Source organism: Protopterus annectens, chromosome 1.part1 (assembly GCF_019279795.1).
Source record: "Protopterus annectens isolate FY-2018-M chromosome 1.part1, PAN1.0, whole genome shotgun sequence".
Classification (NCBI taxonomy): Eukaryota; Metazoa; Chordata; order Ceratodontiformes; family Protopteridae; genus Protopterus; species Protopterus annectens.
Window position 1 is genome coordinate 599,615,566 of NC_056726.1, and position 72,089 is coordinate 599,687,654.

Here is a 72,089-nt window from a genome sequence, read left to right on the forward strand (position 1 = left end):
TTTACGTCTCATCTGAAAAACTGTTTGGATAAAATATGCATATGCCTCATCTGCTGTTTGCATACTAAATTTTCTTTGTGACTTTATACATAATCTGTAAAATAATGTTGAATGCTCTTTAGATATGTTTGATTATAACATGATTTAAATACTGCATAGTATACTTAACATAGCAATTAACTGTTAAACTATATATAGCTCAATATTAGGTAGTGTATTTAGTTTTTAATGTTAGCTCTTGCTAATTGCTCCACTGAAAAGGGGCTTTGTCCAGGTGAACTTCCATGGTAATCAAAGGCAAAACAGATGGAAAGATAGATAGATAGATAGATAGATAGATAGATAGATAGATAGATAGATAGATAGATAGATAGATAAATGTTGTTCTGAGGCTGCTGATAATAAACTGGCAGATTGTATTACTACTTTTGCTTTTATTTATACTTCCTCTCCTTTACTTCAGATACACATTCCCAATATCAGAGGTGTCAGCTTCCAGTTTACTTTCATAGTTTGTTACCTTCATCCTTGGGTGACAGTTGGTGCAGACGTTAGTTTCACTGTTATCCCTGATGCAGGGTCTGGAGTTCAGTCTTGGTCTCAGGCTATGGTCAAGAGATCTGTTACACATTTTCCAATGTCCACATCAGTTTCCTGACTACTGCTTTTCTATCAAGCTTTCCAAAGACATACTACTTAGGTTGACTGACATATCAACATCATTTACAGCTTTCTGTTTTATTGATTTTCTCCCTAAGTTTACCCTTCTAGATGAATATTTCTCTCAATGTGAGAAATAAGGTTAACAAAATGAAATAAAGAAATATGTGTTTATAATTTTGCTTCCTTCCTCATGTTTATGCAAATCCCCTATCTGTATCTCACTGATACCTAAATAATAATAATAATAATAATAATAATAGTAATAATGTATTATTATATTTAATATTATTATCATTGTTATTATTGTCTGTAGTTACAGAAGTTTCAGTGGCTTGTATAACAATAATATGACAGGAAAAAATGTGTATCCTTGTTCTTGTATTGTTTTACAATTTATCATGTGTTCATTCCTCCAGGGAGGCCCATAAAAGCTAGTTTAAGTTACCAAAGGTCACACAAGAGCATTGACACAAATGAAATATAGGTATTGAGAATTATATAATTTAGTCTTACTGTGCAGAAAATTGTTAGCTGCTGTGTTTCAAAGACTGGTTTCCAATAGAACAGTTAAAGTAGTAAAAGTCTAATTAAGCATAGCTGGAAGACATAGCACACCACCGAGGAAATGATTTGCCTGAAGTCTTTCTTCTAACCTTTTGGGGAGGAAAGGGAGGGAGAGAGAAAGGAAAATCCTCAATTTCTGAGACTAAAAAAAGGGTGATTAGCAAGGCACTATATGGGAACAGAAAGCTAACAATTCATAAGGCAAACTCAGAATTCATTGCTTTTGCAATATGAAAACTTAATAAAAGTCTACAGGACTTTATACAGTGATGAATGCAAAAAAAATGACACATTCAAAATATACTCAGTTTGCTTGCTTGTCCACTTTTATTTGCCCACATGGTTGTATGCATTTACTAGTTTTGACTTTATTTCTGTTCCCTTCATTTTGTTCATTCAGTAGATCCCACTCAGCTCAAAAAGGTTTGTTCTGAGGAATGATCCTGGAACAATTATGAGCAGTAAGCATTTCCATGCACTAAAATGCCTAGGATCTTACTAAGCTATCCAACATTACATCCTTAAGATGAGCACCAAATAGTTATATCGTTTTCCACTCAGAATATATTAAAATAACTGCTTTCAGGATCAGTGATGCCATTTAAATATTTGTATATCAGTATTAGCAATCATGCACTTGGTATGAAAAATATTTTCACCAGAAATTCACAGTATAAACTTTAAATCGTACAATGTGCTCTTCTTTTATATTCTGTAAAAACAATCTAATCTAATAATTAGTGTATCAAAAAAGAGTGAGCCTACAGGCTGATAATGCACTTCATCTGTAGTTCTGAAAGGGCTACTAAAAGGCTTCATCCTATAATCCTGAGCTTGATTTTCTCTAAAAAAATCATGATGTTTGTTAAAGAAGCTCAAGGTAAGAAAATAGTATGTAAAACATGTTTTGTCCCTGTATCACTAAGTCTATGTCAGTTATAAAGTGGGAAACAATTTTTATGGTTAACATCAGATAGAGTGCAGAGCTAATGGGTAGGAGATCCTTAATTATACTTAAAATTAGTAACGTGAAATGTATGCTTCTTTGGTCTGAACATCTCCTGCCAAGTGCGTCAGTAATCATATAGATATTTCCTGTGAAGATTAACATATGGCTGGCCAGCACAGAGGGTTAAGTCTATGAGTTGCAGACAAGCATCACTCTATTGCTGTGTCTGATTGCTTCTGTCTCCACTTATGTACCATGTGACTCCTAGCAATCACGAAATGACAATGTGCAAGGTATATATTAGCAAAGCTGAAGCCAGTTGTACTAGGAATGCAGTGCTACTTTACCATATACATTTATTTGCTCTGTTAAAGGCTTTGTTTAACACTGATTACTACATGAATGTGCACTTCTCCTTAGGCTTACCATACTCATGTCTGTAAAGTATATAGTGTGATTATGTTATCTGATGAGTAGTGCCAGAATGTAATGTATTTTTGCTAGCTGTCGGTTTGGTAACAAGAGGTGTACTTTCTGATGTGGTGGAGACAAGAACAGCTCACTGAATGTTTTTTTAAAATTATATTTATTAACTGGGTAAGAGAACGGGTTTGCAGACCCTTTTTGGTCATGACCCGGGTCAGGAAGGCAGAGATAACAATAACAGTCATAAAAAAGAGTACAAGTTGAATTTGCAACAAAACATGAGCATTTAGCCAAAATACATTACATAATTTTAGTTGTATATGTGCACTGAAATAATACAGTTAAGGGAGAACATTGGATATTATTGTCAAAATATGCATGCAAAGTACATTTTTACCAAAAAGTTCTGAAATCTGAATGAGCTGACACAATGTCAGCTGCAGTATGCAACAAAGGATAGTCTTAGCAGGATTAGCTATCATTCATTGTTGCAGGTGCATACAAACTTGAAGCATGACAATATGTATTACTTAGCTAGGATCTGTGAAATATATATATATATTCTTCTTGAGCATATGACATCTTAGTTTTTGCTTGAAATGGACTGCATTATCAATTTGTCTGATATTATCTGGGATATTATTCCAGTAGGCTTTAACACGTTTGCTAAAAGCATTTCAGCAATAGAAAGTGTGAAAAGAATTCTAGTTAATGAAATTCCTTCAGAGCTTTGAAGAATAGAGCCTGATCATTGTCATGTGAGGCCCTAGGCATGGTAGTAGATTGGGATCCCCTACAACCATACTGATATTCTATTACTTGGCTGTCACTCCTCAATTACCACAAAACACTGCTTAAACTTGTCAGTGTGCATCCTATTTCTTTTTTTTTTACTTTTATAATGATGACAAAGATTTGGATTTAATTTAAAGTTGTTATTGCAAAAACAATGATGGTCATTTGCTAAACAAACAAAAAAAAAACAGTCTCACAATGAAAACAGATTTATCAGGAGCAACAGTAAACTTCTCTCCCCTTGAAACTTACATTTGTTGAAAATACATCTGGAAACCCATTAAACTATAAGACATAATGGGCTCATAGCCAAACAGCATATAGTTAAGCACTAATTAGCATCTATGTAAAAGGCAAAGGAATTCAAAAGACAAATATACAATGCATTGGCTAACAGCTTGGGACAGCTGACTGGATGCAAATGGCCCTTTTCAGGGGCAGGCTAGGAGCATTGTTTGGTGAAGTGACTTGGTCAGAGTCATACAGTAGCCACATGAAGGCTGAGGGGAATCAAACCCTGCACTAAAGAAGTAGTTCATAACCTTACTCATCTGCACAAAATACCAGTTAGACTCTTGCAGTCCAACACAGTGCATTCCACAATTGTTTCTGTGTGTGTGGGAGGGCAAGGTTAATTAAAAAATGTATTCACATTTAGACTTCATGGTGTCCATTATATTCACAGTCAAATAATAAACACACTGTCAATATCAACAAAACAATGAAACCATGAATTTTACTGAAATAGAATGGATCATATGATGATGTTCATGCTTGGTACAATCAGTTCCTTCCTTTACACCTGAACTGGGTTGCTGGAACCAAGTTTTTATATGCATGCACACAAACTCACACACACAAACATAGAACTATCAGTTATAGCTACTTGCATGACTGTACACCTCAGACAGCTGTGTGAGAACAAGTGAATCAATGCATTCATAGATAATGGGTCAGAAATGTATCTCAGCTTGCTACTATCAAAACTATAAAGCAGAACCCATTGCAACCTCCCACCCTCTCAACTTCTTAGCAAAAATCAGAGACAAAGGCCCACAGGACCAGATTTTAAATGTTTCTCTTATATATTTTGAAAGATACTACAGTAAAAAGGCTAATATTTTATGAAGGATACAAAGTCCAGAACTCACGCCTGTCATTACAAAGCCAAAAATAATGAGGGGACAACAGCCCAAATTTTGAATACCATTCTCTTTTATCTGTTTGCTAACCAGGCAAATTCACTGTACAAAGAGGCCCTTTTCAAGGACGACCCATTAGCACTGCTTGAGTGACTTGCTCAAAGCTATACAGTGGGCACATGGGGGTAGAAGGATTAAAACCCTGTATGTTTGATTATAGGAAGCAGTTTAATAACAGCTCAGAGCCTTATGTGCCAGACAACTCTAATTAACTTGAAATGTTTTTGTTTTTCTGAAAAACAGTAACGACTAGCATTATTGACTGGTTGCCTTCAGTGATACATCAGAAAGTGGCAAAGTTTATGGTTGGTCTGTTAGTTAGTGCAGTAGATTAAAGCACTAAGCTCTTAATGAACTACTTCCTGTACTCAAAGTATAAGGCATGACTCTTTCTAGATCCATTTACCTTCTGAGTGGCTCTGAGTGGCAAACAAAAATGGGAGTAGGGACTTGGTGAATAAAAAAGGAATAAAGCACATGTAATTTCACAGTCTAATAGCTGGTATTGCTGTCTGACTTCACACTACTCAAGACTGGTGTGGTATCCTTCAAGGCCCCTGAGACAGTGGAAACCACAACCCAAGCTGCGGAAGCCCTTACAAATGCCTTCTATGAACACCTCCAGGACTGCATGGATCAGGCAATCCCAAATAAAACCAAGACTCTTTCCACAAAGGGCAAACGTCCAGTCTGGTGGACCCCAGCCATTAACAAACTTTACAATAAGAGGAGAAAGCTATTACATGATAGAACAAAATCCATAAAAGGGAAGTCACCCCTGATCATTATTAGTAAAAAAATACGAGCACTCATAAAATCAACTAAGGCCAATTTTGAGAGAAAAATTGCCATGGATTCAAAGGACAATCATATGGCCTTTTTCAGCTATGTTAGGAACCTGGGTGGAAACTCCCAGATATGCTCAGAATTAGTCCAAAATGATACAAAAATCACTGAACCCACAGACATTGTCAACATACTGGCAGACAGGTTCAGTGCAAACTTCACCCCCCTCTCCCCCCCTAAAGGAGAGATAACTATCCCAGCGGAGAGTAGCCTCCCAGACATCTCAAATGCGCAGGTGAAAGCTGCTCTCTCTAAAGCTAAAAACACAGCATCAATGGGACTGGATGGTGTCCCCAGCTGTGTGCTACACGAGCTAAATGAGGAATTAAACCTGCACATAAGGCAGCTGTTTAATCTCAGCCTTACCTCAGGATACGTGCCCAAGGAGTGGCGTACGGCAACTGTGGTCCCACTCCACAAAGGTGGTGCCTCTACGGACCCTGGTAATTACCGCCCCATAAGCTTAACAAGTCTAGTCTGCAAAGCTATGGAGAGGATCATAATGGAGCTCATAAACAAAGATATAGGGGACTTGCAGACATTGGACCCGACCCAGTTTGGCGTCAAGGGAAGATCATGCCTTTTGAACTTGGTCGACTTCTTCGAAACAGTCACCAAGGCCATTGATGAGGGAAAGGCAGTCCATGCGGCCTACCTTGACCTTGCAAAGGCTTTCGACACAATACCCCACTCGGGTATTGTAAAAAAACTTACCAGCTTAAATGTAAACCCATATGTCACAAGATGGGTTGCAAACTGGCTTAAGGACAGAACCCACAGGGTTAGAGTTGCTGGCGCTATGTCAGACTCCAAGCCGGTCACAGGTGGTGTCCCACAGGGCTCGGTCCTTGGCTCCCTATTGTTCGGCATCTACTTCTCAGAAGTACAGGCCAACATGGGAGGTCTTTGGCTGACAAAGTTTGCAGACGACTGCAAACTGGCGCCATAGTGGAAAGTGCATTGGACACGGATATCCTTCAGAAGGGACTCACGGAAACAGATAGCTGGTGCCAGAGCCATGGCCTGAAGTTAAATGCCAAAAAATGTATAGTCATACCCTTCAGGAAAAACAAGGTAACCCCAAGCTACCATATAGGTGGCAATCCACTAAGCACAGAAGAGGTTATCAGGGACCTGGGGACCCAGGTTGACAGTGGCCTTTCTTTTGACACTCACGTTGCTAAAGTGGTTAGAAAGACCTTCTACATTGCCCACCTGATCATGAAGGGATTCACATCCAGATCTAGTGAGGTCATTGTTCCCCTGTACTCTTCACTTATCAGACCAATGATCGAGTACAATGCCCCATTCGGGATGTATCTCGCCCGACATCTGCAGCAATTGGAGAGACCCCAAAAGTTTCTCACCAAAAGGATAAAGGGACTCCAAAATCTGTCATATGCTGCCAGATTGAAGAAACTCCAGCTCTATTCAGTCGCATACCATCTGCTCAGAGATGACATGTGCCTGACATACAAGGCCATGTCCAACCCGGAATTAATGGACATACTCCACCTCAAAAAATCCAAATTCACCAAAACCACTAGAGCAAGCGACTTAAACCTTAGCACGGATATAAATAGGACGTGTTGGAGGGATAGATTTATCACTCAGAGACTCCCTATGCTGTGGAATAGAGTCCCGGTCCATGTGAGGCAGAGCACCTCGCTGGCTCTGTTCAAGAGAAATCTTGACCTGTGGATGGGAGATCGTAGGTTTACCCCGGGAATCATCTCTGTGTCACTGCTGGACAGAGGCACAACAAACTAATGGGTACAGTATTTTTTCATATAAGGGGTGGTGTAAGCCACAAAAATTCGGGCTAGGCTTATAAATGCCTTGGGGCAGATAGCCTAGTATAAACCTATGAACCTATGAACCTATGATTGTAATCCCCAATGAAATACCTGAAATGAGTGCTTCTGTTTTCTGTTTGAAGTTGTAATTATCCTAGAACTGAAGGGCAGTGCTCTGTAAAATCCATCCTGAGTGAGCTGCAAATTAGTTTTTTAAAACATACACACACACACACACACACACACACACACACACACACACACACACACACACACACACACATGCACGCACGCACACACACACAAGTTTTACTCCATCCTGGACCATCCACAATCTCCAGAGCAGACCAAAGACAAACCACTGTAGGTTAAAAATCATAGGCTGAGATCTCCTCTGACCAAACACAAACTGTGGACTGAAAGCCCTGTTCTCTCTGATAAATCTGACAGAAATACAAGCCCAAGTGAAATCTCTTGCACTTATGCTGGATAGAGGGTTGCTCTATGAGCAGCTTATTGTAGGAGCTAGGCCAAACACAAATCAGGCTTAAAGATAATCCCAAGTGAAACATCCAATGTTCATGCTGTGGAATCTGCCACTCTCACACTGAAGAGATGGTTGCTTTGTGAACAACAGATTGGAGGAGGCAGATTGGAAGTTTTTTTTTTTTTAGATCAAGCTAGGCTCCGCAGTCATCACCAGGCCATAGGCAGCTGACTAGGTCACCTTACGCTGGATCTGGCTCTGTTTTTCCATGGCAGACAACTTATATTGCAGAGCTGGCTAGTATTTATCAAGTATCAATTTAAATGTAAGTGTTTTTAGGAATAGTGATAGTCCCACTGTGTTGGGAACCTGCTTGCATTTAGTGTGATGCAGTAATGCTCAAGTCTACTGCCCATATGAATGAATCTCAGTATTTTGTTTTCTGTTGTCTGAAGTAGATGAATATTCTTAGGATAGAGTAGTGCAAAGAGAGGCCATATTCATGCCAGTTGAAGTTAATTTTTTAATGAATAAAAACCCTTAAATATCAGAAAAAAGTTTGCATGATGATCTTTTTGCAAATTTTGAAAGATGAAGTTCTGATTAAAAAAATATTTCTAAATCAACAAAAGATGCAAATGATACTTTTATTGCAAACCTCTTATGATTCTGAAAGCCAGAAATTTGTCATTTGTTTTCTTCTAGTTTGGCTGGAAAGATGACAAAGAAACCAAAACACTGTTTCCACAAGTGCCCTGTTCTGCTAATTATTTATACATTGCTACATATTATGAGCATGCTTTTATGAAGACAGGTTTTAAGGAAGCATTTGGTGAATTTATTCAGTACACTTTATGATTTCCTGTGTATTTGTTTTGCTAATCTGCTGTTTATGAAGAAGTTATATGCATTTGTGTTGTTTATATGCATATTTCACATGACATAAGTCAAATGTCCCTCAGCCAAGTCCTCTGCAGTCCATTGCAGGTTAGTACTGTCTGTTTCTCTCTGTAGATATCACAAGAATATGCTTGATGAAAAGTATGATAACCAAATATTATTGTACAGATGTTATCATGACACGTGGTGCTCTTTTTGTGTAGTTTGTTAGTCTGTAAAACAGTTGTTGTTTCTTTCGGCTTTTCCCGGTTAGGGGTCGCCACAGCGAACTCCGGTCCGCTAATGATTGGCAGTAGATTTTTACGTACTGAGTTGCCAGCTCTGATGCACAACCTTCAACGAAGGTACGCCCATTCACGTATGTCTCCACACAGAAGACGCTCTAGTTGAGAATCGAACAGGACAACGTCTTAGTGTGAGGCGACAACGCTACCGCAGCACCACCACCGCAGCTTTTTCTGTAAAACAGTAACGAAGGATAAACCTTGTCCAGGTGTGGCAAATCTTATTTATTTATTTGGTCCACTTTTTTTCCTGATTGTTGAATGAGTATCATCAGGATCAAACCTACCTCCCACCAATCTAACTAATGTTTTCATTCCCCAGAGGTGAGACACCTATGGCTTCTAGGATGAGAGATGAGCAATAGGACTGGTGCTATCAAGTGTTCAGAGAATTTTTTTTAATTGTATAACCATATCCATTTGCTCATATATGTTACTCCCTAACAGATAACATGCAATTGATGCATGCAAGGGGCATGTCTCCATCTTCAGTTAACAGTATCTCCTCAGACATCTTATCTCTTTTTGAAGGCAAGTGTCTGTGGTAATTCCCAGTTTTCAGGGTTTCTAAAACAAGATTCCATATCTTAGGAAAGTCACCCAGAAATTCTGCATTGAGATTGAGGTGACCAAGCCCTAATTGATTACTCTTCTATTTCAGCAATGAGGACATAGACAAAGCTTTATCTGTCTGTCTGCACCATATATAAATGCCTTATTTATATTGTGCTGTGTGTGAGCTTGGTCTATATCAGTTCGTTGAAGATTCACTTCAGCAAACCTGATTTCATCGACCCCAAACCACTGAACGTCACTTCTGCGAGCATTCATATCCATAAAAGATTTAAGTAGGGAAAGGAAGCAGTTGGCCATCAGCACAACTTTGCCCTTTTCCCCACTGTAGTGTGATATCAGAGTTGGTATATATAGTTAGGGGGGTGTGGGGTTGCAGCCCCCCACTTGGGTGGGTTTGGCATACTGTGGTGTGCATTCCATTGTGGTATTGGCCAAGTGCTTTCTTTCCATGGTGAAATCTTTTTTTCAATGTGACCGTTCATGGAAGTGAAGTTTGGTGGTTTGGGGTCGATGAAGTCAGGTTTGCTGAAGTGAATCTTTGATGAACTAATACAGACCTGTGTGAGCTATGTAATTCTGTGATATCGTGAATATATCAAGCTTAAGTTGTAATAAATGCAACCATCTAGTACAATGGTATGAATGAGATAGCCTGGATAGAGAGAAATTGTGCAGTTAATTTTATGCTGGTAAGTATTTATTTATTTGACATTTCTTTACTGTGATGATCCATATGAGTAAGTATCAATTTTTCAGTGGAGGCCCAGGGAGAAAAGCAGCAGAGATAAGCATCATTTTTCCAAAGTATAAGATCAGATAGTAACGTACAAGTTCTAATACTATTTACATACAGAAAAACATTTACAGAAGATTCAAGGTAGGCATGATTGGAACAGTATACATTAATTACGACTATATAGAAACAGACAATTACTTACAGAGAAGAATGAGTCAGGCATGACTGAATCCATATAGTTTAGTTATGGCAATAATGAGATACAGTTATTTTAGGAAATAATGATTATATGCTTTACTATAACAAGTATAAACAGTTTATATAATATTTCTTTCATTTTTATATGTAACAAACAGGAGAACTGCTTCTATAATAAATACTTGGTGACAAGGAGCAGACATTCTGGCTTGTGCATTAAATAGTGACAGAGTAGGAGTTCAAAGAATATGAGCATGACATTTTATCAGAGGAGTTAGAGGTGAAAAAATGTACAGGATATGTAAGAAAACGGGGTTACAGTAGGAGATAAGTCCTGAACTTACAGAAGGTAATGTTTATCTATCCGGGTGCAGAGCATGAACGGTGCCATTCATTGTTTAAGTACTCTTTTAGAAAGAGTTTGGAGCATTGGAAGGAGGCATATGATGGCTATGGGGATAGAATTCCAAGCATTAGTTGTAGAGTAAGAATATATAGAGTATCCTGCAGATCTGGAGGGTTTATGAACAGTGAGTTGTATTTGCTCATTGGATCACAGTGGGCGTCTAGAGGACTATTTTTGTAAGGTTGCATTTAAGGCAGTGCGGGTAGCAGGGTATTGAGTAATGTGTGGCAATGATAAAAAAAACACTGATCAAACACTTCTTGTAAATCCAATGCCGTCTATGTGTGAGGGTGTGTAAATTTCAAGAAAGTAGCAGTATTATCTGTGTAAGTCAAAAAAATGATTCTACTTCTGACTGGCTACCTGTCCACATCAGAAACACACCATCCAAAAACCCAGCATAGAATGACCATAAGGGGGAGTACACTGCATCTAAAACATAATGTTTCTCCCAAGCAAGCATGACTAGGTTCGCAAAAATGGGGGCACAAATCACCCCCATTGCTACACCATTTACTTGCCTATAACATTCTCCTTCAAAAAAATATCTCAAAGCACCATATCCATTAAATCAACCAAGAATCTAAGTTCGCTAGTATCCAGTAACCTGTGTTCCAACAAAGCCTCTTCAAAGAATTGCAACCCAGTATCATGAGAGATGCATGAAATAGATCAATATCATAGTTTGTTAAGAAACTTCATAGTTCACTTCAAAGATCTGGGGTCAATTTTACTAAAAAGTCCCATGAATCCTGTAGGATGTGAGGATCATATCTAAGTAAAGATTTTAATTTCCTGTCAATATAAACCACCAGGGGATAAGTCTTGGACCCTGAGCAGCTACAATTAGTCTGTAGGGCAAATCTATAATATCCTTGTGTGTTTTTGGAATTCTAATGGATGCTAGAATTGAAGGATTTTTATTGTACAAAAAATTTTAAAAGTCTAGTAAAATAATGTCTTGAGATAAGGCATCTTCTAAAACAGGTCAATGTTTTTGTAAGCTATAGTTATTTCATTCTTATACTTACTAACGTGTATCATCTTGGACCATATTTTAAATCTTACTGACATAATCAATTTGACTTGCAATCATTACACCCCTGCCTTTGTCTGGTTTCATAACCCTTATTGTTTTGTCGCAAGTTAATTTGTCTAACAAAGCATGTTCTTCACACGTCAAGTTAGGGAAACCTCTTCTATCATCATAAAGGGAATATAAATCCCATTCACCAGCTTTCTCAAAGTTCAAAACTATGTAATGCATCCACGGGACAGCCACGGCATGAGCAAAATGATCCACGCGTAGTACGGCAGCAAAATATTAAACAAAAGAAAAAGCCAAAAGACAAATGTTGTAGTAAAAACAATGTTGTAGTAAAAACAAAGTGAGCGCTTTCACCAAATCGGCTTCATCAGACTTGAAGTCTGATGAAGCCGATTTGGTGAAAGCGCTCACTTTGTTTGCAATAAAAAAGTTCGGACATTCGCTATTTGGTGTTTTTACAACCAGTTACTTTTTGACTTTCTCTTCACTGCTGCTGCATTTTGTGTGTGGATTTTCACTATTCAGGTGTTTTTACTACAACATTTGTCTTTTGGCATTTTCTTTTGTTTAATATTTTGCTGCCGTACTACGTGTGGATCATTTTGCTCATGCCGTGGCTGTCCCGTGGATGCATTACATAGTTTTGAACATTTTATTCGTTATTGCAACTGTTTCAACGGGACGCTTATTCTTAGTGAGCCACATAAACATATACATATTCCTGTTTACTTTCTCAAAGCTATTCAAAGTCTTGTTTAGCAAGGGGTTAAAAACACTTTTCTTTCTAAAGATATTCGCCAAGTGGTAATTATCTTTATCTTTGTTAAGAAATGAAAGGTTTCATTTCCTAGTGAATAGTTTTAAATCTAAAATAGCTTCTGTAATATTACCTCTTTTCTTAAGAACAAATTTGAACCCTTTCTCAAATAATTTAAAATATGTACCATCACTCATCAAATCACTATAGTTAAATATGTGAAAAACATTTCAAATAAAATCCTTACCATCACACTCTCTTTCAGCATCACTACTGTCTGTCTGGACTACCCATTCTGTATTTTCCTTGTTGTATAACCTTGTCCCCCAAAATTCCTTCTGCCTCTTAGTGTTTTGAAAATTCAGTTGACCCCTTCCCCTCTGATTTTTGATCCTTTCCGATCTCCTGGGCAGAGGGGAGATTTCCCAGAGTTGAGTCCCAAAAGGATCTGTACCATCAACACCGTATTCTAAGTTGTCATAATTGGTATCAGCATAAGTATTGTCCTGCAGACTTTCAAAATTCGATGTTTTGTCTTTCACAGTCTCATCATTTTCACCTAGGTTACCCACCCTGTAAGTTAAAAGATATGCTTTGCCTGCCCTATAATCTCTACTGTGCTTTGGCAATTTCTTTTCCTTTTTCATGACCACCCCCAGGATTCATAAAGCTTGCACCAGAAGCAGGCGTAGCGTCAGCATTCTAACACCAAATATGGCTGCCGAGCGATCCAGGTACGAGCTGCTCCCACGTACACTACCTACATACGCTATGCCCGCACAACTCACAATCCCTGTATGCTAATTACCCCATGTGCAGCAGTGTAGCATGCAAATGAAGGTATGTAGTGATCCAGGAAGTGGTGCAGGCGTAGTGTAAGCATGCAGAAATGTAAACCGTAGAAAACGGTTTACATTTTTGCCAACATAAAATCGGAGTCATGACAGCCGACCAAACACATGTATTATATTGTTAATATATGCCAATGGCTAAATATATAGCCAGTGGCATAAAAAACATGTACAAAATATAAAATTAACATTTAATATATATAGTCGCACTATCACGATGTGGAAGAGCAGGGCAGCGGTGCGCAAATGGGATCACAAGGAAAATATAAAAATATAGAATAGAACTGCAATGTAACACATATCATGATTTCCCCATAATAGTCAATGGCAGGCATGTTACACCATACTATGGTGCAAGGGTTGCTAAGGGGCTGTGACAGTGTTATGCGCAGTAGCTAGGAGTTAGTAGGCAATGGCATGCAAATGAGAGGAGTAATAGTGAATCACAGATTCCTCACTGGTGTAAGGATGCACCTCACAGCATAGCGTTATAACATTGAGGTGTGCCCTTGAGATAAAGATGACATCAAAAGAGGGGTATGTCACCATTGCTGTAAGCACATTGGAGCATTGCTAAACCGGTTTGCCCCTAGCTAGGAAAAGCTGCAGGATAGGGGTGTGTTGAATTGGCCATAGCTATGCTTAGCTGAGTGTACACAAGGTAACCGAGTATGCATGCGAACGGAGATGAAAACATGCGTAAACCCAGCAAACGGGTCTGCGTGGCGAGCACTGCAGCTGAAACAGGAAGGATATAGGAAAGAAATAAGGAAATGCTGCAAAAGTGAAATTGGAGTACAAATGCCTAATCAACACCTAGGAGCCTACAGTGGGCCACTGACAACAGCTAACAAGGCTGCAAGCAGCTACCTGCAGAACAGGAAAGTGGAGGGGCTGTACTGCAAAGAAAAAAGTAAAGTGTCAAAGCAGAACAAAGCTGATTTGCAGTATATCAGCTACAAGACACATTTTGCCATGACTGGGTAGGGAAAGTACAAAACAAGAAAGACGGCAGGTGGATGCATGCCTGATAATGGGAGGGGATCCAGGTTTAAAAGTAAATTAAAGGGCAACAGTTTAATCAAGGCAGGCAAGCATATCTCCACAGTAAAGGCCCCACACTTGCAGTACTCATTGCAAAACCCATAATTAAGACACGCTGCAGCTGGAATAGCTCATACACACCAACTGACATCAGCAGCATCCATACCACAATAGTATAAAGTGTGAAAGAACCTCACACACATTTGTGTATTCCCATACACTCTGCACCAGTGGTGTATACAGATGAGGAACTTTTAGTATGTACATGTTAGGGGTTGCCATAGCTGTGATCCACCAGCATGTGTTGGAGACTGAAGGTGATGTGGAGGATGATGCACATGACCACCTCAGGCACCAGAGGAGGAGGAGAGTGTTCAGATCCAGGGTAACCTACCAGGGGCTACATGATCTGGATATAGTAGAGCATTACAGGGTGGACAGGGATGTCCTACAGCAACTTGTGGAGCTGTGCCGGCCAGACCTCAGAGCCAGAACAAACAGAGGGGAACACATCCCAGTGGATACGAAGGTATGTGTAAGCCTGAGAATACTAGCTACAGGTACCTTTCAAAGACCAACTGGGGATATCATGGGGAACTCACAGGCATCAGCATCCAGGGTACTACACCAGTTCCTGGATGCCATGTTACCACATGCCAATGAGAACATATACTTCCCCTGAATGCAGGAGGAGTTGGCCAGCAATATGTGTCTCTTCCACCATGTGGCAGAATACCCGGAGGTACTGGGTGCAATAGACTGCATGCACATACACATCAAGTCACCACCCGGTAAGCAGAGTAGGCACTACATAAACCACAAGGGACACCCCTCCATCATCTGCCAGGTCATGTGCAATGCCCAGGGCATTATCATGGATGTGTGTGCTGGCAGCCCTGGAAGCAATCATGACTCCCACATCTGGCATGCCTCACAGCTGTATCAGTTATTTGTCAGGAGGGACATCCCAAATGGCCATCTGGTGGGAGATGCTGGCTATGCACTGGAACCATTGATGATGACTCCCATCAGAAATGCATACACACCCATGCAGGAATGCCATAATGAGGCACACGCACAAACCGGAATCATCATAGAGCGTGTATTTGGGATGCTGAAATTGCTTGGACATATCTGGTGGAGCCTTGCAGTACTCTCCAGGCATGTGTGCCCACATCTTCATAGTATGGGCCATGCTACACAATATGGTCCTGTGGAAACAGCTGCAGCAGGGACAGAATGGTGAAGGTCCTCACAGTCCACCACCATTGCCAAGGGACCCACAGGCACAGAGGGACTCAGACCATGAACACCCTGAGCCAGCCCCAGTAGGCAGACGGAGGCATGCCCAGTATGCCCATGCCTTGGCAAAGAGGGAACGTATAGCACACACACTGACAGTGTAGGCACCTAGGGACTGACACCTTTCTTCACCTGCACACACAGTAAAAATGGATGGCACACACACAAGACTACCTGTAAATTGTCATGTATAGGCAGTCTACTATGTGCATCCAACATAGGCAGCCCTCAGCTATTGCACATACAACTGCCATTGGCACAAGGTAAGTCAACACCTGAACAGTAAATTAAGCTATCAGCATGTGCTGATACTTTATGTATAGATTCATAGGTAGGTACTTGGACAACTGCCAGAGGCCATTCATAAGCCCAGCCAAAATGTGTCAGCTTTTGCCACCCCATTGATTCATTAACTGTCCCTCTGTGGAGCAAAGCCAATGGCGGGACCCCTACAGTGCATCTACTGTTCCCCTTCCACTCTTCAAGGTTTCTCTTGCAGAGTGTTAGTGAGGGGCTCTGTGTAATGTAGTTAAGGAAGTGTGTGGCTCACTCTGACATGGATTCCCATAGGTGGAGCATATCCATTAAGCCTGAGTTTGACATGGCTGTGTTGGCCAGCAGAGATCATCTCTGGGTAAACGAGATGCCATTGAGTAAAGCAGGAGTTTATTCAGTCTGGCTGCATAGACCATATGTTGGAGACCAATATTCCCCTTGATGAGGTACATTCGTGGACCTCCCAGTTGTTGAAAGTGTTTTCTGAGGTACATCCCAAATGGGTTAATATACCCTATGATGGGAATGATGAGTGATGAGTAAAGGGGCACTATAATCCCAGTATGTCTAGATGGGAACCCTTTAGTAATCAGATGGCCTACATAGAAGGATGTCCTAACTACTGCAGAGATATGATTGTCAAAGGGGAGATCACTATCTACCTTAGCCCCCAGATACCCCATTACCTCATCCATATTAAAGTGGCTGCCACTTATGTGCTAATATGTGGGTGCTTAATATTCCACAATGGAATGACCATGCAGTTAGTGGCACTTGGCTGGAGGCCATGATGTTGACACCCTGTGACAGTCTCTGTGAGGCCCCTTGAGGGATGTCTGTGTCAGCTGGACTATCAATTATGGCTCCCAGTTTGCGGTCATTGCCAAACATGGTCTGCCATAGTCCACCTGTGTTTGCCTGTACCTCTGAGAAGTATATGCCAAACAGTTGGGCTCCCAGGCTGAGTCCTGTGGGGCACCAGTCATGACTGGTCAAGAGTTGGACCTGGAGACCACTAGTCGTACCATGTGGGTTCTGTGTGTAAGCCCGTTGGCAACCCAACCTGTGATGTATGGGTGTATGTACAGGTTGGTGTGTTTATCAATAATACCTGAGGGGGCATAGTGTCAAAAGCCTTGGCGAGGTCCAGGTAGCATGTGTGAACCATCTCCCCCATCATCTAATGTCTTGGTGACTGTATGTAAGACGTCAAACAGGTTCAGTAGGCATGAACTGCACTCAGCCAAGCTGACCTGCATTGGGTCACGTGTTTGGAGGTTACCAATGTCTTTGTTAATGAGTGCCATGAGGCTGCAATCCATACCATTGCAGATCAGGCTAGTCAGGCTTATGGGGTGGTAGTTACCATGGTCAGTTGTGATTCCACATTGATGGAGTGAAATAACAATTGCCACGCACCATTGTATGGGCATGTACCCTGTGGAGAGGCTGAGGTTGGAAAGCTTAATTAGGTGGGGGTCAGGTTGTCTTGTACAGTTTGCATTATGCAGTCTGGGACAACATCTGCCTCCATTGACGCTGTGCTCTGCTGTTAGAGATGGCCATTTCCACCTGTGTGTCTCTGATGTGTGGGATACTGTACCTTTCGGGTAGTGTTGTGGGCTCTTTAGGGGGTGAAGTACGCACTGAATGTATCTGCAAGGATGTTGGTGATATCAGTAGGGCCAGCATATTTTGTGCTATATTTCACCGGCACAGTGCAAATCTGTGTGTCACCACTTAGATCCTTGACATAGCCAAAGAAGGCTTTGTGGTTATCTTTCGAATCCTTGCGTATTCTCCTGCTGATGTTAGCCTTGGATGATGTCATGACAGACTTACGTATCATACTAATAGTGGTCACGGATGTCTGCCCTTTGTGGGATTTGCTGTTTGTCTGGAACACTGTCCTACTTCTGTAGTATAGCCTGTTTATTGCAGAGGTCCACCAGACTGGTGTCCTTGTCTTGGAGGAGTGAGTCTTGGTTTACCAGTGATGGCACGATCCATTCATCCACGTAGGTGCTTATAGACTGCATTTGTAAATCTGTCTGTATCTTGAGCAGTGTTTCCCCTTAGTGTGGGGGCTGCAAACCCCCCATCCCTCTCACTAGTAGTGTAAATTTAGCAGTAGTCAAGGTATACACTGTGGTATCCATGGGTGGGGGAGATGCTTGAGTGTGGAAACAGTGAATAGTTCATGGTCAGATCTAACCAGTGACTGGTTAACCTCCGCTGTGGTGCACCTGTTACCCATGTTGGTGATGACCACTTCTAGTATGTTTCCACCCCTCATTAGGGAGGTTACCACCTGATACAGGGCATATGAGGTGATAAATTCCAGGAAGCGCTGGGCCTGGAAGTGAGTACTGGAGTAAGTTTCCCAGTTAATGGTATGGTAGTTGATATCGACCAATGCCAGGGTGTGCGTTAGGACTGTCATGTTCTCCACTGTCTCCAGGTAGGTGGAGTGGTGATACTGGGTCATGGAGGGTGATTTGTAGTAGGACACAGTTTACATTGCAGTTGTGGCTGATGTTAGCTGCACATGGATGATCTCAGAGGTATCATGCTGCCCCACTAACCTGGAGGTGTAGGTATCCCTGATGAATATTGGTACACCCCCTCTATGTCTGTGTCAGTCCATGTTCTGTGTCTGAAATGTGTGGTATGGGTTGTAGTCTGGTAGTGTTGGTGTGCTCTCAGGAGCCTTAAGACAGATCTCAGTTACTGCACAGATGTTGATGTTGTCCATCCTGAGGAGTGCTGTGAGTGCATGCATGTTGTGATCACATCTCCTTGTGTTGAGTACCATAACCCTCATTGATTCTACTATTGTGCTGTTTACAGAGCTGGTATTCTCCTTTGAGACTCTCCTAAATAAGGCACCATCGGGGCGCCAATAGCCTTGGCCAGTATTCCAAAGCCTAAGGCTGACACATAAGCCGGTATGGTATTGTTGCATGTATGTTTCCCATCTGTGCTTGTTTTTCATCTCTCCTGAAGGTAACCTACTGATCAGCAATAGAAAGCCTTAACCTTATACAAGTCTTCTAGCTTCCAATATAGGCTTTTGGAGTGACTAAGTATCAGTGTTCTGTATGTTCTTGCTGTACTTAACTTTGTCCTGACTACATGGTGATTTCTCACTGTATATTGTGATCTGAAAGTCTATTTATTCACATATAATACCTATCTGCCCAGGGGCAATTAGAAGCATAGCTACAGTGTGTTGGCTTTTTACGCACCATTGATGAAGTAACTGAGCCTCGGTCAAGCATGGCCAATAAAGCAATTCCAGGCAGAGTTGCTGGAAGCTGTTGAAGACTGGGGTTGTGGAGGGTGATAGGGGCACTCAGTGATCTAATGAGGGCATGTTAATGTGACAATTCAACACCATTCAATTTCCCTAACAGGTCTCGCAGCTAGCAAACTGGACAGGCTCCCCCACCTCCTGGCTGTATGGTTCTGGGACACATGATCCCAGGGGTGTATATTCTGTTACCCATTCACACAACAAGGTTTCCCTTGAAGTGTGTCAGTGAGGGGCTATGCCTAATGTAGTTAGGAATGTAATGTATTGTCTCACAGTACATTTGCTATATGTTGTTATTTCAAGAGTAAGTGAAGCTCAGTGGGTTTGGGGGCCTCCACCCTTTGCTTAGCCTAGCTTATGCATAGAAATCATCTAAATGGGAAATCGGTGGAAGCAGCGTTAATATCAACAGTGTAATGGTTACAGCATCTGCATAGTATCTGTGCATTCAAGGTCCCAATCCCAATAAAGACAGGGATGTTTATCATGTTCAAAAGTATACCTTAACCACAGCTTGCATATATAGGTAGTAATCGTCTGTATAAAAACATTCGAAACACCCATATAAACCCATGTGTGCTGGAGAGTACAGTCAACAGAGAATGTAATGTTATGTAAGCACATAGTGAGATGTTACTTCGCTGACATGGTTATATCCTGAGTAGTTAGTGGATGTGGCCGTGTTTGCGAGCACAGGTTATACGTTACTAAGTTTGTTTAACTGTGTTTAACCGCTGCTATAATGTCACACAAACACATTTAAACATGCTTACAACTGCTTAAATGAGCCTTATTCTGGAGTAAAAAACATTCGTAAAGCATCACAGGTGTTGAATCCCGGACCATGCACACTATAGTCATGGGACTTACCATTAAGCCATCTGAGGTGTATACATGTTTCACGGTCTTGAGACTACACCTTATACCATATGCATTCCACTGTAATGATCACAAATGGGACAGTCACTTTGTGTACATATGTACAGTTCATTGTAATGTACTGTAGTTTGTGAACCAACACATTCCAGTCTACATATGTATGTGCAGACATCACTGACATATATATATATATATATATATATATATATATATATATATATATATATATATATATATATATATATGCTGTTGTTGTCTTTCGGCTTTTCTCAGTTAGGGGTCGCCACAGCGGAACTCCGTCCACTAATGATTGGCAGTAGATTTTGATGAACGCCGAGGTGCCAGCTCAACGTTCAACCTTCAACTAAGGCATGCCCATTTACGCATGTCTTTCGAATGCCCACCCAACCGTGGGGAGGACATGCAGACTCCACAAAGAAGGCACTCCCCGCACTTCAGCCAAGAATCGAATGGGAGAACCTCCTGCTGTGAGGCAACAACGCTACCTCTGAACCACCGCGGATGTCCATATATATATATATATATATATATATATATATATATATATATATATTTATTATACAGTTACATCAATAGCCATATATACATAAACATCAATGCACACACTTTGTGACACAGAAGCACTCCAAAGGAATTGGAGTGTACACAAAACACATGCAGCTCTGGTATTATAACTATTCATTTTAACCTAATTCACCATAGAAGGGATGGTTGTTGTGTATGTGAAGATTGGGGTGGGGGAGGAATGATGGGTAATGAAATCATGCATCAAGGAGGGCCTGGGTCGGATGTTCAATAAGTGAACTGGAGAGGTATACATGGAGTATGGGGACAATATAAAAAGGACACAAAACAAGAACCTTTATCATTGATAATACACCCTGTAATGTCACATTGCAACACCTAATTTCACAAACATATGAACATTGACATGTATCAGACATATGTACACCAACTGACTGTCACATTTGTTTTCAGTAGTGAGGAATGCCTGTAGTAAAATGTATATTCTTAACACCATAACATTTGTACATATCTCAGATGCCTTAGTGGTAAAGTCAGTGATTGTGGTGTTCATGGTCCTGTGTTCAAGACCTGCAAGGGCAGTTAAGTTATTTTAAGGGCCAGAATAAGGGCTGTTGGATGCAGGTGGATTAAAGCACTCTTAAGCAGTTGTAAGCGGGTTTCCACAGGTTTGCGTGACTAAGCGGTGCTGAAACATGATAAATGGAGAAGCGCTTCACATGTTTAAACTTTGTTTAACATTGCGCAGACCATGAGTAAACCTTCTTACGACCACTTAAATGTGCGTTATTCACACTTTCTCTACTAGTGCCTACTCTGAGAGTTAAAATAATAACACCTTTCAGGATTAGAACTCGCAACCATGTACTCGATCCTCAGAGTAACCTAACGCTAAGCTACCTGGGATATACCTATCCCAGTTGTGCATGCAGACAGGTTAAAACACAAAAGGGAGGAATGTGTTGAAATAGGACAACCCGCCATGTACCCAATGAAAGGTGTATGCTCATATACAGATATATATAGAGAGAGAGATACATAGAGACATGTCAATATATACAAATCTACATATACATGCAGATATATAGATAGATAGCTTAAAAACATCTATGCATCTATGGAGGTATATATATATATATATATATATATATATATATATATATATATATATATATATATATATATACACATATATATATATATACATATATACACACACACATACATACATGTGTGTAGACAGCACCCGAAGTGTTCATATAACATATAACATGGACCATAGCAATCACACATTCCGCCTCCCCCCAAACAATATGAACATAACATATGAAGAGTATATGCCAATACACTATTACAAATATGTTCTATGGACACAGTCACCAACACAACTGCAATGACTGCAAATATCCATGGCAGAAATACACAGACAGCTTTCACTTTGCAAAACTTTATTACATTCCGATGTATTGCCAAAAGGATTCAAGGACTAACAGTACCTGCATGCTATACAGGAAGCATTTAACAGTGCCTTAATGAATCAGCCTGCAATTACCATAGTATTAGTCCACTAAGGGATAGGTGTTCACATAGGGAAAGAACACCCACACACATATAGATGTGGTATAAGAGGGGTTCCTACACACCTGCATGTGCTATGTACACTCACCAACATCTACCCCACAACCAAAATAATTATATCAATACATACTGTCATACCATAACCAATTATTCAACTATTGTACAACATCTGCTGAAACCTTAACATAACTGGACACCAACACACTAACATGGCCCTATGTGAAATAGCTGCTGTTATACAATTGAACAGCTGCTGATGTAACAGGGTTTGTATGAACTAATCCCGTTTCAGAGGGTTGAAAGGTTCGTACACCAGGAAGTGTTACCGAGTACTGATTATCAGCACAGTATGATACACAGTAACACCAAACTAAATATGTCTGGTAAGCACACTGTAAACCTCCTAACATTATATGCATAGCTATGTAGCCTTGAGCTGGTCAAACAACCAGGCCAGACTGAAACATATGCAGAAGTATTAGGTACAGACAAACAAGTAGCAGTGTTCAGAAATATAACAGCAGTACTCACATTTAGACCAAATCCTCTAGGCATTACACACAATATATTACTGTTCATCTCCATACAGCTGTTGCAATAGATTCCAAAAAACACTTTCAGGCTATCTTCCTCACAAGTAAGGCAAAGGGACAATGCCCAAGTGGAGTACTCAGTTATACTCCACTGTTGCCATGGTATTGGCTAAGGCAGTAGCAGCACAGCTGATGTGCATGTAATTAGTTACTTAGGAACACCAATTGGTTATCAGGATAGCACATTACTGATCTGTAACTATAAAAGGTTGCCTTGTCACACATTCAAACCATCTGTATCTACCTGTAGGACAGTACAATACACTGAAAGATGAACCGAAAACGAGTATTATACTAGTCAATAACACCTCCAATTACTAAGAAGGTATGTATAACATGTAGTATGTCTGTGTATGTAGTACCTGTTCTGTAAGAATTACAGTGTAATCAATGCATATAGTGGAAATAGCTATCTTATAGCGATGTATTGTTGAGCGGTAGTAATGCTTGTAGTATTCTATGTGTGTACTGCTGTAGGTCACAAGGCAAACTCCGCATACACCACAAGGGATGATATGGGCTTGGAACTCACCAATCATTTCCAGCCACTGTCAGTGTCAGGATTGGTCCAACAAGTATGTGCTATAACAGGGGATAGTATATGTCGATATATTGTAACAGTCGACATATGTATGGGTGTATAAGTAAAATGAACATGTCAAAGGTGGGATTACTGTGCAAATATGGTGTGCATTGTGGGATATTGTGCCAATAACTGTGTAATGTACAGTATTTTAGGCAGATCTGTATTTCATTCTACATAGCAGTTCTGTTATGTTATGCAAACTGTAGTTATGTCTATTGGCAATTACAATACTCAGTAACAGGATACATATCATTTGTATTCATCTGACAGTTTAGCAGCATGATAGCAAAGATAATTGGAAGATATAGGTAACTATCCATGCACATAACACATGTAATATCCACCTCTCTAGTATTGTTTGCAAGCAATAACAGCTGTGCATATGTACATGTTATGCAAATGTGTAGTGACCCTTGTTACAGGGCTGAACCTCTCTAGTATCATTTGCAAGCAATATCAGCTGTGCATGTGTACATGTTATGCAAATGTGTAGTGACCCTTGTTACAGGGCTGGACCTCTCTAGTATCATTTGCAAGCAATAACAGGTGTGCATGTGTACATGTTATGCAAATGTGTAGTGACCCTTGTTACAGGGCTGGTCCTCTCTAGTATCATTTGCAAGCAATAACAGGTGTACATGTGTACATGTTATGCAAATGTGTAGTGACCCTTGTTACAGGGCTGGTCCTCTCTAGTATTGTTTGGAAGCAATAACAGCTGTGCATGTGTACATGTTATGCAAATGTGTAGTGACCCTTGTTACAGGGCTGGGCAAAATGGTTATGTGCACACCTACATAGAGTGGATATTGAGAGTAGAGACACACTGGTTGGAGTACCAGGTTTGTGTAGCCTATCCTCTCATTGCCAGTCTAACAGCTGCTTGCACATACTGTATGCAAGGTAGTGCACAGTACTGGTAATGAAACAGGTTGCATATCATCTTTAACTCCAGTGTAACATCTGCAGTAGGAGTGTAAGATGTAGGAGACTGCTGCCCATGTGTGATAGCCACTTCATAGGTGATGGCTTACATTATCTGATTATATCCTGATCATGTTGATAGTGGCATCAGAGTCTATTGATACATGACTCTGTTTGGAGAGTGGGTGTCTGTGCCCAACAGAGATCATGGTTCTGGTGGATATGTGAATATATACCCAGAGAAGGAAACAGACCTGTAGACACTTGCATCATCTGTAATCAACTAACAGGATGTGATGTGCTCCTCAGAGGAGGATTGCTGCTAAAGGTAGCTACAGTGTTTTCGTAATAGCCAGTATTGTCACGTCCATAACACACATATTTACATGTGAGCATCACTGTCTAAAACATCTTCATAAGTAATAAGTAAACTAAATACAGTACTTGGTACTTGTAGTACTGAATGCTCATACAGGCATGTCCACTAGTCAGCTACTGGTGTTTACTAATGTCAGCTTTGTGTATGTGGCCATCCTGGGGGAATGTAATCTCTATGCCATGTACACTGCCAAACCCACCAAACACCACGCCCCACACATTTTTGGGATGCAGCTACAGCGGTAAGCTTGAAGGCAGCCCAGTCTACAGTCATGACTGGACTGGACAGTCATGAGGTGTAGGTTAACACATGCATCTCATCACCACAACCAATACATACCCTTACCAGAACACAGTATGGACACCCACACACACTACCAAAAGTCACACACATTCACAAATGCTTCTAAATATCTGGCCAAACAAGTGACCTCCCAAGCTGGAAGAGACAGACAACAAAATACACAAACTGTATGACATAGTTTGCATAATTGTGCCACACCTCAGAACACGTGGCTGGAAAAATGCCCAACAGTACTCATTTGTGAATGCAAACTCTAGCACTATGTTACACACCAAACTATACGAGGGCATACATACTGCCAACTGCCTGTCTGCCATGATTAGCCACATACCCATGCACTCAGACCACCTTTTGAACTATACACATGGCTCTGGCATATTCCATGTTGTTGTGCAGGACCTGTGATGTAGTAGCCTGGACTGCATGTTAACACATGTAGGAACTGTCAGGTCTTGTAGCCCATGCAGGTATGTCCCAAGGCCTGGGTAGCATTCTACCATTGGCCAGAATGATATTGCAGTACAGGGACAAAATGATTGTATTCCTCAATCGTCTAGTGTAGTGGTGCAAGTCAAAGGGTATCCAGTATCTGTCTGCCTGGAATAACATGGTTGACAGACCATGATGCTTTGCCAGACAGTGCCTGCACCTGCCACCCCTGGGAATCTGGATACTGCCTAGGACTCATGCTTCCCCTATAGTGCCTTCAACATGCACAGTTCAAGTGAAGGTCCACTGCTGTTACAGGGACAGCCAAGCAATAAACTGCGGGTCTCGCTACACAATGATACATGTCAGAAACACTATATGGACACACATATGTCAATCTTTAACATGGAGAACATATCTGTGCAGTGGCTGAGATATGTTTCAATGCTCCGGAGAGCACACCTGCATGACCATGTTATAACACATACCTCACCTCTTGCCCATTATCCTTTATTGGAACACACAGGCCGCAGGTGTGTCCGTATTCCTGAAGGATATGTATACCCCCACGCTAGTTGCACTTGCATAACTTCAGATGCATTATGCTGAGCAACTACCTTTGTGCCAAAGTGGAATTCAAATTGCACCTTGCGACAGATCACCCACTATGCAGTGGATTTCCCAACTGTCATAATGTGCTGTAATGGGGAAGAGTAGGTCTGAGACAGACAACCATATTAATGGCTGCTCTCAACTATTCCATTATGAACTGGGAAGACAAGACTCCTCATATACCAACACCTGCACTCAATGCATGATGGATTCCATCAACCCCAATGACCTGGATCACAGTAGTCACACAAACAGGGCTAACAGTATGCTACACATAGTCAGTCTCCAATGCCAATGTTATGTTTCCTAAGAGCAAAGTGGTAACTGTCATGGTACCCATGCAGATGGACAATGCATGTACAACTGCTGAATCCTACTCAAATGAACCTTAAGCAGTCACATACATGCAGTGATTGTGCCATTGAAACAGAACCAAGATTCAACCAAACACAAACAAGAAGGCAAACTGGTGGTACCATGCTTTAAACTGTACCACAAAAGGTAGTAACTGTTGCAAGAGTGAACAAACGAGTGTAGGTGATCCCTGGTCAGCCTCAGTAAGATGCAGATACACCATATAAAACCACACAAAGCTACTGTGAAACTAATCAGCCACATATTACGAGGTCAAGCACAGAGCATTCTATAGCTTATAGAATATAGTTTGGTGGGTGGCCTAATGGTTAAGGTGTTTGCCTTACAAACGCAAGGTGCAGGGTTTGAGTATCACAAGGGATAATTAACTAGGCTTAAAATGGCTTACAAGGGCAGTTATCTTAGAACTAACCTATCCTACAGACACTAGATCCTACCCAATTTGGCTTTGTCAAGGCAGATCCTGCCTTTTGAACCTGGTCGACTTCTTCGAAACAGTCACCAAGGCCATAGATGAAGGGAAGGTAGTCCACACAGCCTATCTGGACCTCACAAAGGCATTTGACACAATTCCCCACTCGGGCATCATAGATAAGCTATCCAGCCTAAATATAAACCCCTATGTCACAAGATGGGTCGCAAACTGGCTCAAAGACAGAACCCACAGAGTCAGAGTTGCTGGAGCCATGTCAGACTTGAAACCGGTCACAAGTGGCGTCCCACAAGGTTCTGTCCTGGGACCTCTCTTGTTCGGTATTTACTTTTCTGAGGTACAGGCCAACGTGGGAGGACTATGGCTCACCAAGTTCGCAGATGACTGCAAACTGGGTGCCATAATTGACTCTCCAGCTGACACAAACATCCTTCAAAAGGTCTCAGAGATGGATAACTGGTGCCAGAGCCATGGTCTAAAGCTAAATGCCAAAAGTGTATAGTCATACCCTTTGGCAAAACAATGTGCACAAGTTACCACATAGGTGGTAACCCATTAAGTACAGAGAAAGTAATTAGGGATCTGGGGACCCAAGTTGATAGCAATCTCTCCTTTGACAACCACATTGCCAAAGTGGTTAGAAAGACCTTCTACATAGCCCACCTCATCATGAAAGGATTCACATCTAGACCAAGAGAGGTAATTGTGCCCCTTTATTCATCCCTCATCAGGCCCATCATAGAATACAATGCCCCCTTTGGGATGTACCTTACCCGACACCTGCAGCAATTAGAAAGACCCCAAAAGTACATCACCAGGAGAATCAAGGGACTCAAACAGATGCCATATGCTGCTCGGTTAAAAAAACTCCAGCTCTACTCAGTTGCATACCGCCTACTTCGAGGCGATCTATGCCTGACATATAAAGCTATGTCCAACCCAGAATTAATGGACATGCTCCACCTCAGTAAATCTAAATCCCTTAGAGCCACACACTCGAGGGACTTGAACCTCAGCAGAGAAATAAATAGAACATGCTGGAGGGACAGATTCATAACCCAGAGGCTCCCTTCGCTCTGGAATAGAATTCCAATTCATGTTAGGCAGAGCACCTCACTGACTCTCTTCAAGAAGAATCATGATGAGTGGATAGGGGATCGTAGGTTTGTCCCGGGGATTACTTCCATGTCACTATTAGACAGAGGCACAGTAAACTAAACTTTAAAAAGGGCACAGTAATACTCAAATCAAGGGGTGGCGTAAGCCAGACACAATCGGGCTAGGCTTATAAATGCCCCAAGGCAGATACCTAGTATGAACCTATGAACCTATGAGCTGTGCCATTAATTGTAATGGCAATGACAAGACCTGCTGTGCTGCACAGCACTATGGCATGCAAAGTACTGCACCTACAGAAATAGCACCTGTTCATCCAGATAGGGTCTTGTAGAACCTAAATCCACTCCCACCTCCCCCCAACAGGTACACTTAGTTATATATTCATGTACACTACAGGGCCCCTGTAATAACAACTATGCAGGTACAAGCTGCACTCTCTAAAGCCATATATACAGCTTTCATGGGACCTGTTAACATCCCAGGGTGTATCCTACACACATGTAAGAACAATCAGCTATCCACATACACATCATGTTCAATCATAGCTCCATGTCAGGCTGTGTACACACCAAATGGTGCACAGCAACAGTTATCACACCCCACAAAGGGGGAGGCACCATTGATAATGGGAAATAGTGCACAACTTCCATGCTGGGTCTGTTCTGTAAGTCCATTAACCGTAATCAATGTATTTGATGTACTCAGTACAGATGTAGATGACAGTAGGGTTGATTCACACTGCAAATCATGACCTTGCCAGGTCATAGGACACCATCACCTGTACTGTGTTCCAGCTACACTCAGTAAACTAGGTATATATTCCTATGTCACAGGAGTGGTTGGCAACTGGACTGCTGGCAGAACCAACACTACAGAAGGTGTCTGACTAATACACTCACATCAAACCAGTGCCAGCCACAGTAATACAGGGTTCATTCCTGGTACTCCCCCTCTTTGTTATCTATACCACACAGACTAACACAGAAGGCATCTGCCTATTGATGTTTGCAAATGACTATGAACTAGGAGCAATAGTTGACTCAATGTGTGCTGCGTTCAACATACAGAAAGGCCTTTGTGTGTCAAATGTGTGGTGTGTGATGTATGGCCACAATCTGACAGCTAAGTATTGCAATGTCATCCCCCATGTTAAAAACCCTGTACCCAAGAACTACCACCTAGGCAGCGGTCAACATAATGGCAACTGTGTGTGTATGGGATGCAGCTGGTCAGTAGTCTTTCCTTTGATAGTTACTTCACCACACCAGTCAGGTAGTCGTATGTGGTACCTCTAATCATGACAGGGTGCCATCCAGGAATATAGAGATAATTGCTCAGCCATACTCAACAGTCATGTGACCCATAATAGATCACATATTTCCTTTAAGGGTTATTTCCCATGTGTAGATGGCCTACACTACCCTTTCCAATCCCTACCTCCACTATGTAGCATGCAGCCTACCCTGAATAAAGCAATGGCCAACCCAGAGGTGTTGGACATGCTACACTTAACACATCCTGATCCCAAATAAACACATACTTCATGGACATCCACCTTTCTAGTACAAGGATCACAACATGTCTGACAGATCTCTGTCCCATACACTTAACATACTCTTGCCATACTATGCATCCCTGTCCAGCGAAGCTGCACATCACCCCTCTATGTGACATGGTGTGATGACTGCATGCCAAATATATCAGTAACCCTGTGGATTAGTTCTGTGGCACTGCTTGAACTGGCCACTGAAACTTACCTGTCTGTTGCCTACAGCTAGGTAACCTGTCTGCCTAGGCTCATAAATGGCCCAGGGCATATAGCCTACTAGATCACTATGACCATTCATGCTATAGTTGATATCCAACCCTGCAGATACCATCAGGCTAGCTATTGTCCCATGTGTTACACATGTGCAACACATGCAATACATGGCAGGATGCTACACAGCTGTACAGTGCATGTATATGGCAAATCACATACATGCTTGCAAGTCTGCAGGGTCACAGGTCATGTTCCTAATAGCTATGTATGACTATATATGTAACATATACAGAGCATTAAGGTCGATTGCAATAATGTGAACACATCCAGGCATGTGCTGATAGGGAAAGACACCAGTACAGGCAAACAGACATGCCCATGTCAAGACAACATCCACATGGAGTATGAGGAATGACATCACATGACACACACATATATGACGATAACATCACATCACCAGTAAGTGTCAAATATGTGTGACTTAAACATGTCAGTGGTATTAGTGTCATGTAGATTTGCAAAGACGTATTTGTAATCTTAATAAATGTGATACACATGTATGTTCAGCTGTACTTCTGTACTTCTCTGTGAGTTACTGTGACCTGTTTCCATCATTATGTCTTCCAGGTATGCCATGTAGCAGGCTGCCAGCATACACCCACTTGGAGGATGAGGTCCTCGTCCCATACCTCCTCAACAACTATACAACACTTTTCAGCTATGTGCCACAGGATGCACAGCAGCGGGATGCCTTATGAGGAGGAACTCCGCAGGAGGGTAAATGATGTTGGCGGTCACAATCGCACCTATCAGCAGGTGCGCTGACACTACACTAACCTCATAAGACAGGTGAAACAGCGTGCTAATGCAATCAACAGGGAACAAGGTGCAACTCACCCAGACCCCACTCATACGTACCAAGGAGCTACTGGCCAACCTGGGGATACCTGCAGACCTCCATCCACAAGCTTTAGCTGGTATTGTGGAGGTGGGTGTCTCTCAACCTATGAGCCTGGAGTTGCCTGGTAAGTCAGTACTGCACATATAACACAACTATGTTTCACATAGTTACATGTGTTACTGTACAATATGTAATGTAACATCACATGAAAGGCATGTATGCACACATGCCACATACTATAGTCTGCTACTCTATGTATGCACAAATGTGCATACTCTGTAGTATAGTGTATTGTACTGGCTTATGTGCTAACATGGACATTGTACCCTGTAGCTATCACACAGATGTGGATAATGATCTTACTGCTGTGACACTCCTGTTTAGGTACCTCTGGCATTTTGCAGTGACAGCAGCCTGTGTCAGGTGAGATTGTTATTATTTATCAGGCTTGATAATGCACAGATCATATTAATTGCATGCTATCTGCCATAACACACTTACACATAATGTATGGTGGTCCTGTTAATATACACTGCTAAGACCTGCAATGCATCACAGTGGTTACCCATGTGAAACAATTGAAGACTATATGAAACACCTACACTAAACGTTCTAAACTGTCATTGCCAGATGTGTGGACAACTGTGAATACAATGGTGGAAGTGTGTTTCACTGTAGGGACAGGTACTACATATCAGCATTACACATGTTGGGAATACAAACAGTACTGTACAGACAGCATATGTGTGCACACACTCTAAATGTGTTGGAGCTGGGGTATGACCTGCCTACAGGATATACCCTTGTGGATTATACCCTTGCTATGAATGTCACACAATGTCATGTCCTATCTGACATGTCCATGACATGTAGTGGGCTGTCTGCAACACTGCTCAACTATCCTACAAAACATGATGTCTCACATCCCATACATACCACCCTTTGTCTGCATAACCCTGTCCTCAGTAGAGCATGTGACATCTGTGGGTGTATGTCATTTGGGATAACACTGACATGTGAAATAAGATGGCCATCACAACCATTGGACAGAACATGTGTACACATGGCCATGGAGGATGGCCAGAGACATGAAGCAACACACACAGTAGAAGTGATGTACATGTGTGTACACCCTGTTGTACAGTGGCTCGACACAATACAACTATGGCCTTTGTGTAATGGTAATATTGCAGATGTGAAACACTAAACATAATACAGGCCTGTGCACAGCTTGTGTAGGCATAACATGAAACCAGCACATAACATGTCTTGAACATCTTGAGTGTGTCACAACATGAAAACATTCACCTATACAGTATCCAGATACATACATGTGTTGCACAACATACACATACAACCACATCAGGCCACAGATACAGTACATTCACCTTACTGGTGTCAGACATCACTGTCATGCCTGCTCCTCATGTGCGTGAGGTACATAGATAGCATGTGGGACATGGAGTACTGATAAGTTAGCCATGTGTGGGCATAGTTGCCAGGCATCAGTAATATGGTTGCAGATGTGCAGGGGTGTCATCCGTATACCCTTCTGTGACCTGTGTCACACATTCCACATTAGGGTTTAGTGTGTATACACCTCAATGACGTGGGTCACATTCCACATTAGATATGTATTGTATATGAACATAGTCATGGCTATGAACTGTGTCAGTAACTCACACTGTATAGCAATTGTGAAGCCACGTGATGCCCTGCAATGGCTATGCACATCAGCTCAATGTGCAGTATGTCACTGCATATTTGTAGGGCGGACAGACAACATCGAGTCAACTGAAGGCCCATGTTAGTATAACACGTCCCTGCATTGGGACACCATTACTGTACTGTAGATTGGAAAGGACACCATTGTGTTACACATGTATGCATGTCATTCAACATGTCAGCAGAAGACATGTCATACTACATGTGATTGGCAAGGTCATACGCCACACATCAGGCTGGTGTACTGTAAACCTGTGCTGGTCTGTGGCACCATTGCAAAGTAGGGACAGCCATGTCAAACATGTGGGTACAGCCACATGCACAATGTTTGTAGACTCAGCTCAGGGGTAGGCGGAATAATGTTGAACAGACATGCACTGCTTTGGGGGAGATATGCAAGCTAGCGCTTAGGCAAACATAGTCTTCAGTCGACATACCCTTCTGCTCATGTCCTCACCCATAGGGGCGGTGGCCAACACAAAGCATCAGTGGCAGATGTACAAAGGTCAGTGATGGTCTGTTAACATGTGGTGTATGTTGCACACACCATGGCAGTGCGGTGCAACGGTGCAAAGTGCATGCATTGTGTTGCAGGTATGGGGCATAGGCTACTAACACAAATGGCACAATACAGGTATGCATGGTAACCACCACTATAATTGTGTAAGGTGCATGCTGTCTGCTATAACACATGCATGCTGTTGTGTGCAACTCAGGGATGTATGATAACTACCACTATAATTGTCTAAGCTGAATGCCATCTGCCATATCACCTACATGTAGAGTGTGTCTGTGTGTGTCTGTTTGTGGTATAACTTGTAATGTACAGTGCTTGTCTTCCCCTCACAGGTGTTGATGTAGGTGCATTGCCCTCCTGTGGTCCACCTGATGTTAGTGTCCCCACAGACTCTAGTAGTGATGAGGATAGTATGATTGAGGCACAGGCATGGTTGTCAGGGGCTGAATCTGTGCCATTGGTTGCCATTCCACCTGTATCCCCCTCATCCTCGCACACAGTTCCCCTGCCTACACATATCTCATCACCACTGGCCATAGGGGAAGGACAGTTGGCAGGTGGTAGCATGGAACAGGGAAGTGTGGAGACTATGGAAAGGTGTGCCTGCACACCATGATCCCAGTCAACTGACTGGTGATGTCCCACACAGGCATGTGCCCAGCACTGCACGTAGGAGGACCACTCACCAACATGCCCCTGTGAGACAAAGCACATCATCTAGAGTCACCAGATGCATGTTTTGGGCTGTAATGGAGGTAAAGGCATGTGCTGAATGACACAACAGAGAAGGTTTGAGGCTTCAGATGGCTGCTGTCCGTTCATTAACTGACAACATCCAGGCAATTGCAAATGCTCACCATCATCTTGCAGATGTTTTGGATAGATGATTGGGTGACATAGTGGGATTCCTTGACCATGGCATGTCAATCCTTGAGCATGGAATGTCTGTGCTGGAACATCTGATGGGAGTGAGGCATTGGGCATGTGGGCGTAGGCCAGCTACATCACCTGTTGAAGGCTTATGTGAACATGCTACTGCACATGCCCACTCCCATAGTGGCAGTAGCAGCAGCAGTGCAGCTGGTGCTGTGCAGTCCACACCAGGACACAGCAGGCCACATGCACGTGGTCCTGGATGGTCCCAACAGGGACACGATTCCAGTGGACATGTGTCATCAGACAGTACCCAATCTGGACCTCTGCCTGGTAGTGCCCATGCAACCCCTGGCAGGCGCAGGTCACGTGGTCGTGGCTGGACACCGTGAACTGTGAAAACCGCCTTGTACAGTCTGCAGCTGTCAGTAATACCCCTGTGTAGGCCAGCCACATGCCAGACCTGTGTGCATGCATACATACACACACCAGAAACAAATGTAGGGCACCTCAGCACACATACGCATAACATCCACACAGGCCCAATGATATTACAGGCCCTAACACACACATGTTGTCATCCAATGGTGCAGCCTAGGCCTCTGGCAAACATTATCACCCTGTGCATATGATGATGTCTCTGCCGCATCCCTGTCATTCACACCATCGGTGCAGGGACATGCTCATATGGTCTGATGCACAGGGTGAACATACTAGGTAGACAATTGTAGATTAATATTGTTGAGTAGTGTTGACAGGCAGCAGAAATACCATGTGTTACAGTTTTAGAATACATTTTGTATGTTTGTCAGTATGTATCATGTGTAACAACACTAACAGCATGTTGATCTTGATGTTCTGCCTTCCTCTTTCAGATGTAGTTGCATGTGCCGGAGAATGTTGGTGTTTGTGGTTAGTGTCCCATATGTACATGTTGACTACTCAAGGGTTTGTGTGACAATACCTGCATGCACTTTATAGCTTCCACATCACAGTTTTAATCTCCCATGTTTCAATTATGTTTACTGTTTTAATGATTCAAGTGCATGATAGCTGTGTAGTAAGCTACTATGTTCAGAGCCATCACATCCATAGTGGGTGACATCAGAGGTATAGTTACCTCGAGCGTGGAGGAGGTAAAAGAGTGGTATGGCAGATGACAAGGGTAAAGGCCATTGAAAATAGTGGCTTCTCATTGGGAAGCAATAATACCCACTGCCATGACAGCATGCAAACACAGACACACCCACACACTCGGGGATTCACAGACACAGTAACACACACTCTGACACACACACACAGTTGCCAATGTTTGGATAAGAACCCCTGCCTATGTGAATATCATCATTATAGTACTACGCAATTACAAGATGCACCACAGAGATTACACATGTACAGGTAGTCGGAATGGCCTAAGATTGAGGACATCAACAGGGATACTACAGTGCAGTGAATGTATGTGGGGAGGGGGGTTCATCAGTAGGCTATGTAACAACAGGTCACATCCCATGGTGTACATGTTAACAGGCGGTTAGAATGCCCGTCTAAAATTGATGATATCAACAGGGATACTAGATTGCATTGAGTGGATGGGGGGAGGGGGCATTAACATTTCACTATGGTAAAATACACACGGACAGCTACACACACACACACACACACACACACACACACACACACACACACACACACACACACACACACACACACACACACACACACCAGTACTGTGAATCAAACACCTGCCTATCTCATGATAGGTATTACAGAAGTACAGCACTATTGCATTCGCTACAAAGCTTACTGACTCTTTCCTTTGCCAACTGTGCTGATATATGCACAATATATGCACAGGAGAGGTATTACTGTTACAGGTGTCAAGAGGTTTGCCTTCAGTGTCACCCTTACTGCATTCTACATAGTCTGTCTTCCACTTCAATTAACAAAACCAGACCTTAGCAGTTACACAGGTTATTGTAGGAATGGTTGTAACACACCAGTGAGCTGTCCTCAGTAATCATTCATCTGCAAAGTAGCCCCACCACTTAGTAGTCATGTCCAAACATCTGTCCATACCTCATGTACAGCTTACTGTACTTAGAGCATATTACCATATACAGTTGGCAATGTTGAGGCTGTATTGCAACAGCATGATGTACTAAGACAACAGTCACCTTCAAACATGAGACACTGCACACACATGGAATCTATACAAACATCAATACATGTACACATATGCGGTCTACATCATTAAGTGCACTAACAGGTCAAGAGGATACATTCCACACCTTCCCCACGCCATGTGTGAAACATAGCCGAGCATTACACCATAATGGATATTGTATTCATGTACTGGTAGGACACAACCACCTACACCGAGTAGTCAAGTGTACATATATGACAATAGCACATATCAGCAAGACACACAGAGCATTATTCCATGTCATGCTCCTACAAAATGTTACTTGACAGTGCCCTGGTGAAGCCAGGGCACTGTAATGATCAACAGTGAGCACATAATATTTGCCACACACACCTCGTATTTACTGGAAGAGTGCCAGCAATGTGCTCTGTTAGGCTAGGCAGTACACTCATTCAAGCATGTGTGAGGTCTGTAGCTTGTAAACATCTCACCCCAGCATGTACTGGCTATTGTGGTACTAAGGCTAATGTCCAGACAGCACACAGCATGCATGGCTTGCAATTGTTGACATGGGGTATATGTAAGAGCTGAGGCCACACATGGCTGTACATGTCATGAACATATCACCTGTGACTACTCAGGAACATACAGAGCAGAGATGGATTTCCCTGAGTCTGTCAATACAGGCCTTGTGTAGGTCCCATGATCCTGTTATTTGGGCATGTTTGTAGGCATTGCATTAGGTGGACATGTCTAATGACATACATGCCACATGGGGTGTTGTATGATATGATAGGTGTCAGGGTGACCAGTAGCGAGGGAATATTACCTCTGTTAACATAGATATCAAACCTTATGTACATGGCATGCTATCTGCCATGTGCATGTGTGTAATGACTGTAGCCATCTGTATGTAGAAAGGATAACGAAAGCTATGGTAATGTCATTTATGTTGTATGAGTGTGGGATGTACATATCCAGGGCAGGTACAGTTAGGTCATATCCAAAAATGAGGGTGTTGTTTACTGGTGTACAGCAACAGTCAACTGTGTTAATGCTGACAACATCTGAGGGACCCTGGTATGTGTACAATTGAGCTGGTTACAAACAGTGGTATTATTGCATTGCATAACACATTATGCAGCTGTGTCTGTACATGGGTACTTTGCACAGTTGATGTAGGCCTAGGTACAGTCCACCAATTGAAGGTTATCTGGTGGTCTACCATACTATGTCACACCACATATGGATGTGTGTTGGTAGTCCGGGGACAAGGTGGTGGATGTATATGATGATGCAACCTAGAATGCAGCATTTGCCACTGTCACCTGTACCTGACTCATCTGTGATGAGTTATGCTGGAGTAGTGGCCTTTACATGTGAGTAGCCTTTATGAATATGTGGACACCACCACCTGGAATGGTCCATACCATTGTTATGGCCCACATGTCTGGATCTGAGTTATATGGTGGTAGTGCAATTGTGACCTACAGAGCCTTCAGCCAGGTGTTCCTCACTGCACAGATGTCAGTATTCCCCATTGTAGGTTCTACATTGAGCAAATGGATTACTAAAGCCACACATCTAGCACTGGTTAGCATAAGCATCCAATGCAATTGTCTTGTAGGTGTCAAGGTGTTACTTCTGTGTGTAGGACATTTGCCTTGGAATGCGGCTATATGGGTAAATGCGACCTTGGTATTATTCACACACACTTGAAACATGGATGCATGTGCTTTGTGTCGAAGGCTTGTTGTTCAGTCATGACAGCCCGGAATGACAGACACTGGACAACCTCATAATAACAGCAGGCTCATTGTTTTGGTCTAGCAGTTGCCACTCGTACCATGACATCACTACGAGTGGCTGTAATAAGCTTGGTAGAAAATGCCTCATGTAGGGTGATGGACAGCAGCAGAGATTGTGTATATAACCAATGTGAGATATACTTAGGGTATCAGTCCTGCTAATAATGACAACTACTAACACAGCTGGGAGAGGTCATCTTGACATCTGCACCTGAGTACCATTGCACAATGTGGCTCACACATTATGCTTGCACATGCCACTATTCCACGTATAATGCCACTGTCCACAACCTGCTATCAATGTATGCCTTTCAGGGCAGCAAGGTGTGTGACACACGCTGTAGGTACATCTGCCTGAATGTCCCAGTTAACCTATTGCCTGTCATGTCCACACATGCATGATTGTGTATACTTAACATAGATATGTCAGTACTTCATGTACATGTATGCATGTGTATCACAAAGCACAGACACAGATATATCATTTACTGGCCACATACAGGTATCAGGTAGTAAACCAGTATAATGTACATATATATACTGACAGGTAAGATGTACATAGCTATAAACCTGTGTGTTTACAATAGGAGTCCATTACAACGTGTTCTGTACATGTAAGTGTATGAGCATGCACACTGTGGCCTTCTGTGGTTAGATTCAGAGTGCATCCCAAACAGCCCTGTGCTACTAAGTGTATGAGCATACCCATGGCCACCTTGTGTAATTTGAGTCAGTGTATCCAACAAGCCCTTTGTTGCTAAGTGTATGAGCATGCCCAGTATAACCCTGTATAGTGATAGTAGTTGCCCATTCCACGGATGGGCATATTCCAGTTCAGGTTCCTGTTGTGCTACAACTATACCTTTCAGGCCTACCTATGTACTACCTGCAGATGATGTGTCTTGTTTGTGCATACAGGTTGTAATGGACACCTACTTTAAACACACAGGTTTACGGCTATGTACTTTGTGACTGTCAGTATCCCTGTTGTTGTCCTCTATCTTAGAAGGGCATTCTGACTGCCTTAGAATGTGTACTCTCTGTGGCACATCTTGTAACTGCGTAGTACTATAATAGTTATCTATAGATAGGCAGGAGTTCTATTCCCACCACTGGCAACTGTGTGCATGTGTTTGTGTGTGGGACAGCAAATGCCTGTGTGTGTCAGCAGATGCCGGAGGGTGTGTGTCAGCAAGTGGTTGTGTGTATTTGTGTCTGCATCCTGTCATGACAGTGGGTTTTGCTGCTTTCCAAAGAGATACTACCTTTTGCACTGGCCTTTATCCTTGTCAACTGCTAAACCTCTCTCTTCCCCCCTCCCCACTGTAAGTAATCAGTCCTGTGATGTCACCCAGCTCAGAAGTGGAATCAGAGTAAGTGTAATTGTATGTGTTCTGTGGCACATACCCCAAATGCATACCACTGTACTAGTTACCTTTACATAGGCAAGACTTGTATGTACAATACTGACAAGTGGGTGCGTGTCTGTGTGTGTGACTACCCTGTATCCAGACATACACATGTGTAATGTCTTTTGGCACCATGGTAGCCATCTGTGGTGACTGGTGTCTACAAAGTATTACATAGTTAGGAATGGTAAAGAATACACAGTCAAGCATGACTACAGTTGGGTATGTTATTTTCCTGTGCCACTGTTGAGTAGTGACACAGAAGTGGTCACTGGGGTGTAAGTCCATACCTATCATTCCCCCACCCAAACACCACAATCCCCAGGGTAGATTACATTAGCCATCATTCCCCACCCCAAACTCCACATACACAACAACCGTCCTTTCTCTGGTGAACTGATTAAGATTTAAATGTTATAACACAAGAGATGCCTCTGTTTTGTGTACATGTCAGTTTCTTTGGAACCCTTCTATGTCACAAAGGGTGTTCAGACATGTGTGTGTGTATATATATATATATATACATATATGTATATGGCTTTAGCTGTGTGTACACATCCCATAGGTGCATAGGTGCATATATATATATATATATATATATATATATATATATATATATATATATATATATATATATATACATATATATATGTGTGTAGTTATGACAGTTGTACAGATGTAGACTTGTCTTTGTTGTTTCATAGAGTACAGTACATTCAAGGGTACTGTACATATGTACACAAAGTGACAGTCCCATTTGTTTTCAGTACTGTGGAATACCGGTAGTAAGATGTGCATTATAGACTCCATGCAACATGTATACAACCCAGATGGCTTAGTGGTGCATTCAGTGACCTCAGTGTGCATGATCCAGGGTTCAAGACCTGCAAGCCTTGCTAATACTGTCAGTTAGGACAGAATAAGGCGGGTGTAAATGTGTTTTTGTGACAGTAAGCAGCGGGTACACACAGGTAACAGACATGTACAACTCGCAGTACACTTGAAATGCCCTTCTTTGGCAATCCTGCTGATGTCACCCACCTATGAATACACCTCTGGGAGTGCTATAACCCAGTAATCTCCATGGCGCATGCTGTAACTGCATAATGCTGTAGTGTGATAAACTAGTTTGGTAGGTGTTATAATCCCAAACAGGCCAACTGTGTGTCTGTCTGCCTGAGAAAGTAACAATGCTTTTTAGAGTATGCACACTCTTTCCAATTCACATAACCACCTTTGGCAATCCTGCTGATGTCACCCACATAGAAATACCCCTCTGGGACTTTTGGAGCCCAGTAATCTCTGTAGCATGTGCTGTAACTGTGTAATGCTGTAGTATGATAACCTAGTTAGGTAGGGGTTCTATTCCAAGACAGGCCAACTGTGTGTATGTGTCTGTCTGCCTGAGAAAGGAACAATGCTTTTTAGAGTATGCATACTCTTTACAATTCACATAACCACCTTTGGCAATCCTGCTGATGTCACCCACCTAGAAATACACCTCTGGGACTGCTGCAACCCAGTAATCTCCATAGCGCATGCTATAACTGTGTATTGCTGTAGTGTGATAAACTAGTTAGATAGGGGTTCTATTCCAAGACATGGTGTGTGTGTGTCTAGCCACTGGACATGTTGGGGAGCAGATTTTGTAGATTTCCTATATGGTGTCCATATTATATGTCACAGTGTCCACTTCATGAGGAGTACAGATGTCAATCAGCCAAGGGACTGTGTTGGCAAGCCATACCTCTACATCTGGCAAAAGGCCTGGTGAACAAAGTATGCAACAATACTATTACCCGAAATACGTTCTGAACCCATGTGTCATACACAAACACACTTGCCTAGAATATCCTGCTATGTTGCTAGTACCCTGCACATTGATGACAGATAGTAGGTATGGTGTGACTGCAGTGGGCTGCAGAGGGCATGGCACCCTGCCCAGCAGTACATTAGGCACATAATTGCAGACAATGTGCCTTCACTATGTTCCCCACTGGATGCCTGCAACATATGTGGTGCCATCAAATGTGATCCACAGAGGCCATTCAATGCCTTACACATGTTACCCTGTATGACAGATGCCACTAACACCAGGGAATACCTGTATCATGCTATCAATGCAGGTGCAGGGTAACCTGCTGTCTATAAGCAGGTCCTGCCACACCAGGCCAGTAATGGCATATCTGAGGATAGCAGTCTGTCTACACAACATGTGCCAGCCAAACCAGGTACACTTATTGTGGGACGTGCACATCCCAGGCAATGTCCATGTCAACGACTATCAAACATAGACATGGCATGCATTGCAAAGCAATGGCCATACACAATGGTAACCAGGATGACAGGACAGTTCATATAATACCCATCTGTGTGGGACATTGCAGACACTACACCCCTGAACCACACTGCACACCATTGTCAGGTGGTGTGATGCCAAGGATTACCCCTCACCCAGCCTTGTACAGCCATCTTGCACAGCCAACCACTACACACCCAAGAAGCAAGGCACACATGCATGTCAGTACTGGCACCTTGTGTCTGCATGTGGGGTATGATGCTCCCAACCACAGTCATACCTAGTATAACTCCCACTGGCATACCAACTGATGTCAGACACATTCACATGCCCTAGCCCGTAGAACCTCCGGATATCCCTGTGGTGCATGTAGTACCTGTGCATTCCTGTAGTGTGGCAAACTACGTAGTTAGGAAGTGTATTTGTGGGCCTGGCAAAGTGTGGCAATGTGTCTGATACTCTTAGAGAGTGTGGTTGTGTTGACAATGACATCCGTTCATGTGGACAGCCATGTGTTCTACACCTAATGTATGTCCACTATATCTCTGTTGCAGATGTCACTCACCAGCACACATATATGTTCTTACAGCACACCAACATGTCAGCTTTGTGGCACATGGAGTAACTGCATGCACTTATAATAGTAATGGCTTGTCAGTCAGGGGTTTGAACCCCTGTACTGGTAGGTGTGTGACAGATGATGCTTAGGTTTTAGTCTCCAAGCCCTTCTCTGATGTACTTTGCCTCTGTCTGTCCCTCCCACACATTCTCTGGTAGATGTGGAGTTGTGCACCTGTTTAGCAGCAGCTTGTGTTTTGTAAGTGATGGTCATGATCAGGTGATGGCCTCTGCACCTATTGCAGTCCTCCTCTAGCTGATTGCATGTGGAACAGCTGTGGTGATGTTCCCATAGTCAATCGCATGGAAACACAGTACAATATCTAGGAACATCATGTTGGTGTTTGCCCATGACAGTCGCTGTGAGTGGAACCTGGATCTGGTGTTTGGTAAACGGCATCACAGATATCTGGATATTCCTCAAACAGCATACACAGTGGAAAATAGCCTAAAGACAGGAGGGTGATGTGCCAGACATGACTACAGCATGTAAATGTAGCTATTCTTCATTGAGACTACTGCCAATTTAACAAGTTGCGTGTGGTAATGGCTATTTTGCATGTTTTAAAACTGACAAGACAGTGCTCTGTTTGTGAGGGAACCCCCATCTGTAGGGCCATCTGTGGACTGGTCAGTGTGTGGAACCATTTGTTTCCTGTGTTACTCACTGAACACACATCTGTGAAATGCAGAAACAGTGTGAGGATTGCAGTCAGTACATGGTGATAGTGATGAGAGTTACTGCCATCGCATCCCTGATTGGACATATGTCACATAATACAGTGGTATGACAGTCACTGTCTGAGGTTCTCACAGTGACATGCCAATAATGGGGGAACTGTTCATAGCTGCAGTCACAAGTGTTCTACACTTTGTACAGATGTCATGCAGTATATATGCATGTGTTGTGCTCCCTCTGCAAATGTATACCATCTGTTGTATTGGCTTGATGGTCATATCTATGCATGCTGTTATAAGTAATCCTGAATGCTGTTGACTATTACTAAGCCATATCTGTGTTAAAACTGCAACACCATAGGCTGCATGGGTTTGGAGGTCCCAGCAGAACCTCCTGTCCCACTTCAGCTGGCCATGGCACCGGGCACCAGCACATCTGGGGCCCAGCCTTGGACCCCCACCTCTTTTGGCTCTGCACCACCTTCTGGAGGAACCGCCACTGAGGATGGGGCTTGTCCCCCCTGGGAGCAGGTCTAGACAGGAACTTGTCCGCTGTTGTACAGTCCTGGATGTGGTGCGTAGGGGGCTCAATAAGGGGTTTTGAGGCCAGATACACCAGCTCGAGGGCAGAGTGTCACATTTAGAGGGTGAGCCTGCCCCTCTTAGACAGCCCCAAGAACAGCCACATTTGCAGCTGTTTTGGTGCAGTGTTGGCTGCCCATGGCGGGGACCTCCATCCCACTGTTTTCATCTGGGGGCTAATGGGCTTGTGACTGCTGAACACCCCTCCTCATCTAAGGTGTATCCCCCCACATGTGTCATATACCAACCCTGTATGCTGTCTTGTCTGTCATCCTACCTAACCTATCCTCCACGAGCATACCTACTCTCCTTCCCCCACATCCCACTCTCACCTTATGGAAACAAAAGGCCAATCAGTTCCTAGAACAACATTTGCCCCATACATAGCTGTCCATTTCACACACGTGTCCACTGGACATGTAACCTTTTTAATATGCATCACAACATACTCCAGTTGTCCTCACTCCTGTCTCTCAGGCACACGATCCTGATATGCACATGACTCCTAAAGGTTCCAGGTACACGTGATGCAGACGACCCCATTTTTAAAACGACACTACAGGTCCCTCTATGGTTACCTCATTTACCTTTATCATGATGATGATGTTGCACACAGCACCTTGCATGAGTACTGTTCTCACATAATGATTGGACAGGAACTGTTGTGTTAATGTAAGTAAAATGCACAGAGTGATGTATTTTGCCAATGTACAAATGTTTGCGTGTATTAATGACACATGTCTGTCTAAGGGAGTCTTGATATTACATAGGACAACACCACTACTTAATGCAGGCATTGCTGGTGTTTCCCTTTTCATTCCTTTTTAAAGCTTTGTTGTCACATGAGATGTTCTTGATATATCTATATATATGTATGTATCTATATCTGGACATAAACACACACACATACATCTACATGATGGAATACATTTTCTATTCTGTTAAATGACTGTGCTGTATGATATATGTGTGATAACATTTGATGTCTGGATATCTGCAATGGCTTAGTGGTAAATCACATTGGCTGTGTGTGCAGGGTCCTGGTTTTGAGCCTTGCAGAGGCCGTATATTTTGTTGCTGGGCAGAACAAGGCCATTGGATATGGAGTGATTAAGGCACATTAAAGCAGTTGTGAGTGGGTGTGCGTGGGTTTGTGCGGAGCTAAGCAATGCTAACCTCTGGTTACAGTTTCTTACTCAGTTAGCCTCTACATTGCTTCACCAGTGTGATACTTGCATACCGGCGGCCAAACAGGCTTACACCCGCTTGCTCCTGCACTTGCAAATGCACTGCATTTGGTGTTTGCATCAGACACTCACACCCCTGGGTGGGAGTGAGGACTACGATATTACCTTGTGATGCCTATTACATCGGATTACATGCCTACAGTATCAGAAATGGCTGCCAATTGGGTGAAAGCATGCCATTCGACTGTACGGAATCCGCGGCCTGTCCAGTGTTTGATTCATATTATTGGTGTGTTCCTCTTACAATCTGCACCTGTCTGGCTAATACATGGGAAATGACACCATTCAATACAAACAAGTAATTGGGTTTTGGAGCCCACATCCTTCAGCCGTGTCATGCTACTGCATACCTATTATTCTATCATCTTTCTAAGGTTGTAAGTGGAATATGTGCTTTCTGTCCCTATCAGACCTCTCAAACGATTGAGGAAAAATATCAACTGAATCAGGGACACGTCATGACAGCATCAGGGACACATTTAAAATATTAGTGCTATTAACCTGACACATTGACAGACTCAGAGCATATGAATTATTACACATTTTCTGAGGAAATGATGTTTATAACTCTTAATTGTTGTCATTATTCATTATGTTTAATTCACCACCTTTCCTCCAAAAGTCACTAGTTTTAGGAGGAATTAAGTGGGACAGAGTTAGAATTTGAGTCAAAATCAGGGACGTCCCTGGAAATTGAGGACAGTTCAGAGGTATGGTCCATATTTGTTTCCCCAATGGTTTAAGTCCTGTCCAATGGATTTGCTCTTAGGGGTTGAGAGGTATGGGTGTCAGCTATGCCCATTTTGGAATATTACTTACATCCCTGGGGCAGTCCTAATACAACTGCGCCAGCCAACACCCGCACGCCTAGGCCCATAATTGCATATCCATAGTTCCCCTACCTGCCCCCCTCTACAGCACTCATCCTTACTGTTGGTGCAGGTGGGGTTTAAACACACCACTACACACTGCCCACTCTCCGGATGTCGGGACACATGTCGTACGTTGTGTCAACCCATGGGTTATCAGGATTGCACAACGTACTGGTCCGTGTATGTCTACAGCCTGGTTTGATGAATCATTACCGGGTCTGACTCTGATGATCATTAATTTTTGGGGTATCCCACAAGGGACATTGATGTCTTTGTTTCAAGATTAGACCTGGCAGGTCTCTCCCACTGGTAGTATCCTGCCAGTGGTCTGCGAAGCAGTGGTTTGTTTATTTTTGTTGTATGTTTGTATGTCTCACTGGCCTAGCTGGGGGGGGAGTTAATGCTACATGTTACACGTTTATTTATTGGACCCCTCACACCCATATGTACATCCTGTGAACATATGTAATTCATAACAGCTGTATCATATCCTAGCTATATACATGTGTATATTTACAGTCATATATATATATATATATATATATATATACATATATATATGTACATTACTATATACAGATATATCTGTATATGTATGCATACATGTATATATTTATATATTGCTATCTATATATATCTAACAACATATGGGTCTATGGGTGTCTGCATGTGTATATATCTATATGTGGGTATGTATATGTATTCTGTCTCTGTATATATACATTTGTACTAAGGCGAGGGAGAGGTTTATCTCTATTTTGCTATGGGTAGATATACACAGACATACCTCTACATATATACATCTACATCTGGTTATTCTGTTTCTTGCCATATAGATTACACTTTGCTGCAGTGGGATTCGTAGTGGGTGTGGCTGCTCATTTGGCGACACCTCTGCCCAATGAACACATTTGCTTACATCCCTGGGGCTGTCCATATAGGCCCACATCAGCCAACAGCTGCACACCTAAACCCATAACTAGCTACCCATAGTTCCCCCACCCGCACCTCCTCTACAGCACCCATCCTTACTGTGGGTCCTGGTCGGTTCTGAACACACCATTACACGCTGCCCACTCTCCACTTCACGGGACCCATGTCATACAATTGTCTCAACCCATGGGCCATCAGGCTTTCCCACCCTTGTATTCCAGGTATGTACACACCCCAGCCAGAATGTTCGGCGTATCACCGTCTTTTGGTCTTGTCAATTTTTGGGGTGTCCCGCAAGGGACGTTCCTGTCTGTGTTCCAAGATTAGATTTCATGGGTGCACTGTGTAGCCCCCTGGTTGTATCCTGCCTGTGGTCTGGGGAGCAGTGGACTATTTACATTGTTTGCGGGTTTGTGTGTATGTTTTCCATGTCCGGCTGGGGGGGGTGGAAGGTCATGCTACGTGTTTCATGTTTCTTGCTTGGGCCCCTCTCTTCCATTGGCATAGCATGTGAACATATGTCATTCTTGTGTGCTGTTTCCTATCATAGCTGGATATCTGTGTATATCTATGCACACACACACACACACACACACACACACACACACACACACACACACACACACACACACACACACACACACACACACACATTTATATATATATATATATATATATATATATATATATGTATGTATAGTTTATATATATATATATATATATATATATATATATATATATATATATATATATATATATATATATATATATATATATATATATATATTTTTATACATATATATATATATATATATATATATATATATATATATATATACACACATATATATATATATATATATATATATATATATATATGTATGTGTGTGTGTCTGTGTGTGTGCCTGTAAAGCAATGCATACCCCGCGCAAATGCACTTACACACGCTTACTGGTGTTTATATATGCTTAAACCTGCTTACTAGTGCCTTATTCATTATGCCACTGACAATTCATTCCAGTTCACCTTTAATTGTTATTTTGCAGGTTATACAGCAGATAGATGTCGAAATATGTTCATGTACAGATTACCGATGGTAAATGGTATGTGATGCAGTGGGATTCGGAATGGGAATGTCTATTCGTTAGGTGGTTGCTCTAACCAATACATTATTGCTGTGCTGCTTCATTTGCATATATACCCATATACCCATGACTTTTGGTTCCCCAAACACCCCCCTATGCCTCCCTAACACTGCAGTCATCCATTCTTCAGTTGGATTTGTGGTATATCCACACCACTACAAATTGGCCACTCCCTACTCTTGTAGACCCATCTTATCGGTTGACTCACTCCATGTATCCTCAGAACTCCCAAACTTTTAGTCCACAAACATTGGTGACATGAGTGACTAAAAGGACACTATTTGCAATTTTTGGGTTGTCCCACATGGGACAAGCATGTCTTTATGTCAAGATTAGACTCTATACTTCATTACATCCTTACTCCCGTTAACATAACACTACAATAAATTAATAAGTATGACTACGTGGTAACGCACATGTTACACATGAGAGCCTAATTGTGTACATGTTTGGCGTATTTCTTTTACAAATAGACCAGTTTAGTAATTGGCGTTGCCGTAGCAGGCAGATCACAGGAATGATTCCATGTGTGAGAAAGTCCTCACATTTAATTTTCAGCACAGAACAGACTTCGGACATTGTACGCACTTATGCGTTTTAGCAGTTTTGTCCCTTCCCTCTTATGCACAACTTATTATTCTATCTACTGTCGAGGTTTGCAAGGGCAGATTCATGTTATTTATGTCTGCAAATGGAATGAATATGTTACAGAGAATGTACTTCTACATATAGATGTCTGCATGTGTGTATGCATATATACTTATAACAAACTCACTGACCTCCACGAGGCGGTCCAATTAGAACCAGCCCATCCAACCCTGGCACGCCTGGATCCATAATTTCATACCCATAGTTCCTCCACCCCACCCGAGTTCAACATACATGCATACCATCCATTGTCCAGTTGCTATCGCAGCCATGACACACCTCCACACATTGCCTTCTCCCGAGCGTTAGGGGCCCTACACGCATGTTGTCCCAACCCATGTATTCTCAGGCTCCCCCACAATTCAGTCCTTGAACATACCTGCCCTTGCTTGTGTAATGGTCAGATGGCCAAACAGTTTATCAATTTTGGGTAGTCCCACCAGGGACTGCCCTCTGATTGTAAAGTAGACTTAGCAGATCAACAATGTTACTTCCACTGGTAATATCCTGCCTGTGGTGTGAGTAGGAGTGCTTTGCTCACTCCTGCCCAGTTTGATATAACATACGCTGACAGCGCTATATAATACTGGGGTTGCTGTTGATTCCCTTCTCATTCCTTTTGTATGCTTTATTGTTACATCATTCATTCTTCATAGATATATATATATATATATATATATATATATATATATATATATATATATATACACATATGTGTGTGTGTGTGTGTGTGTGTGTGTGTGTGTGTGTGTGTGTGTGTGTGCGTGTGCGTGTGAGTATATATGTATATATATGTGTGTATATATGTGTATAGATATATATATATATGTATATATATAGATATATATATATATATATATATATATATATATATATATATATATATATATATATATATATATATATATATATATATATATATATATATATATATATATATATATATATATATATGTATATATATATTATATATCTGTACATACTTATATACCTTTCCTATGCTGGGCACTGCTTAGACCCACGCACGCGCACTCAGACTTGCTTACTGGTACTTATATATGTTTACTGCTGCTTATTTGTGCTTACATCTGCTTACTAGTGCCTTACTCATTATGACAGTGCCACTTTGATTGAATGACATTTAGTTAAATAGCTCATGCGATACTGTTATGTCAGTTTTACAGCAAAACGACATTCATTCCACATGGAAAATGATATGTGCTATTGTTGGGCTCGAACCGTGAATGCCTTTTCATTAGGCAGATGCTCTAAACACTACACTATTGACTTTTACGTTTATTCTGCATGTTTTTCTCTATTTGAATGATTTTGATGTGCAAGCTACGCTCGGCGGAGGGCAGCGACGCGCAAACATGCTGCGCTTTGCTTATACCTTCGCTATTGCAGTAATTCAAATGTATAATAGGGACACGGGGAATTTAATTGTGAAAGTTCTAGGTACGGGGCTCAACATTCCACTACATGCTTGTGTATTTACTACTTCGATTTTATTTCACTGTTCATGGACACTCTTGTATGCTTAGCATACATTTTGGTGTCCACGGACACTGAATTACTGACTTACTATTAGAGGTGGGCTCTACTAGTACACATAGTAGGTTATGCAACTGTTGGGGTGTGTTTATGCCTCTATAGAGCACCTGTACACACCCCCTGCACTCGCACACATTCCCTGTGCACGTCGAGGGTACGGCGGTGCGCCCTCATACATATTCATATGGCGCTGTTGCACCATCTGTAGTGAGGATGCTTGGCACAAGGCTAAAACCGTCCTTGCACCGAGCTTCTTGAATCCTGGGGCACATTTGAGGCATGATCTGGCAGGTAAAGCTGGAAGTAACAGAGAAGCCAGGTTTAAATGATCATGCATCTATACAACCTGTGCTTGAGATGAGGGCAGTGAAACTTTGAATAGGTTTTTAAATGCCACTTTATTTTCCAGACTTAAACTATTCTATGAACTGTTTTATCATTGTTGTTTTTATAAACGAGATGTATTTAGATTTTTAACGTGCTTTTAGGGAGGGGGTATTATTGACGTTTTTAGTAGCGTGCACTTATTTAAGATTTGGAATACACTAATTATGATTTGTAATAAACCTGTTAATTAAATAATAACAATGATATATATTGGGGGAAACTGATATTATTAAATGTTCTGTAGAAGTCCAGGTTTGCTGGATGAAAATGTTAAACCTATTTTTGCTGCTGTGAATAAACTACATTTTACCCATGATTTATGTTTATTGGAATCTTTCTGTTCATAGTCATCTATAGCCCTAGACTATGTGGATTCATTTTTGGTACAAAGTTTTGATTGGTTGCATAGTTACACACCTATTTTTTGGTTACTTCTCCACAGTAACAGTAAAAGAAATGAGCAGCGTTGAATGGCAGCAGCAGAGGACGCGTGTGAATCAAAGAAGTGTCTCCTACGGGCTCAAGCATATGCATGGGCATATAGGATTTTTGGATTGTGTATTTTTACTCACCACAAGCTTCCAGGTGGTGATCCTGTTCTTTACAGCTTGGGCAAGGCCATTTTTATTTTTGGAGGTCAATTAAGAAATGCTGTTTGGTGACCTTCTCTCTGTAGCTGTCCTTGAAGTGAATGTACTCTCAGGCTGTCCACAAATATTAGATTAATGGGTTAAACAGTCAATATATAAAGTAATTCAGTGGTATATCCAAATAACGTAATAAAAATATCTGTTACATTATATTAATTGCATGCCTTACCTACCTGTTTCAAAGTTTCTCTACTGGATTTTATGCCAAATATATAAAAATTATCCATCAAAATTCCTGTGCACAATTAACCTAACTAGTATGACAGAAAAATGCTTAAGCAAACTATCCTGAAAGCAACTACAGAGAGGTCATCACTGGATATACATCTGCCTGGATTCAGTCCAGGTTCATCTTCCTCATCAGATTTAATTGATGTCTGTGTGTCATCGCTGTTGATTGTATTTATGCTAAGTGTACCAATAGATGTGATATTTTTTTGATCTAGCTGGGGAATTTGACATAATTCTACATGGTTTAAAGCTTAACATGAAGAAATACATTATCATTTGTACACATTCAAAATAACCCAGGTCTGTTTAGTAAACGGCTACCTCAGAGATGTATGCTTATCCTCTTTCTATTTACTATCTTTAGTCTGCCTTTCCTACCATTCAACATACTAAGTAAATTTAAAAAGAACTTGAAGGTTGCCACAATGATAACTGACACAGTAGAGCTCAGTGGTTTGTGGATTCCATACACTCAAACTGCATTCAGTACCAGAACATGCACTGTATACATATGTGTATTAAAAACAAAGAATACCTCTGTTCCATGCATTCAGCACCAGGAAGTACACTATAATACACATGTATATTAAAAGCAAAGACTGGCTCAATTCTGCAAGGAATTAGTTACTAATTGTTGTAATTGACTTCAGAGATGTAGGAGTTACTGCTGAAAAAGGGTTAAGGTTTTACATTAATTGCCAGCTGACAGTCCATTTGTTATTCTATTATACAATTAAAGCTATTTTGCGAACTATGACCTCAAGATACCCCACAGGAATGTTTTTGTTTAAATATTGGCAATGCCACACACTGGGGGTAGTGCTACAGTGTATACTTAAAAAGAGACAACTAAAAGTTAGACTACAAAAATATTTCACTAAAAAATTCTGACATGAAATTGCTGTTCTATCCCAAGCACTTGTTTCATTTGAAAATTAAACTCAGTGTACTGAAAACTGCAAAAAGGGGATCTATTTCTAGCTTATAAAAGCTTAAATAATGAATTTTTAAGAGTTACTCTGAGTATAAACTTTATCTCATACACACTCATGACCAGTAGCAAAATGTTTCAAGGATAAAAAAATCACAAAAGGCAGGGTGTTATATGGAACAAACTGACATCTCATATAAAACTGGACAGTAGTTTAAGTATGTTTACGACACAAATTAACTTAATCTTTATTAATAATACAAGTTAGGCTAAGCATTATACAGACTTCAGGATAACTTCATATGAGGTTTATGTCTGTTCTGCCATAAACACAAAAACACTAGAATACTGAAGCTAGGCACAGCATACCGACAATGAGAATTATATGAATGTACATTTAAAACTGAAAGGCAGTAGCCTGCTAATCCACAGGGAAGAAAGAAAAGAAAATAAAGCTGTAAAATAAAAATGCCTTGGCAGGTGGAATTAAACCCTTCTGCTAGCTTGGATATGGAAGATGCTTGCATGAGTAGCTTGAATGACAAAATAAAAGCTAGAGCTGCAGTAAGAATGTGAGTTTTCTGTGACTGACATCCATAAGTGTGATCTCAAAACAGCAGCATTTCCACCACAAATTAATATTTGAAAAAGGAAACCTCACCAACAAAGTATTTCTTGGTGTGAGGACTTCACCCCTTCACTCCAAAAGTGTGTGTGTGTGTGTGTGTGTGTGTGTGTGTGTGTGCGCGCGCGCACGCGCGCTACTTTAATATACTACCTCTGAGATTATTGTATGTAAGAAGAAGGAGAGATTACACAGATAATACAATCTCACTTATTTAAATGCAAAATTCGGGAACTGCATATTATAGTACCAATCACTTACTGTATGTGCTGCATTTAAGCCAGGTACCCATTTAAATGGTTTATGCAAGCATTATACGTTAACAAGGAACATGTACAAATATCTATCGACAGCTTTCCAGTGGCAGATGCCTTTAATGGTATTGTGTGCTTCTGTGTGAATCAGGCTTTGTACAGCCTATGATACCTATGGACCATGTGGTGGGGTACAGAAATAAAGGAGTACCAGATATTACGGGCCAACATCTTATCATATGTCTGTCCTCAGATTTACAAAGTAGGATGGTGAAAGCACAGGATGAAAATAGGAAGTTCTCCCAGGCACAGAATGACATTGTGCTGCAGGTCTTCTGTGACTGTGGCTGGTAGATCCTCATTACAGACAAGAGCAGCGGGGCTTTCAGTGAATATGTCTGATGAAACCTTGTTACACAGGTAAATGCTGCCAGTGGCTATAACAGATTGCAAGATATTATACACTGTTATGCTACTGACATGATCTGTCATGGCCATAACAAGGCAACCCAGTGTGCAGAGGAGCAGATGGCCATGGATGGAGATTCACTTAGACAGGAACCCCTAACAGACACTGAGAAGTTACTATAAAACTTCCTTTACATATAAATTCTGTAGTGCTGTATGCCAGAGTCAGAACGAGCCCATACTCAATATTGTCTTTTTCTTCATACAGGCACTTCAGGTATTCTGCTGCTATATCAGTCTGTTTAAGGTATGTGATTTACATTTTTTACATGCCATCCTGTTTCTGGGTGTAGTCTCACTGGAATCCTTGATTGTCACAATGTAGCACTGATACACTTGGCTGTGTCTTGTTTGCCTTGGTGTCTAGGTCCCCCATTGTGGATGTCAGCATGCTTAATGGGAAAACATCTAAGCCTTAGGATGATGGCTGTTACACCTTGCAGCAGTCTTTGGTCACAGTGACAATCTCTGGCATGAGTAATGTGTCAGGCATATCCCCTTCCACAGGCACTGCTTTATTGCCTATGCAATCCATATTTCAGTCACAGGATACCATAGTATGTCAGGTGTTGGCCAACCCCAAAGCCCAGGGTGCACCCTCATCTCTTGCATCGCCAACAACAATGGGAAATGGTAGTCTCCATGAAAGTGGGAAGGAAAGTAGGGGCTGGTGTACCAGTGGCTGCAGTGCTTTGGTTCCCACCCATCTGAGCAGAGTGTCACACAGACTAATGCAAAAGCAGCCATCGCAGAGCTAATTTGTCTGGTACATGGTCTGCATGATGACTTCAGAGAGGGCTTTGCCCATTTAGGTAGCAGTGGAGAGTCAGTGTCTTCCAGTTGCAGTATGCAGCCACATACCATGGACACTGCATTCATATGGATCTTCTTCTGTGTCAGGTAGAGAAGCCCGCCATTCAATAATCAGGATCAGTTTAAATCTTGTAGTGGCACATCATCATGCCTATGACCACTGTTGAGGAGTTGTGGCCACCACGGATATAAACACAGATGGGTTGCTTGTGTTCAGCCTACCCATGATACATCTGACATTCCTGCTCATGGAACACACCATCCTCCGTGCTGATTGTGGATCATGCTTGTAAAGTTCTTTGGAGGGGGAACGCCACAGACAAGAATGTGCAAGATCAGAGTACCTACCTCTTGAGGCTACCCTGGACCTGTCCTGTAGAAACGTATGAATAACAGTGACTTCTGCAGGAGCAAATAAACATCATTGTATCAAACACCACCACCCACTTCTGCTCTCATACACCATACTGGAGACACCACTCTTCCCCCACAAAGTCTTCTCAGCTCACCACCCTCAACAGGCAAGATACACACAGACACACACACACACACACACACACACACACACACACACACACACACACACACACACACACACACACACACACACACACACACACACACACACACACACACACACACACACACACACACACACACACACACACTCATATATCATTAACTTCCCTACCCACATAGGGACTGTTGCCAGTCTCTGTGACTGTAGCTGTTCAGTTACCAGGATAACTTGTGTCTGATAAGGAGCATGGCCAGTCCATGCAACGTATGGTGTAGTCTAGTTGTAGAGTAATGCACATCATTGTTATTCTTTGTCATGTCTAATTTGGTCTATAGTAATGAACCAGATGCTGCATCTTAGTCAGTGCCAGTGCATACATCATTAACCTTCAGGTCACATGGTCCTCCTCTGCAACTAGGTCCTCCACAATCCCCTCGCCAGGCACATCCTCCACTGCTAACTCTGGAACATACTCTCCCAAGATGGCAATACCCTGATGTATTTGTTTGTGTAACAACATGTTGTGTAACACTGCACAAAAGACAGATACCTTGCTGCATGTTTCTGGAGCATACTGCAGGGCTCCACTGGAGGTCTCAAAAGTGGATATAGGTCTTCATTAATCTGAACATGTTCAACAATGTTTCAGGTACATGATTGCACTATGTTGTATGCATTTTATGCCATGTTGTGCAGGTTTCATTATCAGAGTCATGAGCCATGAGCCATGGCTCCAGGGCTTATCTTCCATCACCAGTAAGACATCCCTATGAAAGGTCACCTGGAACAAACTGCTGATATAAATCACACGTGTCAAATGTGGAAACTCTGGGCACTGCCTGGATGGTACACTGACACACTGTGTATTATATCCTGTGCATTATAGAAAACTGGGCAGTTGATAGCATGGTATCCCTTAAATTAGATATACCACTGTCCCTGTGTCATAGATGGGGCCTTGATTCCAAGGTGTATGAAGTAGATGGCACCCAGTGCTTTAGGGAAAAGGGCTATTTTGTAAAATGCCCACATGGTGTGGTTTCTGAATTGCTCCACCATATTGTTTATCACCTATTTTTATATGCTATCACTCTCATTATAATAATGTTGATCATTCCACCTCATTAAATGCTCATTTGCATGTTATGCTGGCTGCAATAATTCAAGACAATGTGCAACCAGAACGTGCGCGTGTGTGTGTGTGTGTGTGTGTGTGTGTGTGTGTGCTTGTCTGAATTGACTCTGTCCAGTATGTTGCTGCTCATCATGCAATTTTGCTTTTTTTTTGCATTACATTATTTTTTTCTGAATCCCAAGAATGGTGTAAGCCAGATAAGCAATATAAGTGGCAAAATGGATTTGTGAAAAGTAATGTGGAATTGGAACAGAAACATTCATTATATGTGACAGATCCTAAAAGAAGGGGACTGTAAAATTACATGAGTCACTAGACAGCTGGTCGAGCATGTGTAACCTGTAACTGGATACTAACGCAGGTGTGTCAACTGGCTTTCTTTATAAAAGATCTTGCTTAGAAAACCTAGACTACTAATGCAGACATATTCTGTTGGAATTCTGTTCTCTGTGTGTAAGATTAATGTTCCAGTGATACATGCAGATAGAACCTGAATGCTGAATTTGTTTGACTGCGGGTGAGAAGGGAGACCTTTGCTCTGTGGAAGAATGCACATGCAAAATAAGACCATATTTAGAGTGTGTCATCATGCTGTATTTTTCACCACAAGATTATACAAATAAGTTCAAAACTGAGAAATTTACTTTCCATCACCAGTAAAATGTCCCTGTTAGGTGACCCAAATGTTGGCCTACAAATGGTGAAATGAAAAGCATATAAATTAAGGCTGATAAAAAGCACAGTGTTGACCCCCAGTTAGATAATGTTCATCCAATGTCGTGTGCACTAAAGTCTAAAGTGAAGCAGAAGTAGCAAAAGCTGGAACATGTTCAAACAAAATGCCAAGCAGAATGCATTGAGGGCAAGTAATGGTGCTAAAGCAAACTCATTTAAGAGATTATTCTTCTGTGTTGATTATAATGTGTTTGTCATGGTTTTTGTCTCATATTTTGGTTTATTCCTCATAAAATGTATGGTTTTCTGGCAAATGATTGTGGACTGAGGTCATTAAATAATGAAAGACATTTTTATTTCAGACTTCACATCACTTAGAAAATGTATGCTAATACAAATTATGTTACCTTAACAACTTTCTAAGTTTATTTTATAACAGCTGTATTTAAAACAAAATATCCATGATTTTTGTACCTTTATCCCCCCCCATTATTTTTGGCTTTGTCCAGAATTCCAGAATGGGAGCTGATTGGAGGAAAATTTGGAGGATGGAAAAACAAGGAGACAATCCCAAACCATAGAAGTTAGTCCCTTATTTGAATATTCCTGAAAGACCCATGAGAGTTTACCAGCTCAGCAACCTATGGAACCTCATTTTTAGTTAAAAGGTTTTATTTTTATTTTTAACTTCTGACAAACAAAACGTGACAACACATTATAGGTTCATAGGTTCATAGGTAGGTACTAAGCTATCTGCCCGAGGGCATTTATAAGCATAGCCAGAGTGTGTCAGCTTTCGCCATCCCATTGATTAATTAACTGAGCCTCTGTCAAGAAGAGCCAATGAAGTGATCCCAGGGGTCTTCTTATCTTCTTGTCTATAATCAGTTTCATCCCATATGGCTTCACTTTTGCATTCCAGTCCCCTATTGCAAAGTTAGTATTCAGAGTCTGCTTGTAGTCTATCACCTCCTGTATATATCAGCTTGTTGTGAACAGCAGTGAGCTCAGAGCTGAACCCTGATATACATCCATGTCCACTAGGAACCCCTCTCTGAGTTCAAACTCTGTACATATGGCATTTGGACCTTGTACATAGCCTGGACTAGTTCTCCCAATGTTTTCCAGAACTTCAAATCATCTCTGGACTGCCAAAATTTCTTATGACTGATGTATGCTTTCTTCAAGTCAAAGAATGCCCAGTTGGACACCTTACACAGCTCCAATTCTTCTCCACTATCTGTCTTACTGGAAATATCGGGTTAGATGCAATAGATCCTGATCTGAATCCAGACTGCTCATCTCCCTTCTTACTTTCTACTATTCTGCATATTTGTTTGCATTCACTCTATCTAACACTTTCATGTAGTATGAAAGGAGTTTATTACCTATATACTGTCAACAGATCAGAACAATGTCTTTGTTCTTGTATACTGGCACTAGAATGCTTAGACACATTTTCATTCCCACATTAACCTGCTCTAATAAAACCTTGCTTTTTCTGTTAGATAGCTCCAAAAGTCATAGCCATTCTGATAGAATTATTTTCTTGCATCTGAATTGCAGTGCAACACAGCATTAGTGTGGCACACATGAGAGAGGATATAGCAAGTTAACAATGTCACAGAACCCAGAGCATCACCCAAGAGCAAAGCAGACCTACAGATCACCACTGTTGTGTCACATTATGACACAAATGCAAGCAGATGACACAACCAGGTAACATAACCTCATACAGGATTTCTCTTAAATGGAGTACAAAGCACAAGCTTTGAAAACCTATAACACAGACAATGAAGCATTTAAGTCAGTTAGCCATACAGTGTCCATATAGCAATTATTAGGACTGTACAAAATTCACACAAAATAAAGAGAAGGTCAACATCAAAGTTAAAGTGACATGTTTCGTCAGATAACTAGTAGATTGCAGTTGACCACCTCTACCCAGAAATGGTCTCTACAAAGGTCATGCCAACTAAATGTATATAATTTCTAAGCACATTGGTGGTCTCCTTGTCAGCAGAGTGTTGATAAGGAGATGGGTATACTTCCTGCCAGGATGGCATAATTTATTTGAACTATTCCAGAAAGATTTGTGGGAAACCAAACTATGCTGTTTACCAGGAAAGTAACATTTCTTGTGTCCTTTAGCAGATTTTTGCAGGCATTTCTGAATTGCTAGTAGTAGCAGAAATATGCCACTTATTTGCATTATAGATACTTTGCTTACTTGTTGTCCCTTTCAATCAGAAACATGACGGGGGGGGGGGGTTGAAGGCAGAGCCAGATCATGATCAAATGGGGCCATAGGCAGGGCAATGGTTTGAGGCCCATCCCCTCAGCACCCCCCCCCCCGCAGCCATTCCAGTGTCCCATTACTTGCTGCTTTTTTCCCAGTTAGCATAAATTCTGTTCAAATCTGTCAGTGTGCATATTATTTTTTCCTTTACTTCTACAATGATTACAAATATAGTGATGTAATTTAAAACTTTTATATCAACTTCTATAGCACAAACACTGATAACAATTTGTTAAACAAAACAATGCAATATCAAAATGAAAACAGACTTAGCATGAACGGTAAACATATCTCCCCTTGAAATGGCATTGAAACCCATGTTCAAAAATAATGTATCCATTTCAGTACATTTCAACCATAAAAGGCCACTCAAACGTCTGTCATTACAATCCACCAATATCAGTGAATAAGCACAATCTCTGAGAAATAACATTCATCTGAATAATTCCACATTAAAGAGATCTGTAATTAAAGAAGACATTGCTGCTGGTAAACAACTTTACATTTCAGTGTTTCATCTACAAATTCAGTGCCTGTTGTCCTTGAAGAATAAACTGCCTATCTTACATTACAAAAATTGGTAAGGTGATAATATTGCAATAGGGAATGGCTGCCAAACTTCATCGTTCTAGGTATGTCATCCAAAGGAGGACACACTCAGGAGTACAGCACCCCCCCACCCTTAAAGTACACAGCAGTATCAGCAGTCCATCTACATGGTGTGGGAGTAGAACCCAAAGATAAGTAGACTACCTATTGTGCTACTAACACTATTTTCAAAGTCTCTAGCAGAAACACTGATGGCCATTTATTAAAGAAAACTGTTGCACATTGAAAGCAAACATAGCATGAACAACAGTAAACTTCTCTTCCCTTGAAACCCACAGTTCCTCTTGAAAATGCACTGAAACTCATAATACCTTGAAAACGACCTGAAGCTCTTTGCCACTATGGTAGTTGGTGTAGAGGATTCAGGCTCTTGCCTTCATAAACCAATGTACAGGGCTTGTGCCTGAACAATGGCAGCAAGGAACAAACCTTGTCAGCAAGTTTAAATTCTGTTTGAGGAAAAGAAGAAGCAACAGGAGCATCTAAATATGTATATGTTGATGCAGAGAAGCAGCAGAAATGTTAATTTGCATAGATGCACATGCTGATGCAGAGTAGGAGCACTCTTAAAAAAAGGGCACATAATTAATTTTTTTTTTTTTGTGGCAGACCCTTGGTCATTGGGCCCACCCAGCCAGTGGGCCCTAGGCAGTTGCCTAGGCTGCCTAGTGCTGGATCCAGTTCTGGTTGAAGGGGTACAATCTTCACTTGGGTCTTAATTGTTGTAATAGTATTTAGGAAAGAATGCCTACACTGTAATTGCAGTCAGAGCTGAGCTGCCAACATGCTTAATGGGTGGTATTGTAACTGTATCAAACCACTTGCTACAATTTACTAGAATGTATTTGTAGAAAGTGGTTTGTTATACTTTAGAGCAGAATACCTTCTATTTATTTTAATTAGAGTTGAGAGGCACAAGATCAGGGAAAATTACTGGGTGTTAGATGAGCAAGCTATGCCTCTGCTTCTGATCATTAATCTGCTCCAGGCTGCAAGTTTTGATCCTGACTTCTGTTCACTGCCTGCCATGAGTTGGCACATCTTCCTCTGCCTGCATGGGTTTCCTACTGGTATTCCTTGCACTTTCCAAAAATATTCTGGCTAATGGCTACTCTAAACTGTCTCTCTTGCTCTCTCTCCTTTTTCTCACTATATATATATATATATATATATATATATATATATATATATATATATATATATATACACATATGTATATATATATATATATATATATATATATATATATATATATATATATATATACACATATATATAAATTATTATGTATGATTGAACTACCCTAATGTCGAATGTAAAATACAGACAAACTAAGTTAATTCATGCACAATAGCAAGCAAACAAAACCAAAAACAGCAATATCAGGAGAGGAAAACTATTAAAACTGTTTCCTCTCCTGATATTAAAACCAACCCACCTCATAACACTAGCCTCAAATTTTCTGAAGAGTGTCAGTGTTACATGAAGATTTTAATGACATTAAGAGGACATGGGGGTTCCATCCCCATGAACCACCTTAGTAATGGGTGCTAACCCTAACGCTGCCCTTTGCCTAACCCTAAGCCTACATCTTAACTACATTAAAACCTTCATGTAACACTGCCACTACTGCACAAGACAGACTCAGACATGCAAATATTCACAAACATACACAAACAACACTACATCTATTCCTTGAACACAAACACAGAACACCCATCCTTCACTCATCCCCAACCCTAAACCTAACTCACAGACACACACACACACACACACACACACACACACACACACACACACACACACACACACACACACACACACACACACACACACACACACATGGCACCCCCAAACTCCAATTACCATTGACCTATCTACCATTCGGCCATCCATTTTGTCAGCATTAAATCACACACATTCAGTAAAACACAGGGGTACAATATAGATATAGATATAAATATATAGCTATTTAGATATATTAAAAAATATATATAAATATATATATATATATATATATATATATATATATATATATATATATACATCAGCAGTATGGAAAAGGGGAAGAAAAAATATGGAATAGAGCAGACTGGAAGTGTCACATAGGTTCATAGGTTCAGCTACAACTATATGAGTTACAACTGAGGTATGAGCTACAACTATAAAACTATATTTAAAAAAACACTTTCACATGAGCTTCAACAGGTCCAACTAATACAGTGGTTTACACTTTGGACATTGAAAATGCCTGCATTTACGAGGCTACCACCAGAGTTTATTAGTCTGTTTTGCTCCCATGAACCGTCCCATCACTGTTTGCAACTGCCTTTAAATAACTGACCTGTTGAATGTAATGTATTAGAACGAGAACACTTGTCCATCTACCCAGGGCCGGCATTAGCCGAAATGGCACCCTAGGCGAAGTAGTGCTCCTGGCGCCCCTTAAGCCCCACCCACACAACAGTCATGAAATACAACTATTTGAGCCACATCCACAGGGTCATTCCTCATGAAAGCCACTCCGGTTGTTGTTGTTGGTCTTTTCGGCTTTTCCCGGTAAGGGGTCATCACAGCGGACAGTAGATTTTTATGGTGCCGAGTTGCCAGCCCGACGCCCAACCTTCAGTGAAGGCACCCCCATTTACACATGTCTTTTGGAGGCCACTCGACCGTGGGGAGGACATGCAGACTCCACACAGGAGGCACTCCCCGCACACTAGCTGAGAATCGAACGGGAGAACCTCTTGCTGTGAGGCAACAACGCAACCACTGTACCACCGTGGCACGATACTGGCCCCCAGAGCAGCCGCTCCTGCAGCAACCCCCTCCACCCAGCAGCAGCCATTCCAGTGTTCCATTATTTGGTTATTTCTCACCAGTTACCATGTATACTGTTCCATTATTTGCTTCTACAGTCATTACAGATATTGAAATAAAATAGCACAAACACAGGTAGCCATTTGCTAAACAATACATTCTTGCAATGAAAACAGACTCAGCATAAGCAGTACACTTCTCTGCCCTTGAAACTCTCATTCATTGAAATGGAAACATTCATATTCATTGAAACGGCATGAAAACCCACATTCATAGAAAATGTATCTGGCCAGTGAAGAATTAAGTTTACCTTTGGGCTGTTTTCAAAACAGACTCCTTGCACACATTTTTTAGGGCCATGCATCTGTATATTTGGTCTTTGATTCACCTTCCTGATTACATTGAATTATATTCCTTGATAATACAGCACCACTTGTTAGAAAGTGTTTTAAATTTGTAGTTATAAACATTCTTTTAATAAGCAATAAAATAAAATGTATGAACCAATAACTACCCATTTCAGAAATTTTCAACCATAAAAGGCCACTCAAGACTTCTGTCATTATAATCCACCAATATTACTCCATACTCACAATCTCTGCAGATGTAAAATCATCTGAATTCCACATTAAAGAAATTTGTACCTAATGAAGAGGTTGCTACCGGCAAAACAACTTCATATATCAATGTTTCATTGACAAATTCAGTGCCTGCTTTCCTTGAAGAATTAATTGCCTATATTGCATTCAAAAATTGGTAAGTTGGTAATATTGCAATAGGAAATGACCAACAAGTTAATAGTCACTAGGTATTCATACAAAGGACATACTCAGGAGTGTAGAACCCCTATCGCCCTTATAATGCACCAAATAATCAACAATCATATGGGCAATGCAATATCAGCACTCCATCTATATCTGGGTGTCTTGCCTATATTTCTCTTCAAATAACTTTGGATCTACTTTTTTGTATTGATTAATTTGGATTTATCTTCTGCATAAATACTGCACCATATCAGATCTCTCTCTTTCTGATGTCTATTTCTTTTGTTATACATTTCAAAAAATTCTGTATTTTATTCTTTATATTTTCTGACCTGTCAGATTTTGTGGACTACTACTTCCTTCTACAACAGGTGAGTCCCCCTCCCCATCAGAGCATGGCCCAACTCCACTGTAGGAATTTTTCAGTGTCTTGAGGATTCAACACTGTCATTTATTCCACTCCTTGCATTAGTCCACATGCCAGGATTGGGCATTTTTTGTGACATGGGACTTGTGCACCCAGGTGTTCTTTCTTATTTTTTAACCTACTTCTGCCCATGATACATAGACTGCATGTTACATAGCATGCATCAGGGTCGTCTTGGTGAGATTTTGTAAAACAGGGGTCCAACTCATGAAGGTGCTCACCAAGAATTGAGAATGAATTCAATTCCAGCAATACTGCTCTTCTTTGGTTGCTGATTTTATCATCTCTCTATTCGAACCCCATGTCATCCCTCTATTCAGACCTAAGACTGCTTGTAATGTAGTAGTCAGCAAAACGAAATGGGAGTCAAAACTAAGTTGTTTCATGTCCCACTGCTGCTGCTTACTGTCTGGCACTGTCAGCTTTAATGCCAGACCTGAGGTTAACAGTACCTTCTAAGCGTTACTAAGGTTGAGTCTCACACTAGCATAGTATTAAAGCAGGATGTAACTTAAAACAGTGTTTGGAGTGTAAGTGTGGCACTCTATGCACTACATGATTATGGATGCTGGAAATATAAGAATTACTAATTAAATAAAACTGACAATTGCAAAAGAGAAGCGCCCATATTCATTTTACTAACTGCAAGAAGAAACCTCACTGCTGTCTACAAAATGAAAAGCTTGAAATGGCATGTCAATGATAAAAAAAACACCTGCCATTCTACCAAAATCAACATGCCTGACAAATGTGAAGAAGCAAAAGAAATAAAAAGGCTTAGTATGGTAACCATGGAAAAATCCATGCTGGCACTCAGATAGAAAGCTGCTCTCCTGTAGGAAGGACACCAAAATGTAAAATCTTTTCAAATCTCTTGAAAAGAAATACTCACTAATTAGCAGGCTCCAAACACAAACCCCTCTTCTACATGGAAGTAGCACACCAATAACAGAAAATTAAAAACATGAGTTAAACAAACCTGAAGATGTAAATATTCAAACACACAGTACCAATATTAATTCCACCAAAACCACACGCTACTGTAAGATTATAGTTTAAGACAGTTTTTCCTAAACTTCCTTCCAATTAAAGAAATCTATGCAAAATTTCCCCATCTTTACTGACAACAGAAGCATACACTTAAACTACTACAGCAAGTCTGTAAAAAAACTGGAAGAGATATCTCTGTTAAGTTACAACTGTGCACGCATGCATTATCTTTAATGCATGATATACATTTCGCACGCGCACATCTTTTTAGCTACATAAAGACAAACTACGTGCTTATACAGTGACATTATAGAACACTTGCACACCAATTTGATATGCCTATCAGTTAGCTCCCTTCCCAAAAACAGCACAATGTATGTAAACTTGGAATTTCAATGGTTTTCCTTCTTGACTGCAACACATTTTCATATGAAAATATACGTCGTCAAAACAGGTGCTATAGCTGTTCTGCCAATGAACTCCAGGTAGTTTCACTACGCAAGCACATTTCACTATAAGTACTCCAAAATATATATATATAAAAAAAAAAAACATACCCCTTCATACGCCCGCGCAATGTGCGTGCACCTGGAGAGGAAAATGGCCTCAGAAGACAAAACGTCCGTACAGAAAAAGCAAAGTACTGAGACAATTCCCTCAGAACTGATCTTTTTAAACTCCGTTTCCATGTTCACAGCGATGCCTGTGCAGACGTAGTTACATGATAGCCAGTGAAGGGAGTCTTTGAGTGTGGATATATTATTTCCTGGGGGAATGTACATACAGATGATATTGATACATTTATTTTTATTGAGTTGCAATTTGGTGGCAAGAATCTCAGAGTTATTCATTTGAGGTGGTTATATAACTTCACTAGTGACATTTAAATTAGATTTATAGAGAACAGCTACCCCACCCCCTTCCTGGAAGCATGATCCAGCCTGAGTATGTTATACCCAGGTGGTAGACCTCATTGTCTGTGGTGTTAGGTTTTAACCAGGTTTCAGATAAACAGAGTATCTCAGGGGAGTGAACAGTGATGAGAGCATACAGTTCATGTACCTTGTTGTTTATACTTCTAATGTTGAGGTGACAGGCCAGGAGAGAGTTAGTTGGCCTATTAATTGTGGGTTGGTTATTTGGATTGCAAGGGGGGGTAGGTTTATCTGGAGTGGATGGGCAAGGGTTTGGGTGGAGATCGACAAATCGGACAAAGGCATTTTATGGAAATTAAGAATTTTATAGGAGAGGGTGTAAGCCGCCTACACGCTCCATGCTGGGGTTGAATCCTTGACACGAACTGCTACTTAATATACAACTCCATCCGAACTCACCGTTACTTGAAGAAAAAGATAAGTACTCTGTTTAAGGGAAAATTGATGTTTTCTTTACCAATTTCTGCATCATGGCTGAAAAGAGTTTGACGCACTTCACTTACCCAATACAAATAAACACCAAGTGATTAAAACTAATCCAAGAGGAATTACTTTAATTCTGACCAAGACTTTGCATCACAATTTTACCTGCAGGAGATGCAAATCCTCTTTAAAGAGCATTTTCATTGTGTTTACTTGTTGAGGACTGCCTGCTAGGACGAGCGCCTGAAGATGTGTCCTGTAATTACTGTTGCTAATTAAAGATTTCATGCTGTTAGATAAGTATTGACCCCACCCCCACACTGTGTCTTCTAGCCCTGGGGTTTGCTGCCCCTGTGTAACACATAAGAAGCCGCATTGCAGGAACCTATATAAGTTAAATTTGCATCCAAAACAATAAAAGTACAGCTAATGAGATTTTGTAGTGTTGTATTTCCACCTATATATATATATATATATATATATATATATATATATATATATATATATATATATATGTGTGTGTGTGTGTGTGTGTGTTTGTATATATAATATAATGGTGTCATTTATCTATCTGCCTGCTTATCTATCTATCCATCTATCTGTCAATCTGTCCTTCTATTTTATTTTATTTACATCTGTTTGTTGGGAAAGTCCGACTGAAAATGAAAAACCCTTTTCATGAGAAAAAAAAAACTCCATAGTCATATATACAAAGTTGTTATGACAATGAACAAAACATCTGTTAAAGCAAAGTCATTTATAAGTGTAGAACAGAGACATATGAAGAATTCAATAATGAATTAATTGCACCATGCAGTAGTATTCATACAATAAAATAAATATTGTATAAAAATCCTCCATCATTCCAAATATTTTTTTATCACCTGGTTTATTTCATGACTTGGCATCGTAGCTGGACTGACTTTTCAGTATGGCGAAAGCAGGACTACAAGGCGAGTAACAAAATATTGACCTGCTAAATAAATAGTAAAAGCATATCATAGGTGCTTTTAATTGTGCAATTGTCCATTCTCTCCATATAATGCATATACCTATTAGACATGCTTGTGTACTGACAGCTTTAAAAAAATAGTCTGACCTGTCAGTAAGAAACTTTGGGCGCAGTAGTGGTCTTGCTGACAGGCTTACGACGAGTGTTGACTTATGACTCGTCAGACAGCAGAACTCCGGTCCGTAAATTGAGTCCTGCTTAAGTGGGGGAGGGCGCAATTGTTGCTAGCCTCTCGGTGGTGAAATAAAAGAAAAAAATGTTGTTTTTCGGCTTTTCCCGATTAGGGGTCGTCACAAAGCAGAACTCCGGTCAGTAAATTGCACCCTTTTGAGTCCAGGGAGGGTGCAATTGCTAGCCTGTATGGGCGGCGGTGAAATTAAAAAAAAAATAAATGCTGTAGTTGTCTCTTCGGTTTTTCCCGGTTAGGGGTCGTCACAACAGAACTCCGGTCCGAATTGCGTCCTTTTGAGGCCGGCCTGTACGGCACCCTAGGCGGTCACCTAGTTCACCTATGCCTAAGGCCGGCTGTGCATCTACCTGCTTAAGTGAAACTTGGAAACTTGAACAAGGTGTCTTTATTCCTCCCACAGGGAGGGTATCAGATAAAAAGCCTCCTGGATCTGCTAGCTATAGTGATTTTATCTTGACTTATCTTTTATAGTCTGGCCCTTTGTACAATATAAGACTCTTCATTACCATCTATATGTTATAGTTTCATAATGAGAGTAAAAAAATAAGGCAGTAGAAATTACTTCTTATCATACCTCTCAACCTGGAAACATCAAAAATCTGGATAAAGGCACATAAAAATTAGGTACAACAGGTCAAAAATCTGGATGTTGATTAACAAAATTTGCACACACAATTATGTAACCCCACCCACTCCAATGGAATTGTGGGAATACCAGCGTTCAAACACAAATTGAAAAACAGACAAAATATTAAACACAAAATATGACCAGAACAATACTGTTTTATTTATATTAATATTTGAACTTGTATAACTTTGAACTTATTAAAACTAAAGTGCAATTTTCTTTTATAAAAGTAAAACTGCTACACTAATATTAAATAGCACAAAATATAACCAATACAAGCACTAACTCTCTTCATTGCTGCACTCCTCTCCAATACCCTCTGTTGTCTCAGCTTCTTTCTGTAATTTCTGTTTTTCATTTTTACAACCCCCTTTTGGTTGTTGCCTTGCCTGTCTCCTGTCATGCCCCAACAGCTTCTTCAATCATATTATTAATTACCCACTCACTTAGACCACTTCTGCTTTCTTATGAAACCATTTGGTCATCATCTTCTACCACCTGTCTCTCCCCAGCTCCCATCCATCCAGTGGTGTTGCTGTGGCAACCCCTACATCTTCGTAATAATGTTACAAAACTTCTCCAAACGCAAAACTCCAACTCCAGTCGAACGCCAATGCCAAAAAGTCACTGTTAATGTAACTGTTATTATAGTTTCGCCAAGAATACTGGAAACTTTTCGTAAAAGAAATTTAATACACTTCTACATCTTCCTGTTGTATCATTTCCAGACATGGAATGTAGATATTCTCTAACCATTTTCTTCCTCAGCCATAAGTAAGAAATAAATATATACAACCACAGAAAAAATGTCAATCCCTTATTGAAATATCTGACTAATGAAACTGCACTGGGCACTGCAGAAAATAAAGAAAAAACAAAGGGGCAGTTCAGATAAGAACATGTGTATAGACCTTTAAATAACCAATTTATAAACTATAACATTTTCACACATCCTTTCTTCCTAACACCAGAGATAAGAACATTAAACAAACAATAGCAATTACAATTTTCCCACACTTCCAAAGCACACTAAGGAGAAGAATCCCACAGCTATCTTGCAAGCATGTCCAAAATGGTACCTTGGGAAACAATCTTCACATCCTAACCTGTGGCTGCCTGAAAATCTATGCAGTCTCATTGTTAAGATCAGTAATGTGCTAGTCTAAGCCCTAGACTTAAAATGTATAGGTTCTTAGGTATATACTAGACTAATGACCAACAGGGCCTTTACAAGCCTAGCCACGCAACCCAATCCAGTTGAGTCCCCTTGTACTGTGTGTGTCTAAATTGGAGGCATATGTTAGTTAGGAGGTTGTTAAAAAGTTATGTGAGGGTTATGTTAGGGAATATTTAATGCTGGTCTCTGTCTGTAGGAGATACGGTGGTCAGCCTATAGATTAACTACAGCTACTCCCAATAACCATCTCAGTCTCAAAGTGTCTGCTGTAACTATCATACAAAATTGATTGAAATTCTGAAAGCAAGTGAAAACAGAAATTTCTAAACAGTTACATGGAATGTTTATTCTGATAAAAAAAAAAAACAACTTAAACATCCCTCATTTACTCATGGGCTGCAACTCTTCAAGTTAGAAAGAACTCAAAGCAAGATAAAATATGCCCCATCAAGCAAAAGTTCACTAAAAAATGCCCAACTGAACCCAAACAAAAAGCAGTCATCCAAAAAAAAAATAAATGCTGTTCCCTAAATGACAAAACAAACTGAATAATGATACATGCATCCTTGTACACTACAGTGTAAACTTTTCCTAGTTGCTGAAGCTGAAGGGAAGGACTGGCAGGGCTTTCAACTGGGTTTATCAAAGGAACAACCAGTGTTTGAAAAGGTTATTGTGTGGATTGCAAGACATACACTATACATTCAGTTATTTATATGTACATATCAATATATTTATCTCTATATATCTATACCTACCTATATATGTCTGTCTCTATATCTATATCTGTATATAATATATAGATATAAATATAACACATTATATATATATATATATATATATATATATATATATATATTTATACACACACACACACACACACACACACACACACACACACACACACACACACACACACACACATTATATACATCTCAACGGTCCAGAAGTTTGAGCTTTTGAGTTTGCACTGTCAACATTTTTGCTTCATAGTTTTGGTCTGTTCTTCCTCCTATTTTATTTGTTTATTTAATTTTTTGGCAAATGAATTAAGATTAAAGTCATTAAATAATGACAGACATTTCAGTTTCAGACTTCATGTCTTTTAGAATATGCAACCTAATGGAAAACATTTTATCACAAGTACTTCTTAAGGTTATAAGATCAGTATTAAAAGGTCTCCCTGATTTGGGCCTTCTGACCTCCCCCCATTGTTTTTGACTTTAAGTTATTGAGCAAAAAAGTGAGAGGTATGGATATGCAATATAGCACATGCAGTGTTGAACAGTGTTAGAATGTGTTACTAAGTGCTGAGAGCTGTGTTTTCCTATAGGGCACAGATTCTGGAGCTGGATAAACTGTAGCGCTGTGTCTCAAAAAGGAAAAGAAAAGAAAGACAAAAGTGGTTCCTCTACCTCTCTTACAACTCAGGAAAGTTTCAACCAGATGAAAACAACTGGTCAGACATGTCATGTGAGGAAGCACGGTACATACCTGTATCTTGGTGAGCCTGCATCTGAACTGTAGTGCATAATACAAGCAAACTTGTTTCCCCTCTACTCCATGATTCCGAGATAATGAAAATATTATATTACACAATCTGCTTGCTTGTCGTATCACATCTAATAAGCCTTGGTGTCTTATCTTGAATTCAGAACTGTAAAGAATTGTTTCACAACACGAAAGAGAAAGTTAAAGATGAAAAATGTGTAACAACAAGATACACTGGACAATAAAATATGTTGTTACTGTTAACACATCGACCAGATTTCTTTTTAATGACAAGTCTGACACCAGTTTCACAACTAAAGATTTAACCTTATGTGAGAGGAATTGGCAATCAACAGAAATATACACCACTGCATGGTTAAAACTGGTCTCCATTCCATCCAAAATGATTAAAACCAAATACTTGTCAGCATAAACTAATAAAATAGAAAAACGATCACTAAAGAATGCCGTTACCAACACCAATATGAAATCTTTATTACACAAGTCCATTAAAAAACCTCATAAGCACTTTCATTCATATAATCCAAATAAACTTCCTCAGAACACAGGACGTGTTGGTTTATACAATTTAATTAGGTTTTGGGAATTGGATCTTAGGAGTCTATCTGGTTTATGCATTTCAAAGGTATTTGCTAGAGAGGGGCAGAGAGATGTATTATGAATGAGTTTGTGTGCTTGGATGACCTGGGTATATGTGAGGAAGTTTGGTAATTCTAGCCAACGTAGTTGGCGAAGGGAATTATAGTGTTGAGAAGAGGCTCTATGACCTGCTGCAAATTTGGATATTTTGTTATAACAAGATGAGAGTTTTGTTTTGAGGGAAGATTGTAGGCTGGTTAGGATAGATGCACCATATAAAAGGGATGGGATGAGGTATGTATTAGCTAATGTAATCCTGATGGTGAGAGAGATAAAGCGACTGTGGCCGTAAAGCATACTGATGAATTCAGCACCAACTTATTTCACCCACTCCCAACCACCACCAGGAAATACCACTTACCATACTTCCTTCAACTATAAGTAAGCAGATCTAGGACACTCTTTCTTACTGATACCCTCTCACTGGCAGGTGCTTAACTGAATAAACTACTGGAAACTTCAACAAGGTTTCTTTATTCCTCCCACAGGGAGGGTATCAGTAGACAGAGTCTCCTAGATGTGCTAGCTTCATAGGTTCGTAGGTTCATAGGTAGATACTAGGCTATCTGCCTGAGGGCATTTATAAGCCTAGCCAGAGTGTGTCGGCTATCGCCACCCCATTGATTAATTAACTGATCCTCTGTCAAGCAGAGCCAATGAAGTGATCCCAGGGGTGTATTTTCTGTTACCCATCCACTTGTCAAGGTTTCTCTTGGAGTGTTAGTGAGGGACTCTACTTAATGTAGTTTGGAATTTTGTTCCACAACATGGGGTGTCTCTGTGACAGGAATTTATCCCTCCAGCATGTTCTATTAATTGTTGTGGCGAAGTTTAGCTCACTAGAGCGCGTGACACGCAGTGACTTGGATTTCTTTAGGTGGAGCATGTCCATCAATTCTGAGTTGGACATGGCTTTGTAAGTCAGGCAGAGATCACCTCTGAGTAAGCGATATGTCACTGAGTACAGCCGGAGATTTTTCAGTCGGGCTGCATAGGACATATGTTTGAGGCCAGTAATCCTATTGGTGAAGTACTTTTGTGGTCTCTCCAGCTGTTGTAAGTGTCTTTTGAGGTACATCCCAA